The sequence below is a fragment of the Scomber japonicus genome, chromosome 3 (assembly GCF_027409825.1).
Source record: "Scomber japonicus isolate fScoJap1 chromosome 3, fScoJap1.pri, whole genome shotgun sequence".
Taxonomy (NCBI): domain Eukaryota; kingdom Metazoa; phylum Chordata; class Actinopteri; order Scombriformes; family Scombridae; genus Scomber; species Scomber japonicus.
In genome coordinates this window covers 2,874,402-2,946,490 of record NC_070580.1, presented here as the reverse complement: position 1 = coordinate 2,946,490, position 72,089 = coordinate 2,874,402, and the positions used below count along the sequence as shown (strand labels likewise).

The window sequence follows — 72,089 nt, the reverse complement described above, 5'->3', positions numbered from 1 at the left end:
ATACAAATTTATTTTTGTGTGTGTCTGTGTGTGTGTGATGGTCTGCTAGGTGTCTTTCAAAGTAAAGATTTGAGAATTAATAATCATTTAGTCTGATAAAATTAATATAGATAGATAAATAGATAGATAGATAGATAGATAGATAGATAGATAGATAGATAGATAGATAGATAGATAGATAGTTTGTTAGACACACATTTTTGTATGTGTCTGTGTGTGTGTGTGAAGGTCTGCCAGGTGCCTCTCAAAGTAAAGATTTGAGAATTAATAATCATTTAGTCTTATTAAATTAAGATAGATAGATAGATAGATAGATAGATAGATAGATAGATAGATAGGTAGATAGATAGATAGATAGATAGATAGATAGATAGATAGATAGATAGATAGATAGATAGATAGATAGATACACATTTATGTTTGTGTGTGTCTGTGTGTGTGTTAATGGTCTGGCCAGGTCCCCTTCAAAGTAAAGATTTGAGAATTAATAATCATTTAGTCTTATAAAATTAAGATAGATATAGATAGATAGATAGATAGATAGATGGATAGATAGATAGATAGATAGATAGATAGATAGATAGATAGATAGATAGATAGATGGATAGATAGATAGATAGATAGATAGATAGATAGATAGATAGATAGATAGATAGATAGATAGATAGATAGATAGATACACATTTTTGTTTGTGTGTGTCTGTGTGTGTGTTAATGGTCAGGCCAGGTGCCATTTAAAGTAAAGATTTGAGAATTAATAATCATCTAGTCTTATAAAATTATGAAAGTCTTATAAAATTAAGATAGAGAATTAATAATTATTTAGTCTAATGAAATTAAGATAGATATATCGATAGATAGATAGTTTCCTTTATGGGTCATGTTATCTCAGGGAAAGGTACAGGGGTGGTTTCCTTAAAGAGCAGTCAGTTTTGTTGGTTGTTCTACAAACAGATACCCAGTTGCCTGTTTTAGCTGCCTGATATGTGTTTGCTGTATTATTAAATTGCACTTGCCAAATTAACCAGGACTGAAATTTTAAGGATTACAACATAACATGAAAGTTTGTCTGTACTCTAAATCTCAGTTTCAGATTTGCAGATACAGCAACTTCATTGGCTGAGCTCGACATGATCACGGACAGATATTGGTCAAAAGTGTGAAGAATTGGGACAGAATAGACGTACACAACGGAGGTGCAAGGATGACACGCAAATTCGTGAAGCGTTCTTCATTTTCTGACTTTTTTTCACTTATTTACAAAAATTTATGAGGTCACAAATTACAAACTGGGGAAACAATGAATTGGGACAGAGAAGACGTACACGACGGAGGTGCAAGGATGACACGCAAATTCGTGAAGCGTTCTTCATTTTCTGACTTTTTTTTCACTTATTTACAAAAATTTATGAGGTTACAAATTACAAACTGGGGAAACAGTGAAGCTCAGTGGCACTTCAAGTGTCACTTTTCAAATACAAAATTTCACCTAAACTTACCATTTCCTCCACTGTATCTGTTCACTGTTGAGCAGTTCGTGTACAGAGCTGCTTTATTTCAACAGTCTCCACAGACTGTCAAATAAAAACTCAACAATACATCTTTTAATGTGTTACTCTACTTCTCACATGTTAAAAGACAGTCATTAAACTGAAATATACAATATTAATAACACACATTAACAGCTCATCTTGCTGCGGACAGTTTAAAAGTTCATACACACATAAAAATCAGGAGCGAGCTGAAAACAGTGAAGCTCAGAAGTATAGAAACAAGCTGCAGTTGCTCCAATCAGCCACTGAATGTCGCTGTCCGACCACTCTGTTGGAGGCATTCAGGGACGCTGCTGAAGCGCCGGAGACCAGAGCTTCTTATTTCGTTTATTCATTTATTATTATATAAAGTAGAATATATAGACAAGGACACATACCAAAGCCAAAACACATTCAAATAAACAAGTCAAAAAGATACACTGTACCAAATCATTTAAAATAACCCTTGGATATTATTAAACGTTTTGAAGTAAAACCAGATCCTTAAACTCTAAAGCTTTTACTTTAGTGCCATAATTCTTATGGCTTCCACTTTTTGTTTACAGGGTGAAGATGTTGGATCTGTGTTTGTTTTCTATGTGTTCCTCCACACTTCTACATAGTAGGTCACATATGGGACAATGAAGCAACAGTACTGTAGTGATGGTTGATTTGGAAGATCTTTGACTCAATTAATATGAAAAGATTACGAGAAATTAGAAATGAAAAGCATCCATCTACTGAAACAGTACACACAGAACCCTTACATCTATCTATCAATTTATCTATCACCTCCATCATTTTAGAATCAATTAAAATCACAGCATTTTCTTTAAGCAATGCAAAATCACACTGAGCTCCATTACTACAGTAAGAGTATGTCAATGATGTTCTCAGGTCAAAGGTCAATATGTGAGTGATGGCACCCAGGTTAATTTTATGAGGCGAAATGATTATTAATTCTCAAATCTTTACTTTGAAAGGAACTGGGAGAACTTCACACAAACTATTCGAACAATAGATAAGTACGAATAGTAGAGCATATAATTATATAATTACACAACATTTAACAGGCCAATTCTTCAAGAGATAGTATTAGCAATTCTAAAAGGCAGTTCCTCTTCAGAATTAAAGTCCTGAAAACATCTGTGCCAGTGATATTTGTGACTCCACAAAGCACCATAGTTTCTTCTTCACAATTATCTTCACATGAAAAAAATTGACAATTCACCCTTTCACATATAACATGAGAAATTTACATGTGATGATCATTTACTGCATCATTTGCCCAAATGACATCAGAAAAGGTCTTAGGAATAAGTTGTCAAAAGGTAACACACATTACTAGTTTTTTTCCAGGAAAAGCAGACACTGATCATTTATATAAGTTGTGTTTATTGTCAGAGGAGCAGAAGTCTTTCAGCTCATTTACAAGCGCTCACCTTGGTGAATACTCCCTCTTGTGGCAAAGAGAAAGAAATACACTGCATAAAGTTAAATTTGAACCCACAGTGAAAACACATTTAAATCACATTTAAATACCCACTGTGACATGTCTCCATGGCACCCAGAGAGGGTGGTGACTGTCACTTTTACCCAAATCAGTGAGGATGACCATGGAGATTGTCAACACTTTTTGAAGCTGTATGATGGGCTCCTCACTGCCTGTTGGACCTTGCTGTGGAATGGTATGAAACCCATAAAGACTCATTACTTTAATTGTAATGTCACAGACTTAGAAGGATATTCACTGAATCTGATAGTTGTAGGGGTACATCTCCAACACCATGAAGTGTGGTCAGGCTGTTTTGCTAAATGTTGCACGTATCTGAAAGAACTGGAATTCAAAAGACAATGTTTTCTGCTGTTAAACTAGGATTATTTGATAAAGAAAATACATTTTTGGAAGTGCAAGTATGCATTTATCCTCCCCTCCTCCCGAAGACTGAATGTGAGGCGATAGTAGTTAAAGGTCCCTTCCAGACATATTTCAAGACAAACAAAAATAGTCCGTAAGAAAGTCAGAATACCTTATACAAATTCTGAAATACTTATTCTCCCTGATTGAAAAAAAACTAAATCTATAAATATGCAAACTAGTGTTAATTTCACAAGCTTAACAGTTTAACACATGTCTCCATTTCACTGACAACTTTGTGCTCAATGTACTGACGACTAAAGTTCGCAAAGGGGTGGAAAATTTCCAGTAAATTTTTGGAACGTTTCCGGTAAATTTTGTGTTTTGGGGAATTTTGGAAATATTCCAAATTGGAAATTTTCCATTGGAATTATGGAAATTAATGGGAATTTATGGCAATTGAGGGTAATTTAGTGGAAAGGTGTCATATATAAGCAAAAAATGTGTTTAGTTATAAGCAAAATAATACAATTAAAACAGATGTATTTATAAGTTGAACATGATCAGATCAGAAGTTGAACAATTAACAATTAAACAGAACAAAAACATGAACGTGGAGTTAAATATTACTATCAAAAATGAAACCAATGCATCCCCCCAATCCAAAAATGCACAGTGCATGTAGAGGGTATGCACAGTGCATATAGGGGCGTAGTCTCACTATGCACAGTGCATGTAGGGGGCGTGGTCTCCGTATGCACAGTGCATATCGGGGCGTGGTCTCAGTATGCACAGTACATGTAGAGGGCGTGGTCTCCGTATACACAGTGCATGTAGGGGCGTGGTCTCATTTTGCACAGTGCGTGTAGGGGGCGTGGTCTCAGTAGCCCTGCACTAAACAGTGTGCTATGTGAGCATGTGATAGCACAGATATTCAACTGTACTGCATGATATCTGGTTGTTTTAGTCAGGATTATGCCAAAATATTATTTTACAACATACCTTCAGTTTAATAAATTCCCAGTTTATTCCTGTTAATTCCCATGGAAAGTTTCCAAGTTTGAATATTGACGGAATTTTGCAAACCTAGTCACCATAGTTACCACCAAAAGTGATATTTAATTATAAATGTGACTAAAATTATTAGTAGGTTTCCTTAAAATGCAGTCAGTTTTGTTGGTTGTTCTGCAAATAGATACCAAATTGCCTGTTTTAGCTGCCCAATAAGTGTTTGACGGAAGAATGGCTACAATGGAGTCAGCACTTAGCTGCATAGCAAAAGAGAACGAGCAGCTTAAATTAAAGGTTGATGATCTTGAGAACAGATCCAGAAGATGCAACATACGCATAACCGGAATACCAGAGGAAGAAGAAGGCAAACAACCAACCTCATTCATAGAATCCTTCCTGCAAGACGTTTTTGGGGCTGAGGCTTTCCCCCGCCCTGTGACCGTTGATAGAGCGCGTAGGCTAGCCATCCAGAAGAGGCAAACCAGTGGTGCTACACCGCCGCCACGTCCGTTCATAGCGTGTATTCACCACTTCCAGATGAAGCAACGAATAATGCAGATAGCGTGCGAAAGGGGTTCCCTGGACTACAAGGGGTCGGAGATCCACATCTACGCCGACTACAGCGCTGAGGTGGCCAGAAGGAGAGCTATGTTTACCCCCATCAAAGCCCAGCTCAAAAAGGGTGAATTGCGTTTCAGCCTGCTGTTCCCTGCTAAGCTCCGAGTGATCGTCAATGGTAACAAGCACGAGTTCAACACACCGTCTGAAGTTGCAGCCTTTTTGGAAAGCAGACGTCTACAGCAAAATGATTCAAATGAGACTCCTTCCTAGGCTATAGGCCTATAGGTATATAAGCACGCTACCTCTTGGGTGAGTTTGTGTGTGTAACTATCCTGACAAGTTATGACTTTTCCTTTGCGGTGTATCAATATTGACTCCAGTCTTACTTTATTCAGAAATTCATTTTACATGTAATGCTACTCTACTATTTGAGTTTGCTACTGGTGGGAGGGTTCTTCCTGCTTTTGAACTTCCAGTTGTTTATTATTACATTAACAACAGGGCGAGGGCTGCAATAATAACCCCAGTAGCAAGTTATGATAGTAGTGCTACGCTCTGAAGCCATCTTGTTATAGGCTGTGCACTTGCTCACCAAACCATTTTACCAATGGAAATATGTTGTCAACAAACGTGCCACATTTGTAGTGTATCATATATTGCATTTTATGTTGTTGAAATCTGGCAATCCTACATTACATATATCCCTTTATTTTCACATTGCCTCTATCTTAGTTCAGAGTTCAAGTAGACTATAAGCTTAATGCTGCATGCTGCTGATCATTTCATATTATCTTACTTGGTCGACTGTTATGTTTAAAAAAATACCACATTACTGTTCTGAGACTTAAAGGGTTTGGTTTACCATTCACTGTAGACTAAAGATTGAACATATTGTGACGACCCTCAATAACCACCGAGACGTTAGCCGGTTTAGATGGCTCTTTATTGCTTTTAATACACAGGCTACTGTGGGCCGTAGCCAACGCCAAAGAAACAAACTAGCAGGAAACTCTCTAGCCACACACGTGCTGCCGTCCTCTTCCACAGGCTAGCAACAACAACGACAAACGCTGCAGCTAGCTGTACGTCTCACTCCAAGACGCATTCACGGACACTCCGGAAAAGCAGCACTTCACTGAACAGCACAGAACTGGCTTAAACACAAAATAACACAAACAGTAACATACCCAGTTCGTTACACTACCCCCCCCTTTCACAGTCCCTCGTCCCCGAGGGGGCAAACAAAGTCTCTCAAGTGTCTAGGTGGCCTGCGGTTTCTCCGGGGCCGTCTCTGACCTGGGGAAGGGGAAGGGGGGGCCAGGGCAGAGCCTGAGGCAGGCAAGGGGTCAAGGGGCAACAGTCCATTGTGGGGAGGGGTGGACAGGGTACTCGAGTCCATAAGAGGTCCCTGGGGGGGGTTCGGCACAACGTCCAGTACTCCACCTGTCCGAGAGTCCGGCTCTGACGAGGTGGCCGTCCCCCGGTAGGGTGCCAGCCTATCCCTATGCAAGGCAACTTTCCTTCCTTTTGGCGGCAGCTGGACCCGATATACGACTTCCCCCAGTCTCTCCAGGACCCTGCAGGGTCCCACCCAGTCACTGTCCAGCTTTGGGCACCTGCCCTTTTTTCTCTGTGGGTTGTACACCCAGACCAACTCCCCGGCTATGAAGTGCCGTCCCTTGGTCTGCACGTCATAGTTCCTTTTTTGTTTCGCCCCCGCACTCCGTAGCTGGTCTCTAGCGAACTCATGGGCGGACTCCAAGCGGTCCTGGAGTTTTCTGGCATAATCGGGTCCTGGAGGATCCACAGGGAAGTCAGGTGGCTTGCCCACCATCATCTCAGCTGGCGTCCGGATCTCTCTGCCTAACATGAGGAGGGCAGGAGAGCAGGAGGTGGAGTCTTGTACCGCAGACCGGCATGCCATTAGAACGAGGGGAACGTGGTTATCCCAATCCTGTTGATGTTTAGCCGTCACTATTGCCAACTGTTGTGCCAGTGTACGGTTAAATCTCTCCACTAATCCATCACTCTGAGGGTGGAGGGGCGTGGTGCGGGTCTTGTGAGAGCCAAGTTTTTCACACATGGCTGCAAACACCCGGGACTCAAAGTTCCTGCCCTGATCTGTGTGGATTACTTCGGCTGCTCCAAATCTGCTGAACATTCCCCCCACCAGTGCGTCTACTATGGTTTCCGCCTCCTGGTCCGGCAAACAGTAAGCCTCGGGCCACTTGGTGAAATAGTCCATGGCAGTGAGGATGTAGCGGTTCCCTCTCTCCGTACGGGGAAACGGCCCAAGGACATCAATTCCCACTCTCTCCATGGGACCCCCCACCGGAAACTGCTGAAGCTGAGCGTGAGATCTGTCCGTGGGACCCTTCTTCGCTGTGCAGCTATCACAGCGGCGGCAATAGTCTTCCACATCCCGCCTATGTTGGCCCCAGTAAAATCCCTGACGGAGGCGGCGGAGCGTCTTACCGACCCCGAAGTGGCCCGATCCTGGAGCTCCGTGCACCGCCTGGAGCACCACCCCCCGCAGGGTCTTCGGCACCACCACCTGCCACCGTGTCTCACCAGTAGCCGGTTCTTTCCAACCCCTCTGCAGCACCCCTTCCTGCAGCCGCAGGGCTCCAAACATTGACCAGAGTCCTTTGGTGGCACGAGAACACATGCCGACTTCCTGCCACGAGGGTCTGAGTTGTGCCGCCACCCATGTACGCACCACACTGATGTCGCTGTCCTCCTCCTGCTTGTGCCCCCACTCAGCTGTATCCACAGTTGTCATTCCCCGCTCGGCAGATGGTCTCTCGGGTCTCCCCGCTGCACATTTCACCTCAGGTTGTAGCCGCTCACTCTCCTGTGTCTCCCTTTTCTCGCAGTAGTGGCAGCCATCAGCGATGCAGGGCCGGCGGGAAAGCGCATCTGCATTTCCATGTTGAGCGCCTGGTCTGTGGACCACAGTGAAGTCATATGCCTGCAGCTCTTCAATCCAGCGTGCTAGCTGACCCTCTGGCTCTTTGAAGGTCATTAGCCATTGCAAGGCCGAGTGGTCAGTCCTGACTGTGAAGTGGAGGCCCCCGAGGTAATATTTGAAGTGTCGGATGGCGCTAACCACAGCGAGTAACTCCCGCCTGGTGACACAGTAGCGACGTTCAGCACTGTTGAATGTCCTGCTGTAATATGCCAACACTCTCTCCCCTCCAGGCGTCACCTGTGACAGCACAGCCCCAGAGCCAAAACTGCTGGCATCAGTGTCAAGGACAAAAGGCAGGGCAAGGTCAGGTGGGGCGAGAACCGGGGCTTCCACGAGGGCCCTCTGCAGTGAGGTGAATGCTACCTGGCACTTCTCTGTCCACACAAAGTCCTCCCCTTTCTGCAGCAGCCGGAACAGGGGTGCAGCAATGCAGGAGAACCCCTTCACAAACCTCCTGTAATAGGAGGACAGTCCCAGAAAGCTCTTCAGCTCCCGCACAGAGCTGGGGGTGGGCCAGTCCTTCACAGCTTGCACTTTGTCATCCACGGTGCTGACCCCGCCTCCCCCAAGTTTGTGACCCAGGAATGAGACCTCCCGTCTCATAAAGTGGCACTTCTGGGGATGCAGTTTCAATCCCGCTGCCGCCACCCTCTCCAACACCCGCCTGAGAGCCCCTAGGGCTGACTCAAAGGACCCCCCATGCACCAGAATGTCGTCCAGGTACACAACACACTCTTGGCGGGGGATACCAGCAAGTACCTTGTCCATTAGTCTCTCAAATGTGGCGGGGGCATTGCAGAGGCCAAACGGAAGGACTTTGAACTGCCACAAGCCCCCGCTGGTGATGAAGGCTGTCTTAGGTCTGGCGTCTGGGGCAAGGGGAACCTGCCAGTATCCGCTGCGGAGATCCAGTGAAGAGAACCAGGAAGACCCTGCCACCGTGTCCAGGGCCTCGTCAATACGTGGGAGGGGATAGGGGTCCTTTTTGGTCACTTTGTTGAGGGGTCTGAAATCTACACAGAACCGCCAGTCAACCTGTGTCTTCTTGGGGACCATTACGACAGGGGAGGCCCAAGAGCTGGTGGAAGGTTCAATGAGTCCTGCCTGTTGCATCTCCTGTAGGGCCTTGTCTGCCGCTGCTTGCCTGGCCAGAGGGAGGCGCCGGGGTCTCATCCTAATGGGCAGTGCATCTCCAGTTTCGATGTGGTGTTGGATGAGATCTGTTCGGCCCACATCATCCTCTGACAGCGAAAAACATTCCCTGAACTCCAGTAGGAGCTGCCACAACAGATCCTGTTCACTGAGAGTCAGTCCATCACAGTTTTTCTGCCAGACCTCCCTCACCGCCAAAACTCTCCTGTCAGGCAATGCAACGGCTGAAGGGGTAGGTGTAGGTGGTCCATTGGGCGGGGTGGAGGGCAGTGTAAGTGATTCATTCCTGGTACTGCAGCCGGCAGCAGGGAACATAATCTGTGGGTGCGGCTCTTTGCCAGGCAGGTGGAGGGGCGGTGTGGGGGGTACATTAGGGGTGGTGCAACAGGCAGCTGGGGGCACAGGATGAAAGTGTAAGTCCACGGCCGGTGGGGTGGGGAGTGGTGTAGGTGGTCCGTCAGGCGGGGTGGGGCAGGCAGTCATGTTGGTTGTTGTCTCAGCAGGCAGTACTGCAATGGTGTGGGCTGATGAGCAGCCCAGCTGTGTCGGCCGCTTGGACATCTGGACAATGTGACCATTTGGAAAGGTGAGTGTACCCCTCTTGGTGTCAATGACACAGTCTAATGCCTTAAGGACATCCAGCCCCAGTATACAGTCTTCCAAATCTGCAACCCACACTGGGCAGCGAACCCTCTCTTTTCCCAACCCCAGAGTCACTACTGTCTCACCCACCATGGGAGCCCGCTCTCCAGTAACAGTCTGTAGTTTCACCATGGTGGGAAAAACCGTGGTCCCCTTCCCCACCACATCAGGTCTAACCAGGGTTGCTGAAGAGCCTGTGTCCACCAGTGCAGAACAGCATGTCCCGTCCACAGTCATAGGAGCGTACCAGCAGTCCTCTACCCAGGTTTGCCCCACTACCACAAGTCGCTCCAACTGGCCGTCCACATCAGCTGCCTGCCCCGATGCCCCTGTTTGTCCGAGGAGCGCTGCATTCCCGCTTGTGTCGGGTCGGGACGCCGTCCCAGGGATCCGCATCGTCCCGATTATGCGGTCCCCGTCTCTTTTCCCTGGTTTGCAGGTGCATGGGGGCACTCCCGGATCAAGTGGCCTGGCTGTCCACATCCCCAGCAGGTCCTTGGGCGTGGCCTAGACTGCCGACCTCCTTGCAGTGAGACCGTGCGGACTAGCTGTGACAGCTCTTCCGCCCAGGGAGGTGTTGTCATGTCCATTTCAGCCCCACTAGCTGCCCTCACCTTCGGGGAATTGTCCATAGTGGTCCCCAGGGGACTAACACACAGCATCTCCCTCTCTGAGGCTAGCTCCAAGGCCTCCAGAAGAGACCTGGGGTGAGCCAGCAGTGTCTGGACGCGCAGGTCGGCTGGCAGCAGCGCCCGGAGAAAGTGGTCCCGGGCTAATTCACTTTGGATGGCAGGGGGCATGTGGGCATAGGTGCGGTGAACCAGCCCCTCAATGTCGTTGGCAAGATCCCTCAGCGGCTCCCCGGGTCGTCGTTGTCGGCTGCACAGTTCAGAGCGGAGTAGGCTGGCCGCTGTGCAAAGTCCAAAGCGCCTTTTTAGTGCTCCCACTAAAGCGTTGTAATCACTCCTATCCTCAGGACTCAGTAGCAGCAGGCTCGACAGGGCATCACCAGTCAGGCACATCGCTAGCTGGAGAGCTTTCACTTCAGTGGACCACTTGCTGGCCCGAGCTAGCAGTTCAAACTGGGCATGAAAAGCCTCCCAGTCAGCCTTGCCATCATACCTGGGGGTCTTCATGGAGGGCAGCGCCAGCTCGCCACGCGGCTCCACACGTATTATCCCGGCTGCCACCGTACTCCCATATGTGTTGTGTCCCTCCTCAGGAAGGCTAGTCCGGCCAAAGCCCGCCTCAGCAGCCATTTTAACAGTCATTTCTCTCACCCGCTCTCGGTGGTCGGGTGCCCCCCAAGCCCCGGCAGCGGGGTACTGATCCAGCTCATCAGCACTCTCCACTTTCAATTTCGGACGGACCGTCGGCAGCATTTTCACCACGTTATTGTTCGTTGTGGTTGAGATGGCGGGCGAGCCCACACTTTGAAGGCGACGTCTCTTGTCTTTTTTTTCTTCTGACACCAATGTGACGACCCTCAATAACCACCGAGACGTTAGCCGGTTTAGATGGCTCTTTATTGCTTTTAATACACAGGCTACTGTGGGCCGTAGCCAACGCCAAAGAAACAAACTAGCAGGAAACTCTCTAGCCACACACGTGCTGCCGTCCTCTTCCACAGGCTAGCAACAACAACGACAAACGCTGCAGCTAGCTGTACGTCTCACTCCAAGACGCATTCACGGACACTCCGGAAAAGCAGCACTTCACTGAACAGCACAGAACTGGCTTAAACACAAAATAACACAAACAGTAACATACCCAGTTCGTTACAATATATTCTTATTTTATGTTTATTATTTCATGATTTAGTTTTTTTTATATAAAAAGACAGAGTTCAAAGTGCACAGTAAAAGTAAGCACAAACATACAATGGTAAAAGGGATTGCTCTAGTCCCACAGGTATACATGTTTTTTGTTGTTGTTGGGTTTTTTTTCTTTCTTTTTTTTCCTGTTTTGTTTTCCTTTTTTGTGTATTCCCCTTTTGTTTTCCACCCCCACCCCACCCCACCCCTGCTCTCTACCTGTTATATTCCCCTTGTAGATCGCCACGACGAGTAGATTTAGTGCGTTGACAGACAATCCTACCAAATTTATATCATGGAACGTGAAAGGGGTGAACAACATAATCAAAAGAAGACGAGTCATGTCGCATCTTGAACAGTTGAAGGTAGACATTGCATTTCTTGTAACATTGCATTACAAGAAACCCATCTTTGTAATGATAGTGTTACAGGCCTCAAACATCATTGGGTTGGTCAAGTGTTCCATTCCAAATTTAATGCAAAAGCAAGAGGTACAGCCATCCTAATAAACAAGAATATCTCTTTCAAATCCAAGGAGATAATTAGTGATCCTAATGGACGATACATTATTGTAGTTGGACAGCCCTTTGCCAATCCTGTGATTTTAGTCAATATATATGCTCCTAACTCTGATATTCCTGCATATATTCTGGCCCAACACCATCTCAAACAATAAACTTCTCAACATTACCAAACAAGACAACATGTACAATATAATCACAAAGCGAAGATGGTCCTGGATTGGCCATGTCCTCAGGATGGACGCCGACGCTATCCCAAGAGTCGCACTCCATTGGACCCCAGAAGGCAAAAGAAAGAAAGGGAGGCCTAAAACGACGTGGCGTAGGACCATAGAGAAGGAACTCCAAAAGCACCACCAGAGCTGGGGAACCATTGCAAAGACAGCTAAAGACAGACAGAAGTGGAGGGACTTTGTTGCTGCCCTATGCGCCAACCGGCGCGACGGGGATAAGTAAGTAAAATAAGTAACTCTGATGACAGTACCTTCTTTCAGAAATTGTTTTCCACCATTCCTCATTTAGACAATAGTTTTCTCTTGGTAGGAGGAGATTTCAACCTAGTACTAGATGTGACTTTGGATAGGTCCTCTAACAAATCTCAAAACCCTTCTAGATCATCTGGAGTCGTTAGGGACTTCATGACTCAGTGTGGCCTCACAGATGTCTGGAGATTTCAGTTTCCACATCCCAAAGACTACTCCTTTTTCTCTAATGTACACCATACCTATACCTGCATCAACTATTTCCTGGTTGATAATAGACTGTTGCCTAAAGTTAAGACTATTTCATATAGCAGTATTGTAATCTCTGATCACAGTGCCATCTTACTTGATCTTAATATCCCACACCGTCCACCCCCTAATAGAATATGGAGACTAAACCCTCTCCTCTTAGCAGATGAACGATTTGTAGAAATAATTTCCAACCAAATTCAATTCTTCCTAGAGAAAAATACCACCCCTGACATCTCATATGCAACCATTTGGGAAACTTTGAAAGTATATATACATGGGCAAATTATAGCATACTCTTCCCAAATGAAAAAAGAAAAGAAATCCAAATTATCTGATATTTCCCAATAAATACTTGACATTGAGTCGAGATATGCCCAGTCCCCAAACCCAGAACTTTATAAGGAGCGTTTAAGGCTACAATCTGAATTTAACCTTTTATCCACTGATGAGGCAACACATCTTCTTATGAAATCAAGATATAACGTCTATGAATTTGGGGACAAAGCGAGTAGACTGCTAGCACGACAAGCTAGGCAAGTTGCGGCCTCCCGCTCTATTACTAAGATTCAGTCACATAGAGGACAAATCTTGACAGATCATGATGACATAAACAAAGCTTTTTTGGATTTTTATTCTGATCTTTACACATGTGAATGCAGACAGACTGTAACAAAGCTTTCTTTGAAAACCTTAACATTACCGCTGTCTGAGGAGCATAATAACATCCTAAGTGCTGACATTTCAACCTCTGAGATAATTGCAGCCATAAAATCGATGCAAAATGGTAAGTCTCCCGGACCTGACGGTTTCATAACTGAATTTTATAAGAAGTTTTCCTCACAATTGGCTCCAACTCTCCAAGCAATGTTCAATGAGGCACGCACAACTGGTATTTTGCCTATGAGTCTTAGACAGGCCTCTATCTCATTAATAGCAAAAAAGGATAAAGATCCACTACTTTGTTCATCCTACCGTCCTATTTCTTTGTTAAATGTAGACTTCAAAATATTATCAAAGGCTTCGGCAAGACGTCTGGAAAGTGTGGTCCCAGAGATAGTTTCACCTAACCAGACGGGGTCAGTCAAGGGAAGACACTCCTACTCAAATTTGAGAAAACTGTTCAATATTATCCACTCAACCAGGTTGGAGTGCCCAGAAGTAGTGATATCTCTAGACGCCGAGAAGGCCTTTGACCGGGTTGAGTGGAAATATTTATTTTTCACACTCGAGAAGTTTGGTTTTGAAGAAAGTTTCATTTCTTGGATTGAATTACTGTACTCATCCCCTTTGGCGGCTGTAGTCTCAAATAACACTAGGTCTGAATATTTCCCCCTGGGAAGAGGGACGAGACGGGGGTGCCCCCTTTCCCCCCTTTTGTTTGCGTTGGCCATAGAGCCCTTGGCAGTCGCCCTTCGACTCTGTGAAGGCTTTAAGGGAGTATTGAGAGAGGGACAGGAGTTAAAGGTCTCTCTTTATGCAGATGACCTGCTTCTATATATGTCTGACCCAACTCTATCACTCATGTTTTAGATATTCTGAAACGATTTGGGGGAGTCTCTGGTTATAAGCTAAATTTACAAAAAAGTGAGCTTTTACCGATAAATTTAAAAGCAGCGGCCCTCCACTCTGACCTGTTCCCCTTTAAAAGAGTTGATGGCTTCAAATACTTGGGCATTGAAGTCACTCTCAATCTTTCAACTACCTTCAAAAAGAATTTCATTGTTTTGCTAAATAAGTGTAAGCAAGACATGTCCCGTTGGGCCTCTTTACCATTGTCATTATCTGGACGAATCAGCCTGATTAAAATGATAGTACTACCAAAGTTTTTATATCTATTCCAAAATATACCAATTTTAATTAAAAAAACTTTCTTTAAAAAATTAGAACAAAATATTACACCTTTTATATGGGGAAATAAATCATGTCGCATTAGCAAAACCCAACTCCAGAGACCTAAAAGCTCTGGTGGAATGGCTTTGCCTAATCTTCTCCTATTACTGGTCATGCAACATCCAGAAAATAATTCACTGGGTGGAAGACATACCTATTGAGGAAAAGCCTGATTGGGTACAGTTGGAGATCTCATCAAGCCCAAGCAATCTGACCTCAATAGTGTGTGCCAAAGCCTACTCCTTTTTCTCTAATGTACACCATACCTATACCCGCATCGACTATTTCCTGGTTGATAATAGACTGTTGCCTAAAGTTAAGACTATTTCATATAGCAGTATTGTAATCTCTGATCACAGTGCCATCTTACTTGATCTTAATATCCCAAACCGTCCACCCCCTAATAGAATATGGAGACTAAACCCTCTCCTCTTAGCAGATGAACGATTTGTAGAAATAATTTCCAACCAAATTCAATTCTTCCTAGAGACAAATACCACCCCTGACATCTCATATGCAACCATTTGGGAAACTTTGAAAGTATATATACATGGGCAAATTATAGCATACTCTTCCCAAATGAAAAAAGAAAAGAAATACAAATTATCTGATATTTCCCAATAAATACTTGACATTGAGTCGAGATATGCCCAGTCCCCAAACCCAGAACTTTATAAGGAGCGTTTAAGGCTACAATCTGAATTTAACCTTTTATCCACTGATGAGGCAACACATCTTCTTATGAAATCAAGATATAACGTCTATGAATTTGGGGACAAAGCGAGTAGACTGCTAGCACGACAAGCTACGCAAGTTGCGGCCTCCCACTCTATTACTAAGATTCAGTCACATAGAGGACAAATCTTGACAGATCATGATGACATAAACAAAGCTTTTTTGGATTTTTATTCTGACCTTTACACATGTGAATGCAGTACAGACAGTAACAAAGCTTTCTTTGAAAACCTTAACATTACCGCTGTGTCTGAGGAGCATAATGACATCCTAAGTGCTGACATTTCAACCTGTGAGATAATTGCAGCCATAAAATCGATGCAAAATGGTAAGTCTCCCGGACCTGACGGTTTCATAACTGACCCCTGCTTAGCAGTAAACATGGTCCAAATGTTATAGTTAATAACTCCATAAGAATATGGGCTCAATTTAGAAGACATTTTGGGCTTCAAAGTGCATCCACCCTTTCACCAGTCCAGTCAAATCATATGTTCACTCCGTCCTGCATTGATGCAGCATTTGCTGCATGGTCTAGCAAAGAGATTAGAACAATTCAAAACCTGTTTATTGAAGATGTGTTGGCCTCTTTCCTTCAACTTTCACAAACTTATGCCCTACCCAAGACTCATTTCTTTCACTATTTACAGATCAGGAGCTTTGTACAAAAAAGCTTTGGCTCATTTCCAGACAAGCCCACAGACACACACTACGATTGTATCCTTGAGCTCAATTCGGGCCGTAAAGGACTAATATCCCAGGTCTATAATTGTATAGGTAAAATTGATCCATGTACAACTGCACATTTGAAACAAGCTTGGGACACAGATTTAGAGATAGTCTTGACAGAGGACCAATGGGAATCTATCTTAGACTTGACACACACATCATCCACATCTGCTCTGCATGGCCGACCATTTTTTGTGTATTATTTTGTCATTATTAAGGCAAATGAACTCAGTTTATGTCCATCGACATTATAATGAATAGGCTATAGGCTTAATATTAGTTTGCATCCAGTGTGCTGCGTGGACTTCATTACATCTGCTGCACGGCTGCTACCACAATTATCAAATGGTAAATTTATTGTCTGTGACTGTGACCCTCATAAAAGTAATATTTTACTAATCTGCGTTATATAAACTAACGAAATGCGTTAAAGTAAGTCATTTGGCGACTTCTAAGTCATTAAACTAAGTCTTACCTTTACTGGAGTAATCTACCTCGTTCGCACCTGTCATTGTACATGCTTTTCTTCGAGTATTTTCAATGTTGATGAGGGTGAGTACAAATGACTGATTTACAATAATAAAGTGCGCTTGATTTATCACACAATTTCATTGGACCTCTGTGAACTACTCATCAATTTTATTGGTCTACTGTTACTAGGCAAAATGTTTTGGGCGCCACGAAAAAAAATAAACATTCATTAGCCACACCGTAGTAAAAGCCGCAGTGTTCAAAGTGTGGGAAAAAAGTAGCGGCTTATAGTCCGGAATATGACGTATGATATTTTGAGAGAGAAAATAATTTAATGAGATCTCATCTAAGACACAAAGGGAACCAAATTATTATTTTCCTGCACTATCTGTGTACGTTGTTTTTTTGTGACCAGATAGAATCAAAGATGGCGAGCCCAGCCCGTGACCCTGTGGATGGTTGGAGAAACAGTGTTGCCCAACCGTAGGAACTGCCCACAGAGGACATCTGATTTAAAGTGATACCCATTTCCAGTGGGTTACAGATAAGACACAGACACTAATTATCCTACCCGGGTAGTAGTAGCAATAGTAGTGAACACTTGGAACAGATACAACACAAGTAACTTGGAACTGAACTCTTGAGCTCTTTAATCACAAGGAGCTGTGGATTAAAGGAACAATTAGTGAACTAAAGGACATTTCATTGGAGGTTTTTTGGCTTCCATAATGGACTAGTTCTGTTGATTTTTTTTATTTGATTTATTCATTTTATTTGTTATTTTCCATTCTTTTCAAAAGAATTACAGTACTGTGTATTATTGCGTATGCGGTTTGAGGCAATAAATTGTCACTGTTCAACCATACCTTAATTCACTCCCTGAATCATTCAAGACAGCCGCTCATCGGACCTAGATAGATGTTAGTGTCTTATTGCTACCTTTGATTGACACTGAGGACGCTACATAAGCATGTGAGATACCAACACAGACTAAGAATGCTTCTGCCATCCTATTAAACAATATCCAGCCTCTTCATTACACCTCTAATTTTATCCAGAATCATTGTATGCACATTGTCACAATGAGGACAACTTATTGTATGCTTAAGTAGGCAACATTAGCTTCAATTTTAGTCTGTAAAGTAATGGATAAGCACAATTCAAGAACATCATTTTCCATAACGATTGGCCGGGGGGGGGGGGGGGGGGGGGGGTTATGCATCCTCAGTGTGGGTCTTTAAATAGACCGGCCTATGACCTGCAGCTGCCTCTGTGCATCTACCAGGGTCATATCCATATGGGCCTAGTGTTTCATGCCAGTACTGATATTTTTAGACTATAGTTGCTGATAGAGAATATTTTTTTAATGCTGCATATTTACATCATAAAACAATGTTATCCAGTTCTTTCTTTACTCTGGAGCTAAAATGCACCTTTGACAGCCTATTAGAATTTTTTTTTTAAATGTGGCTAACCTCAAAGCTTTGTAGGTTTTATTATTAGGGCCCAAGCACTCAACAGTGCGAAGGCCCTATTGTTTTTGCTGCGATTATTATCGTTCTGCCTAAACGAACGCGTTTTTGACAGCCTAAACGTGCCCCAAAAGTCACCAAAATTTGCACGTACAGCAGACCCGGCGAAAAATTTGATATTTTAAGGTCCGCGAAAATGGCCGTCGCAAAATGGCTCAATAGCGCCCCCTATTGAATATAAAAATGTGAGAGATTGACGTACATGAACGAAATTTGGTATATATATGTATCTTGTAAAGACGCACAAAAAAGTCTATGGGACCCATGACGTCACTCCAACAGGAAGTCGGCCATTTTGAAAAATATGTGTGATTTTGGTGTTTTCCACGCCTCGTACTTTAACGAACTTGTCCTAGGGATTTAATCCGACCGACTTCAAATTCACTCAGAAACATCTTGAGACATTGGAGATGAAAAGTTCCTAAAAACTTTCTAGTTAGGGATCCGGTTTGGCCGTGGCGGCGCCAACAATTTCCTTCGCCATTCAATCCTTCGCCATTAAACAGGAAGTCCTTATAACTCCTACAGACATCGTCCGATCTACACCAAATTAATCACGCATGTAGAGGGTCCCGCCCTGAACACGTATATGCATCAATACTGTGTCAGCTCCATAGCGCCACCTACTGGATACAAAAGTGCCCTGTTGAAAATTGAAAAAAAATTGAGCCCCTCAAGTCAGATTGACATAGACAAACGAAATTTGGTACACATATGTATCTTGTAAAGACGCACCAAAAAGTCTCTTGGACCCATGACGTCACTCCAACAGGAAGTCAGCCATTTTGAAAAATATGTGTGGTATAGCGTCAGCTGTCCATCTTTTATTTCTGCATGATCAGGTTTTTTTCTGTGTATGTGTGGCACGGCCAATTATCAATCTCAATTATTCTGACTTTAAATAGCCAGACTAAAAATGTATATGTTTAAGGTCAATTAAACCACAGACAACGCCACCTAGGGATATTTAGAGCCCTAGGACTCTAAAGAGGTAAGGCAGGTTCTTTGTAATCAAGTTGAGCAGAGATAACCCAAGATAAAAAAGGTTTAATACCATAAAACAATAAAACATGAGAAAAGACACATTTAAGATTAAAAAGCTAAGCTAAAAAGAATTTCTAAAAATGTTGAACGCTGTTCACCCAGGCTGGAGTATTTACACTGAACGGGCAAAGTCTGCTGCACCTTGAGGCTTATTTTCTCACCAGCGGTGATCATCACTCTCTGGTCGCCGTGCCTTTCTACGCCTGTCAGCCTTTTTTCCCACTTCCTGTCTGCGTCCCTCACCTGTTGCCATTTTGCTGATTGCAGCCTGGGGATTCAGTCTCTGGATAGTTCAGGGGTCATTGGAAAAAACATGCAGTACGCATGCAACAGTTTATAATAACATCACACTAAAACAAATTTAAAAATAAAGTTAAATCACACAATTAAATAACACAAAGGTAAAAACTCAAAACATGCAGTAGCAAATGCATGCATAAAATCATAACTTTTGACCCTGTCACATATGGATTTAAAATATCTTGCACTCACTTTAGACAATAAACTCAGCTTTGATCAACACATGACAACTTACCCCACACCTCCTGTTGTATATAAAACCATAATCCAACTATTTCTGCTCTACTGTTCCTTCTGTTTCTGTACCATGTCTTCTATACCCAACTTCTCAGACGTGAATGACAGAACCATCACCCACTCACAATAGTAAATGATAGTCTCCCCTTCAATCCACTTGTCACACTATTGCTATCACGCTGTAGATGCAGAATCTCTCTCTTTCTCTCTCTCTCTCTCTCTCTCTCTCTCTCTCTCTCTCTCTCTCTCTCTCTCTCTCTCTCCTCTCCTCTCCCCCCTTCTGCTCTCTCTCATCAACTCCTCCCTCCTGCCTCTGCCTTCCTTTCTGTTCTGTCATTTATTGTTTCAAGTCGTCTGTCCTTGCCTCCTGCCTTTTTCTACAACTTGTCTTATTTTCTATTTTCTATAACAGTCAATCTTTAACCATGGCTGACAGAAATGGTATGGTAATGAGAAGAAAAGAGAGAAAAGAAAAAGAAGTATCTGAAGTGACCAAGGATGTAAAGGAAGTGAAGAATGAAGGCAATAAGGCAATGGATAATGGAGAGATCAAATCAGCTGAGGCGGCAGCCACCAATGGTGCAGTAGATAACATTCAGAATGGAGATCTCCAGGTTGAGCCAGTGGAACTACCTCCATTTGAAATCATTGCAGGGTAAGTCCACACCAAGTATTTCATGTACAGGCAAGTTGATTGATGTAACTGTTTAAAAGACATTTCCTTGATTGGCACAGTTTGTCTTTGGTGTTGTCTGTGGTTCGGCTGATGATGGCTTTAATTTGTCTGAAATCTGATTCTCTGATCACACCAGTGAGCAGTAGACAGGATCCACCGATCCCACATGCTGAAACCGAGAAGCACATAGAGTTGAGCTGAGTGAACTGCCTGACATTTAGGACAGCTGATGTAAATCTTAAATGTCAGCCAAGTGCTTTACAGAAACTAATATGATACACTTACCTTTTGTTATATCTATAATGACAACCTATTAAATAACCTATACATTAACCATAAGTAATATATTCTTGATGATGCATTGTGTGTTTTCTTAAAGTTACTATAAAGGACACACTTTGAAAACACACAGTTGTGCTTAACTCGTTGTGAATTTATTTGAGTCAGGCCAAACAACTTGTGGTTGTGATACCAAACATGATGTGAAAGCATTGCTTCATTTAAATTTTATAGATGAGTGTTAAGAGTGTTACCTTAACAATCCTAATATATTTGTGGATCTTTAACAGGATCATCTTTCTGTTGCAATATGATGATTTAATTTAAGGCAACAACATGCTTAATACTATATTTTACATTTAACATTTACTATGTGAACAAAAATCTACATTAAATAATGTTAATTTATATTTTTTTATTAACATTTTTTTTAAACTGTAAAATTCTGATCTAAAACTTAATTTAATGTTTATATATTTATTTATTATTTTATTTATTTATGTATTTATTTATTTTTTAAACATACCCAACATTATTGCCAATATGTGGGAAAAAGGCTTCCCAGTTTAGTGGAGATCATGCTCATATGTTAGCTGCTTATATGCTTCTAGCATATAGGTTAGCAGCTTTTCAGTATTTACAAAAAAAGAGGAAGAAAGACAATTAAAACTGCAAGCAGTGATGAACGGGCCCTCGCGCCCCCACGCATGTCGGGCTGCAGCTCGGTCGCAGAATGTAGCATCACCAAGGTCTTATGTCTCAGCCGAGTTAATTTCAGGTGTAAATACTTAAGATTATGGGAGTAAGTAGTCAACGAATGAAGCAAGTGACTTCCTGTTGCCAGTAGGTGGCGCTATGACTGTCACTAAATATGAGACTGTACATGTGTTCAGACCGGGACACTGAACAAGCATCTGAAATTTGGAAAAGCTCAGAGCATGTGGAGTCAAGTTATGAGGGTTTGAAATTTCATGGCGAGGCATCGAAATTCGCTGCGTCACCACAGCAACCAGGAATGACGGACGAAAAAGCTTTTGATAACTTTTCATCTCCAATGTCTCAAGATGACTCTGTGTGAATTTGAAGTGGATGGGATGGAATCCCTAGGACTAGTTCGTTCAAATATGAGGCCTGGAAATGACCAAAAAAATTCACCAAAATTGAGCATTTTTCCCAAGATGGCCGACTTCCTGTTGGACTTAGGGTATGGGTCCAAATGGGATTTTTGTGCGTCTGGAGATGATACATAAACCTACCGAGTTTCATTGTTCTATGTCAATCGGGAAGGCTGAGGTTCAATTTTGAAATATTCAAGGGGGCGCTATTGAGCCGTTTAGTCACGCCCATCCCATTGAAGTATATAGGATGTTAAATGAACCCACTCCAGACGTGTGTGTTGAGTTTCGTTACTGTGCGAAAAAGCTTTTGATAACTTTTCATCTCCAATGTCTCAAGATGACTCTGTGTGAATTTGAAGTGGATGGGATGAAAACTGTAGGACTAGTTTGTTAAAGTACGAGGAGTGGAAAACGCCAAAATCGCACATATTTTTCAAAATGGCCGACTTCCTGTTGGAGTGACGTCATGGGCCCCACTGACTTTTTTGTGCGTCTGGACATGATACATATATATACCAAATTTCGTTCATGTACGTCAATCTCTCACATTTTTATATTCAATAGGGGGCGCTATTGAGCCATTTTGCCACGCCCATTTCTGCAAACCATAAAATATCAAAATTTTCGCCGGGTCTGGCTTGCGTGCAAACTTTGGTGACTTTTGGGGCACGTTCAGGGGGGCAAAAAGCCCGTTGTTGTGGGAGAAGAAAAATAATAATCCGGACAATTACAATAGGGCTTCGCGCTGGTCAGCGCTCGGGCCCTAATAATAATCATGGCAAAAACAATAGGGCTTCGCGCTGGTCAGCGCTCGGGCCCTAATAATACAAGGGTTTTACACAAGTTTTCTCCCAGGCCCTGCAATTTTAAAGCACACAAGCCATCACAAGCAACAGATGAAGAAAACTCATGAACAACATCATCAGCACCAACATCACAGACTAAGGAAGACTTAGTCTTAATTCCATAATTAGAACAAGCCAGAGAACATGAGCCAAACATTTTTTTAACAGAACCTCTGGACCCAGATAGGATGATATCAAGCTAATATTATCCATCGGGCCTTGCAATGTGGAACAAAAGGACCAAGCAAGTGCCCTTTTGAAAGTTTGTTTTTTGTTTTTTTTAAAACTGTGTACTGTATGTAGCCCATGCTGACATGATCATCTATAAATGCTCGACGATTAAAAGCATGTGATAATAATGCCCCAATACGCGCCCCCCACCTCCGCACACACCTCTGTTCCTTCGTCAATGTGAACGCACAGAGTTGACACAAACAGAGGCGTGTTGAAGCAGCAGTGCACAGCTGCAGCCCACACACACCTCCTCCCCTGCCCCACCAGCCAGGTAACACATAAATGAATGGAGTCGAGTGTATTGTTTGCCCCCTAAGCCTCAGTTGCCAAGCTATAGTGATGCTAGCCCAAATCAATAATAGATATGACGTGATGACCACCACACAACTAATTTCCGTAGAGTTTACCATTGGTACAGCATGTGAATCTATCAGTATACTTAAGATGAATATTTAGTATTGTTTAGGTTTACATTAGGCTAAATAATTGACACTTGCAGTAATTTATTTGCTAAATGACAAACAGAAAAAGTAGCCTTCTGCCTTGTTGTAATGTCACCAAGTAGTCTTATTCATACTTTTGGTCTCTTTTTATTTACTAATTGCAGTATAATGCCTAGACATACAGCGAGCGAGCGAACTGGCAACGAAATCTTGCGCCAAACTGGCCTGATATGCAGCGTGACGATTTTCTCACGAGTATATTCCAAACCAATCAAATTATTGAGGGGCAAGCTAGCTTGCCAACAGGAAGCAGCATGTACATTTCAACCAATAAGAAATGCCGCGAAATTTCGTCCAGATAGAGACAGAGCGAGCAATTTTTTGAGGGGTGGGCATCATTGCTGGACAGGGCGATGCTCGCGGCATGTCAGGAAAGGCTGATTGAAAACTTTTTCTCGCTCTTGTCGGTGTATGTCAGGATGCAGGGTAAGAAAGGAAAAGGAAAGGGAGCTACAGCAGGCAGCCCAGGGAAGCTGCTCTCTGCTCTCCTGGATAAAAGCATCCAGCAAGGAGGAAGAGGAAGATGAAGATGAAAAAGGTCAGAGTCAAGACCAGAGTCATGTTAACTGTTTAGGGCCTTTTAAAGCTCATATTTTAAAGTTGAACTGTTCCTCTAATTCTATTGAAATATCTTAAAAGCCACAAAGTGGTTTTGCGGTACTAAATCAGGCATGAAGCTGTATTAGCTTATTATATTATTTTTTACCAACCATAAGATATTTCTATGTTAGAAGACTTGCAGTAATCTTTTATTAACCATAACAGGCTATTATTAAAACTATTATCATTCTATTCTAGGCAGCTACAACAGGGAAGCAGCTCTGTGCTGTGTTGCAATAGGCCATCTACTAGCATGGAAGATTAGCGAGATAATCAATAAATCTCACACTGCTATACTAAGGCAACCGGCAGAGTGCCCTTATTTTTCACTGAGCACCTGCCCCCCAAAATGTCTGTGCACGCCACTGCTGACAACATTATGTGACTACTTTGCATCAAACGAACACTCTCCACAGCAGGACAGTTAAAGTATCTCTCTATCCCTGCTGACGAGAACACGAGAACCTTTTGTTGAACTCTTGCCTTCCTCTCTTTGTTTTTTTAGTAGTGGAAGTTGATATGATATGAAGCTTGAGATAGGACCTGGTATAATAGAGATCATGTTAAGAGATTGTGCTTCTGTCTTTTATTCTAGTTTTTATCTATTGTGTGCAAGACATGTAATCTAAATTGTTGAATGTAACAGGTTATCACACCAGGTAAAAGGGGATGCTTTGCTGTGCATAGGTAACCATTTCACTGGACTTGTGTTGTCTGATCTAACTATTCAACGTGCGTTATGAGTGTATGGGTCTAAGGCTCAGTGAGAATGAGAATGATTGGAATTACTAAAGTAGATATTAATTTTAATAACATTTATTATACACAAAAAAGGAATTTGCTTTTTTTCTTTCAACATATATTATCATACACATTACAATAAATACAATAATAAATAATACAACATGAAAATTACAGACAACAATAACTGACATGGTTTCAGTGTGAATGAAATATTGACTCTAGAATTAAAAAGAGTCAGTTCATTGGCGAGAGATAGACCTTTATTCAATAGGACATCTTGTTTTTGCACCCCTCACTATCCATCATAACATTGAGTTTATTCCAGGCATACTGGAACAGAGCTGATGTGTGTATATATATATATATATATATATATACACACACACTCACACACATATGCATTTATACTGTATATCTATACTCACATCGGGTAATGACAGCCTGACTTGAACAGTCAACTGCAACAGCGACAATATAGCGAGCAAGAATGAGTTGCCAGACACCCAGACTAATCAAATCCACTTATCTGGGTATGTTATCACACCACTCGGCGACCCTCTTCAATCTAAAATATTACAGCTCCAGTGTCTTATATCTGCTCTGTCATTCAAGTCCCATAAATGGAGGGACAGAAGAAAAGGAAAGGTGAAGCAGATAGGGAGAGAGACAGAAAATGCTAAACCCTTGCCACTGATGCAGCTAAATATTAATATTAAGTTACATAAGGGCAGATCAGTAAAGAACGTTATAGTTTTCATTTATATCTTCTTTTATGGGGACTGCCTGTCAGGGCTCAGCTCTGCCCCCACGGAGAGAGAGGAGAGGAGCAGTTAGAGCGTTAGAACATTAGTCTCTGCTGTAGTTTGCTGTAATTAATGCACCTTGAATGAGGGGACAGAGTTCCTCTGCCAGTAAGCGGCTACAGAGGAAGTCTCACAGTCGGATTGGTCGAGTGAGCTAGAAAGTGAATGAAGAGCGCCAGCAGCTGTTACCGTTCAATGACACAAATAGACACCCCACCCACCCACACACAGACACACAGAGAGAGAGAGATACCTCCACTCAATCCTGAATAACACAGCATTTGTGAAAAGCGTCAATTTTGAGATTAATGAAAGAATGATTTCACTGCAGAAAGCTGAGGAGAGAAAATACAGAATACTTGAACAAATAAAGCTAGTCATTTAAACATTTTTCATTCTCTTTTTAAAATTGTATTCTTATTGTTTTGTGAGTCTTGCCTTGTACATTTTTGTGTCCTATGCCTGCTGTAGTCCTACTGCTGAGTTTTTCAGGGTTCACCCATTGCTATAACATTTGAATACAATGTTTTCAATGAAAACCCTCTATTCAAATGGAGAACTTATTGGTCACTCCCAAATTTCTTTTAACTGTTATATAAACAAATAGGGTTATAATACAAAATATGAGGTCTGATGGTCTGTATGAACAGAGTGGCCTGGAATGGAGTCAAATTCCTGGCCTGAATTATTGTCCCAGTCCGCCACTGCGACTGTCCCATTAAATTGCTGCGTTGCATAATTACTAAGGCTCTATAAGGCATGTGTGAGGGAAGTAGTGAAATTGGTCTTCAGTTACGTCTCTGTTAGTAATGCTGCAATTGAAACACAATTGCAAGTCTGTATTTTCAAAGCAATTCTGCAGCATTCCAGAACTGAAAGTCCTTAGTAATGGGTTGCTCTTTTCTCTAGTATCTCTGTATTTTGGGAGCAGGTGGATAACATTGTCATCAGATTTCCCCAGTGCCGCATGACATGGCATTTTATAAGCATCTAATATGTGGCCAGGCACGGACTGGCAATCTGGCATACCGGGCAAATGCCCGGTGGGCCGACGTGCTATTTGGGCCAGTGCAGGGACGGACTGGGCGGTCTGGCAATTAGGCAGATGCCAGAACGGCCGTGCAGAGGTCTAGACCGGCCGAGCACGCCAAATTGATCACAGCGGCCCCTAGTGGCACTGACGCAGCCCACTCTCTCTTGCATGCTGAACAAGTTCCTAACGCGCTTCTAGGTTTCATATCTCTTATGATTTTGCATGCAGTACTTGACACTGTTGACCTGATTGGTATTTATACAGATGAAGCCATTTCAAAGTTCCCGTGTTTCCTTGATGGCTCCTTGACTGGTCCTTGACCGGTTCTTGGCTGGCCGATAATGGAAGCAGGGGGGAAATGCGATCCCCCCGCGATGACGTGGTAAATGAGGCCCCGACTGGGAACGCCCCTAAGCTGCCTGAGTGAAAACCAGCTGCAATGCCTCATTTATCCACGGGGAGGAGCAGTGTGTTTAGATTAAAAAAAATTAACCGGATTCATCACGTTACAACCCTGTGAATAAACCTGATTAAAATACTAGGCTAAATATTATATACACTAATATTACTTGTTTTACTTCTATTCTTGCACACATACCTGTATACATCATAGTCATGGTGTATTTCAAGTTTTACATCAGCCTGCTTTACTTTTGAAGGGAAATTTCTTGTTAGGATTTTAAAAAATGTTCATGGTTTGAAATAAAACAAATCTACTGGTATTTTGTTTTTGATTGTTTGAGAAAATTAAAATGAAGCAATGCCTTCTGGGAATTTCATGGCAGTGTAGTAAATCGCGTAAAAAAGTAAAAAAGTGTAGTAAATCGCGTCTGCGCATTTGTGTGTTGGAAGTTGGACTAATGGTGGTCAAGTCATTCAGTAGATTGGTTGTGGTGGTGATTATACGATTAACTGGTTAGAAAAAATGAATAGAGGCACTAAGCGACAGAAAGGGGGAGCGGAGAAAAAGAGAGACAAGATCAAGAAAGCGCTGCTGTTTGAGGGTGAAAAATGCACCAAATTGGATTCATTTTTTTGTTGCGGAAAAGAGCAGGCTCCTTCGCAATTTGTTAACTGCATGACGGTAAGACAAATGTTTTTATTATGGAGCGGCTGGCTCTAACAATCTATTCATAATGGTTTATTTGTGCATTGATATGACAATTTTCTTATGCAGTTGTTGAAAGTATGGGAGTTTATCTGCACCATCATTGGGGCTATCAAAAATGCTTCTCTTTCCGTGCGTTGGGTCTGCATCTGCGAGTTGGGCCGCTTGTGGGTGCAAATGCCAGGGCCGTTTTTTTATCCCAGTCCGTCACTGTATGTGGCCAAAACACTGATCAAGAATTCAAAAATATGTTTTTGGTTCCAAAGGTGGACTCTCGAACTCGTCATATTTTAAAGCAGTGAAAAGACATTGCCTACCCTACCGTAGAGCTGTGTCACACAAAAATCAATCTAATAATAATGCAGTGGAATTCCAGTCTCAGCCATCCAGCTGGTGTAAAATTAGCTCTGCCTCTCTTGCCAAGTTGTCCCCATGCTGACAGCAAGTTTGAACCTGACACCATGCCATCTTGTTAATGGGGTTCGATAGCATTGTATCTAGAAGCCTGTACCTACAACCAGGCTTGAGTAGTACACACTTTTTCATACCACAATACCTTCCCAAGGTCAATGGGAAATATGATACATACCATATTTGAAAAGGAAAAACAAAAAAAACATTTGCAGTGTCATCTGGGAGACACAGACTCTGTCATGAAAATGCAGAGCAGGTGGACCCAAATGCAAACTGCAAGCTGGACAATGTACTTTATATTTCCAACACAGGAGAAACTCAACAAATAAACACTGGGGTAACTGAACACAGGCAAATAACACAGAGACTCAGACAAGACACAGGTGGAAAGGCGGAAAACACAGGAAGTAAAACTAACTACACACACGGAGAAAATCTTTCAAAATAAGATATGAACTAAAAAACAACAGAAACAACAGACAGGATGTGACAAATTCAGCCCGATTTTAAGCTGGAGTTGGTTGTCCCGACCAATTTTAGAATCATGGCTGTTAGACAATTGGTTGGATTTCTGGCATGTAATACAATTAAAATACAGTTGTAGTTCGGTGAAATACAGTTGTGCCATGATATTATTTTTGGTGTAATATGGTAGTGTTGGTCGTTGCTCAGGAGGTAAAGCGGTTATCCACCAATGGGAAGATCGGCAGTTCAATGTGTATGAATATGGTTAGTCTCTTCATGATGAGCAGGTTGTCACCCTGCGTGGTCATCCCTGTCATCTGTGTTAGATGTGTATGAATGGGTGAAGAAAGCGCTTTGAGTGGTTATAATGACTAGAAAAGCGCTAAAGTACAGACCATTTACCATATAATTGTATTAGAGGAGTAGTTCATTCTTGTATATTGCATCTGTATTTGTGTTAATGTCATAGTGATCAGTGAGGCACAGTCATCAAACTGCCATATTACCATTAAATACAGTGTCACTGGATGCCATGTTAGAAAATGGCAAGCCCCAAAAGAAAAAGATGCTAACAGTCAGAAAAAAATCTTCTTTGGTCCAAATGTGTGAGGAGGGTGTGTCAGTAAGTGACAGAGAAATGTAATGAATGAATGCCTATTTACAGGGCTGTAATCAGAGCCAGGCCTGCCTATACGCAGACTACGCAAGGCCCCACGTGTCCGAAACGGCACCGCCAAGTCCTCACCTGAGTTACAAAGCATGCTCATACTTACTGATAACAGTAGGCAAGATGAAGCACAGCTATCCCTCAGGCCACGAAAAAAGGAAAAGAAAACAACACAAGAGTGAATTGTGGGAACAACAAGCAGGTATTTGTGTGAGTTTCCATTTATTCATCCACAGATACACATATGCCCCCTTTTTATGTCCTATTGATGTTGGAAACTGAACAATTTCACCACATTTGCTGTATTAGTATAAAAAAAAATAAAAAGAGAGCATTGAAAAATGATTGGTAAAGAGAGGGAAAATGCAAATAGTTTGTATTGCATTGTAACAAAGTAGAGATTGTTGTTGTTGTTCTTTTGTTGTTGTTTTAATCATTTATAAAAGAAATTCAACTTCAGTTTTTTTTTTATTATTTATTACATTATAACAGTGTTATACTGCACAATATGTTTGTTCCTGGATTGCAGCTTGGGAAAAAAGGTGCATTTGTGTGCATCCACCAGCAAGCTTGCACCTTGAGTTCTAAGCTCTCTTAGGTTGATGACAGGTGGAGGAAAAAGTCTAGTTCACTGTTTAATAACTTTCTGGAGAGATCTCAGCGTTGGCCACACGTCAAAATCCTCAAAAATGTCAAAAACAGGCTGAATACAAAACTTAATGAAAAGGCCTTTTCTCTGTACGTTTTCTGACAAAAATTATAAGATTACAATAATTTAAGAAAACTAAGATTAAAAATAACTAAAGATTAAAAGAATAAGATAAGGTGACAAAGGAAGAATGTGTGTGGTGAAGGAAAGAAAAGATGGGCAGAGCAAAACCTGAAATAACACAAAAGCAGGTTTCGGAAGGGGTGCAGCTGTTTTTTCTCCTGGGGAGGGCTTGTGTGTCAGCCAATCAGATTCATCACAGCTACTTTGAGGATGTAATTTCCAGCTTATACCGCAAAACTTTTCATCATCATCATTCATTCAGTATTTAATCCTGATTATTAAATGCATACATAACATAGTAACACAGAACACAGGATGTATGATTCTGGCATTAATATGACATCAGCTTGATTCATCAAGCTGCCATTCATTAAAACCCGAAAACACATAATATGATCCTGCATAACACATTGTTATTCTACTTATTCCATTATAGATAATTGATTATCACCATAATGTAAACATAACATCAATGTAACATTTTCAAACATTAAGTAAACATTCTCATTCCAACATTTGTGTTTATGAAAGGAGAAAGTATAATGACAGTTCTTCCCATTCCCAATACCCATTTATCTTTGACGGATGTAATAAATGCAATAATGGAGGTTTCTTTAGGTAATTGATACTGATATAAGTAATTGTTTAAACCATATTATTGGCCAAGACAAACCATACAATATTATTGTTTTTAACACTACATTTCTCACTTTCATGCTCTGTGTGGTTTCAGGACACACAGATGGGGAAAACAGGAATGTGCAGTGTCTTTTAATTTATGATGGTGGTCTGTGTGACTCCAATCTAATGAGAGAAAGGGGGGAGTGAAGTCTCTCCAATAAGTTATGACGTCCGAAGGAGACACCAAAATCTGTCTTTCGTTACTTTTATGTAGTTCTTCTCACTTTGGGTTGCTCCATAGAATGTTAATGGATCTTTGTTTGTCCAAGAGAGAGACCATGTCTGTCTCTATATCAGACCTGAGGCCTGTACTACGAAGCTGGATTTTCTCTGATTGAGGTAACTTCAGGGTTAACCCTGGGTTTTCCGTCCTACGACGCTGGTTCACTTCTTACCGGGGTAAATCACCATGGTAACTTATGCTGAACGGCTAACCTGCGCCGGAGCAGGTTATGTTCTGGATAAGATTTTTAGGGAAATACAATCCTTTAGATGTCCCCGATGACATCCTATACGAAAGGTACAAAATGATTATCAAATGACATTAAGTTAGTTTAATATTCAACATTCATTTGATTTTCAAAATACAAACCTATTATGCGCTTCAACCATTTGAGTGAATGATGTCAAACCAACTGTATAACATTCAGACTAATATCCCTCATGTGCAACCAGGCTTATTTTTCAAATATATATTTTCGTCAATTTTGTACATATAGGCCTACAATAAATAAATAACCAGTTTCAGAACTTGTGTCAGGAAACCTGACAAAAAGTCTCAATAAGAACATCTTGAGAGTAATCGCTGCAAAAGTGCATAAAAAGAATTTTATTCATATTTTTTAATTGTAAAAATTGACCAAAATATATATTTAAAAAAGAATCCTTGTGGCACATGAGGGATATTAGTCTGTATGTTATACAATTGGTTTGACATTATTCACTCAAATGGTTGAAGCGTGTAATAGGTTTGTATTTTGAATGTCAAATGAATGTTGAATATTAAATTAACTTAATGTCGGCATTTTTCTGCCCGCATTCCTTCCTGGCTTTTGCTGCAGCAACAGTGTTGCTTTTGGCCTGGATGATGTGTTTGATTTCTTCATATTTTTGAAGAATGGTAAAGTAGGATGCTCTGCAGGGTTTCTCGTTTGCGATTGGTCAGACGCTGCAAACACCTCCCCTTTATGTGAGCGCGCAGAGATCCAGATTGGAAAACCCTGGGTTCAATTACCAAGTTGATAACCAGCTTCATAGTACAACTTATCAGGATTGTGAATGTCTGGGTAAGTCAACCCAGGTAACGGAGAGATATCCCGGGTATGTTAATCCAACTTCGTAGTACAGGCCTCTGGTCCAATGTACTCATCTCAGGGTCAAAGTTGACTCTGACCAGATGATTTTCTGAGCCGACACTGAACTGATGCTGTGTCGGCTACATCTTCATAGCAGGAACCTCCCCTGAACTATCCCAGAACTTTTATGGGGGCTAAAACAGTCCCTGCCTCGGGGTAGGTACTCCGTTCGGCGGAAAAACTCCTAGGTGGGCTTGAAGTTTACTTGGTGGTGATCAAAGCGGGATGTTGTGTCGACATAAATCGCTAAAATAAATGGCATTTAAAACCCAGCAGAAGATGAACAGCAGTAGAAAGTGTCTACACTGCCGGAAAAAAGTTCAGCTTCCACCATGTTTACCTCCTCGTTGTCGTTTTCTTTGTTATGCTTTCGGCGTGTTGCCTAGGTGATGTCCTGGTCAGAGTCCTGTGGGTCCTATCCAGACATGTATAAAGTACTAGCGATCCAGACTTGAGTAGAAGTACAAGTACTCTATCAAAAAAGTGACTTGAGTAGAAGTAGAAGTGCTCTTTAAGCACCGTACTTAAGTGGAAGTACTAAAGTATTAAACATGTTTTGTACTTAAGTATTGCAAGTAGTTTATTTTTAAAATTACTACTCAAGTACTGAAAGTAAAAGTAAAAGTATTGTGTAATGTAGTTATTAAAGAAATCAGTCGAAAGTGTGAAAATCATATTGTTTACATTATTCCAAATGTTTGGCTGTAACAGCAGTACAACAGAATGTACAAGAGCACCTTAAAACATTGAGCTTAACTCTTTTGAACAAAAAAATATGTATTGGAAATTAAAGGGGCACGTATGTCCCTTCCCCCTTTAAAGCATCTCCCATCACTTCAAACATTACACATTTTCTTTTCATCCTCAACTTGTTAAAAAAATCTCAAAGGCCAGTAGGCCACATACAAATACAAATGTCAACAAAAAGTGATTAGAACACCTGAAAACACTGGGCTTAACTCTTTGTGAACAAACAGATCAAGCATGTCCCCTCTCCATTTAAAGCATCCCTCTCCTCTCTTTTTTTCTCTACAACTTTTCCCCTTCTTAAACTGTGTGCGTGCTTGTGTGTCTCTGTGTGTGTGTTTTTATATGTGTTTGCGTGTTTGTATGCGTGTGGGTGTGTTTGTGTATGAATGAGTGTACGTTTTTATGTGTGTGTGCATGCAGGTGCAATCTCTCGGGAGGCAGAGTAGGCACTTCATTTTATATGAATTATCTTTCACTCCGGCGAATGAAAACATGGACTGTAAGTAGGGCCAGGGGTGGTCTTCTTCCTCACCGCCACCACCACGATCACTCGGAGTTGAAGGTGTTGTTTCTGGTTCTTCCATCTCTGGTTCAAAGCACAGGCAGCAGAGCGAAAGAGGCTGAGCAGGGAGCAGAACGAGCGGTCTTCTCACCCTTTGCACACATTACATGTCATCACGTCATGTAGATCTTGTTCGCGCCACAGTAAAATTGGATGCAACGGTTGTTATAGCAACCATAAACTCTGAACGGGACGGTAGACTAACGAGTAACGATGCAGCACAAAAAATGTATCGGAGTACATATCGAAAATATGTACTGAAGTAAAAGTGGAAGTAGGAGAAAAAAATAATACTCCAGTAGAGTACAGATACAGCATTTTAGTACTTAAGTAGAGTAGTGAAGTAGTTCTACTTCGTTACTATACATCTCTGGTCCTATCAGGGTCCTAGTCTGCTATGGAGACACAGAGAGAGGACGTTCCTGTAAACGACCTGCCTCCTAAATTTTACCAGGAACTACAACTTCCTGAAGTTCATGTAGTGGACAACTTCAAACATAACAGATACTGATTTTCACACTACATAGCTTTACATTTTGTTACTTGATATAATAATTTCAGTTTATTATTTCTAAGTTTGGTGAGCATATCCCTCTTGTTGAGCCAGTCATAACAGGACACTATACAACAGACGTGCCACAGTCGCATCTAAACACTTTCCAATCTGAACATGGGTGCAAATTTAATTTTAGCTCAATCTAAAAGCCTCAAACATGTTTATAAAATAAAATCTGGCAAATGAAACCTAAAGCTGCATGCGGCTCTGGAGCCACGGGTTGCCGACCCCTGCTATAGAACATTCTCTTTGTGATTGCATGTAACAGTCATTTACGTGAAAGTGATGAAATGTGAAAAACAATCCTAAGATCTATCTTGAAGAGTTTTTTTTTTTTTGCTTCACATCTAAAATGTTTTGTATTTATATGTACATTTTTATTCACATTTTATCACCTTGACAACATGAAATGCTCATTCAAGATGGGGGAGCTGTGAGCAGCATAGTTAACTGTTAATAAGTGCATAATAATTGACTTAACCTTAATAAGACATTGCTCTTGCTTTGGATAATAAATAATGTAATAAACTATGTAATAATCTTACTAAGCAACTAAGCAACATAAAAGCTAAGAAAAAGTAACAATGATACATCACGTTATAACTGTGTTTGTAATGCTATTATAAACAATTATAAAGTCATAAGGCTTTTATTGATGTTCTTAAGCAGCCTATACGCTTTACCAGGTTTCTTATGAGCGTTTAACATCTGGTAATCTAATAATAAATACTTTAATGATGCTATTATTAACACATATTGTCCTATTAACATCCATCCATCCATCCATTTTCTGCCACTTATCCGGGGCCGGGTTGTGGTGGCATCAGGCTAAGCAATGTGACCCAGACAGACATCCTTTTAACATAATAATATCATAAGAATATTAATAAGAATCTTTTAATTAAAACAACTTACAAGTCATCCACAGCTTATGTCTACACCAATTGGTTACTATCAGAAAAAAATCAAAATTACACGAGGCACAAGACAAGGATGTCCGTTATCCCCAGCACTCTTCATGCTGGCTATAGAACCATTGGCCCAAAAGATTCATCAGTCAGAAAAGGTAAGTAGTATAACAGTAGGGAGGGAGTGTTATAAACTTAGTTTGTAAGCAGATGACCTTATGATGTATTTAACTAACGGTGAAAAATTCTATTCCTTACTTCATTGAAATTATAGAACAGTTCACAAAAATATCAGGATATAAAATAAACATAGATAAAACAGAACTTTTGTCGGTTACAGAACGCCCACCCAATACAAAGGAGTTAAAGTTGAAAAGGAAAACGCACAGTATTAAGTATTTAGGGTGCTATATAAGTCCTGATAAACAAAAACTCTATAAGGATAATTACATTTCTTTAGTAAGGGATCTTAAAGTGGGTTTAGATAAATGGTCAGACCTGCCTATAAATCTTATTGGTAGGATAAATTTGCTGAAGATGATTTGGCTACCTAAATTTCTATTTATTTTTCAGACAATACCAGTGACACCTCCAAAGGATATTTTTAAAACAGTAAATAGTTTGTTCAGTTCATTTATTTGGGCAAACAAAGCTCATAGATTGAGTAGGAAGCTTCTTCAGACAGACTAGTAGAGGAGAAGTAGGGCTAAATTTCCCTAATCTGGAGTTGTATTATCATTCAGCCCAAGTTTACTATATTAAGCATGTACTTTAATGGAACGGATGAAGAAATGTGGATAAAGTTAATAGACCATCTACTTAGGTCAGACAATTGGCTTTCAGCTATGTGTTCTACCTGAAAGATTAAAAACACAAGCTTTGTGATAAATAGTATTTAGAGCATGGGAAAGACTAAAAAGTATCTTAGGAATATACATTAATGTTCCCAAAACCACAGAATTATGGAACAACCCAGCAGTTACCATCAATAATGAAAAATTAAACTGGACATGATGGATTAATGGAGGAATAAAAACGGTATAATTTCTCAAAATATATTTTTTAGATATTTACAATAAAAAAATTGTGCTAAATTATGCTAATGAACATTCACTTTTGGAGAAACTTGTGTTAGATAAAATGAAAAAACTAAATTGATAGGCAAGATATACAATTATCTGATTGAAGCACAAATTGATAAGTTTTCGTTACATAAAATATATGACTACTGAAATAAAAATCTAAAAACCCCAAATTTAAGCAATAAATGGAAAGAGTGAGTACATTTAACTAATATTCTTACCACTAATGAGAATCTGCGCTTAACACAATATAAATTAATCACAACAATATTACACCAATTCTAAAATTCATACATTTTCTCCTTCAGCATAAAATGCAGCACACAAGAGGATACAATTATAGATGCTTTTTGGGAGTGTGAGAAGGTCCAGGAAGTTTGGGGGGGGAAATCAAAAAATGGATGACAGATACTTGTAAAGTTGAGGTAAAATTCACAGCTATTCAATGTATTTTTCAGATGATAGACCGGGTAAAGTATCCCATGGGATGGAAGATCCTCTTTTCCTCATTGGTTTATAAAAAGTTAATTTTAAAACACTGGAAAGACAAACATGCACCAACCTTATAGGAATGATGAAGCACCTTCTCAACCTAGAGAAAGCGATGTATGAGGATAAGAATAAAAAACAACAATTTGTGAAAGTATGGCAGGATATTTATGAAGCCTTATAAGAACTTGGAAAACTAGTCGAGAAGTAGGTACTGTATAGGATATGTGAAGCAGGATTGGGAACCTAGTATGTATGGAAGTGTGGAAGTAAATGTTAACGTGTTAGTGGGAATGGTGGGTGTAAAAATGAAAGAGTGGATGTGGAGTTATAAAACTGGTTGAAAGAGAATGTTGTGGCGTGTAATGTGTGAATATTTTGATATGTATGTGTTACGCTTATGTGTTTTTATTTGTGTTAGCATTATGTGTGGGGAAAATGAGTGGAGTGTATGTGTGCACTTTGGGGAGGTGGAGAGACAATGAGTTTTGGGGTAGACATGCTATTTACTGTTTTTGTTTTGTTTTGTTTTGTTTTCATTGAATGTGAAAAATGTACTGGTGTGAGCATGTGGTCTCTGGAATCGATATAAAAGCAAATTAAAATAATTATTTAAAAAAAGAAGAATCTTTAAGGCCTTATAAGAGCCTTACCTATTAATGTATGCCTATTACAAGGATCTTGCATTACCATTCTTTTAAACCTTTCACATTTGCCACTTTCTAGTGAAAACTATAAGATGCCAATTTTCTTTCATTTATTCTGTTTTACACAGGGACCGGATTGATCCTTTTGTCTTTAAGTTTCAATTCAAGAATGTGGAATACTCCTCGGGGCGCAACAAGACCTTCCTGTGTTACCTGATGGACAAAGGACACACAGCTGATGGGCTGCTAAGGGGTTGTCTGGAGGATGAGCATACTGGGTCTCATGCTGAGGAAGCCTTCTTCACACAGTGCCTGTCAGACTACGACTTGGCACTTAAATACACAATCACCTGGTACATAATTCTCTTAAACTGTAAGATGGTATGTGGCATATAGAATGTGGGAAGTTAATTTCATTTCAGTTTGGACCACATTTTCCTTGTTCTCAATACTTCTGAATACTACTCCTCCAGTTTGCAGGCTACTATGCTTTTAAATGCACATGAGGCTGATATGCACTTTGGAGCTCTGGTCAAACATTCAAAACTACCCTCTTGTGATTAATTATCATCTAAACTGTAAAATTACCAAAAATAATATAATTTGAACATACAACTAAATATCTATCTAACTTATGTATAGCCTTAGATGTATATCAAACATATTATGGCTCTGATGTACATCCAACTGCAATTCTGAGGTTCAAAAAAAGCCCCAACGCAATCAAACCACATAGAAAAAATATTGGTGTTTTAAAAAGTATGTTATTTTAATTTATGTTGACAGGAATTTAACTTTTTGATTTTATCTGATGAGTAGAAAACAAAATAATTTTTGCTTAAACAGGGGTTGGTTTTTGGTGTAAACTGTTGGATATTGCTGCAGCTCTTTGCTGTTTTTTGGTGGGCTGTGCATTTAGTGACCTGGAGCTCTTTAAATTAGTCATTTCTGTCTGACTGATTGTAACAAACAATTATTCTTCAATTAATTGGCAGTAACACTTTCAGTTACAAAATGCGTAAAGCAATATTATGTGTTGACTCAGCATCTCTTAATACAACATGTAAAATTGGTGTCAAGTCTTATACCATGTACTATATGCATTAAAAGCACTAAAAGTGCATTTAAAGAACAGTGTTAAGGGATTAAAATGCCCTGATGTTTATACATTAGTGTGGCAAGGGGTTGCTGTCAGGGCTGCAGCCCTTGTCAAAGCATCAGCTCCCCCTGTATAGTTTGACACATCCAGTTCTGATGCACGTACATAGCAATATTTTGGTCAGACAAAACTCTTTACCACAATTAAAGTTGAAGTATGTAACTCTGACACCAATCGTTTAGAAATGGTACTGTGGCCCACGTTCAAAAAACTGGAGAGAGCTGTTACTCCTCCTCGCCCCCTCCCTGCCAGAGTCTACATTCATGCGGGTTGCCAGTTGTTGGACGTGATCCTGAGCGCAACATACACAATGCGAAGTGACCCACAGTCAGACATCCCAACCTGCGGTGGGGGGTTACACTAGGTGTCTGTCCGGGGACGGGGGCAGGAGGGGGGGGTCGGTCGAATCTGCGGCAATCTGCGGCGACACAGAGTTATCAGGATGCTTTGCTCTCACACACGCTGTATTTACAGTCACACAAACACACACAGGCGCTGCATTTATAGTCACACAAACACACGCGCTGCCACTCTCTAGTGCGCTTGTTCACTCCAGACTCTGGGAGATTACGTCTCATCTGTCCACTATCTATCAATCTATCAATATGCGGGAGACTCCAGAGGCCTGTACTACGAAGCTGGATTAACCTATCCAGGATCTCTCTCCGTTACCTGGGTTGACTTAACCAGATCTTTGCAGTCCAGGATAAGCGGTACTACGAAGCTGGTTATCAACTCGGTAAATCAACCCAGGGTTTTCCAATCTGGATCAGTGCGCGTTCACATAAAGGGGAGGTGTTTGCAGCGTCTGACCAATCACAAACATGCAGAAACCCTGCAGAGCAGCCTACTTTACCATGGAGGAGCAGACAATTATTCTTCATAAATATGAAGAATTCAAACATCATCCAGGCCAAAAGCAACACTGATGCTGCAGCAAAAGCCAGGAAGGAATGCTGGCAGAAAATTGCCGACTCTGTTAATGTGTAAATTCACGAGATCATACAATATTAATATATCAGACAATATAAACGGACAGCACTCTGATCACACAATGCCACTTTATTACGGCACAGACGTTTGGGGCAGATCGCTTCCTCAGTGCCCTTCCTTTCATAAGAGACATTAAGTTAATTTAATATTCAACATTCAAAATACAAACCTATTATGCGCTACAACCATTTGAGTGAATGATTTCAAACCAACTGTATAACCTACAGAATAATATCCCTCATGTGCCTCAAGGCTTATTTTACAAATATATATTTTCGTCAATTTTTTACAATTACAATAAATAAATACAGTTATTATGCTCCCTGACACTTTGATCTCAGGATGTCAAACCTACAGAATAATATCCCCCACGTGCCTCAATGATTATTTTTTAAATATATATTTTGGCCAATTAAAAAATTGCATCTATCCCTAAAAGCTCTTTCTCTCCTAAGCGCTCCTCTCGCGATCCGCGTGTTGACAGGATCTTTTAAGAATGGGCAGGTCATTTTCTAAGAGAGCTGATTGGTCAGGAGGTGGTGCTTTTGTACTCATTGATCTCTTATCCAGAACATAACCTGCTCCGGAGCAGGTTAGCCGTTCAGCATAAGTTACCATGGTGATTTACCCCGGTAAGAAGTGAACCAGCTTCGTAGTACGGAAAACCCAGAGTTAACCCTGAAGTTACCTCGATAAGAGAAAATCCAGCTTCGTAGTACAGGCCTCAGGAGCTTCTGGGAGAGTTGGGATGTCTGCACAGTGTAAGTTGACCGGCTAATGTGTATGTTATTATTACTCATTGTTGAATGTAACCGCTGTGAAACAATCAGAAAATAACGTGTTATTGATCTGATTCACCGGCTTCTTACTGTCACCGCAACTCTGTCCTCCATTCAGTGTTTTGAACTTTTATAAAAAACAGGGAGGCGGAATAAAGTTTAGTATCCCCGCATTGAACAGACTGTCTGAGAGCAAAGGAGAGAGTCACCGTCACACACATACAGTGAGTTAGCTCCTCCTCTCCTCCATATCAGCGGGTGCGGCTGAGTGCTGTATGACGCTGTAACCATCTCCAGTCGTCTCCATGTTTCAAAGGCATTTTCAAAGGCATCTCCCATGTTTTGTTTCTCAAATTGTCACAAGGTATTTGAGAGTCATAATGAGTTTTTTTTGGTTTTGTAACATCAGACATTATCTGCAGTGTTCCTAGCTGCAGCTCAGTGGCAACTGGCAACCTGGCTGCTGAAACACTACTGACTTGGTGATTGGTAGCTAGGTGGTGGGTGGAGCATCAGGCCAAAACACAAAATGGCAACATAAACATTACTTGAGGGCTGCAACTGAGCTTTTCAAATGTGAATATTCTGGCTGGACTACTACTGTCAGTGATATCAGTGTTTTAAATTAACATGATTCCTTAATGTCTGGTGATATTTAAGGCAATTTTATGTTTACTTGGAATATATTTGTTACATACAGCTACTTTAAGTTAATGCACTATGGGCCTGATTTACTAAGATCCAAAATAGTGTTTAGTCGGTACTAAACTGCGTTTTGTGGGTGATCTACTAAAAATAACTGCGTAAATGAAAACAGGTGCAACAGGGTATTTAAATGAGGGTTTTGCGTGTCTCAATGGAGAGTTTGGACGAGCAAAAAGCCGAAGTGCAAAATGAAATGTGATCAGGTTCTAGTGGAAGAATTTAACAAATATATTGAGTTATAAAAAAAAACAAATATTACCAGAAAAACTGACATATGGGAGAGTATTTGTGAGAAAGTCAATGCTGTTAGTAAAACCAAAAATATTAACATGGGTGGAAAAAATCCATCCTGTGCATAGTCTGTCATTGTGCCTCCGTCTCCTCCTCTCTACAGTAACAGAAGTCATCTGTGTGCAGTGTGCAGCAGGTTAATACATGTCCTTCAAAGGTTTTATTTATAGACGCAGTTACCGTCAGAAAACATACCTTCAGGTTTGGTAAATCACAATGCGTGCACTAAATAACATATTTGCAATTTCTCCTCCCTGTATTTTGCACACTAGGGTTAAAACGCCTCATATTACATATTCATCATGGCAAGCGTACTAAATGGACAGTGCGTATTATCTTGCACAGTTGAAAGACGCAAGCCTCAGTGTGCTGCATTAGTAGATTGGCTTGCACATTTTTTTGTGGGTGATCTCAAGTTTGCACATATTTTTACACACTCAGTCAATCAGGCCCTATGTTGGATCCAGGAGACTAGAATGGTTTGTTTCGGATCGAAGGGTGTGCTTTCGCGGTAGTCGGTTTAAAACAGTATTTATCAACTCTCAAGAATCTGATTAATCTACACTACCGGTCAAAAGTTTTAGAACACTCACATTTTTCCAGTTTTTTATTGAAAATTTTTTTTCAAGCTTACCATCTTGGTCTTTTTTCCTAAGGTAGTTGTGTCATAGCTTGGCCCCTTTTTTGGGTCATTATCTTGCTGTAGGATGAACCCATGACCAACTACATGCATACCAGAGGGTACTAGATGGCATCGCTGCAGAATGCTGTGGTAGCCGACCCTGGATCCAGAAAAACAGCCCCAGACCACCATGCTTCCTCCTCCATATTTGACAGTTAATGTCACACACTGAGGAACCATCCTTTCGCCTACTTGACAGCGTACAACACTCCTGCATGATGAACAGAATATTTTACATTTTGATTCATCAGTCCATGACACCTTCTTCCAGTCTTCAGTAGTCCATTGGTGGTGTTTCATGGCCCAGGCAAGCCTCTTCTTATTCTGACGTCTTAGCAATGGCTTTCTTGCATGTTCGACCTGTTAAACATGAAACTCGAAGTCTTCTCTTCACAGTTGAAACTGAGACTTGCTTACTACGACCGCTATGAAGCTGTGCTTGAAGCTGTTGTCCCGTGAGCTGCCTATCACGCAAGCTGTCGACTCTCAGAACTTGTCTGTTGTGGCTTTGGGTCCGCCAGACCTCTTCCTTTCAGATTTTACCCCAGTTTCTGAGTGCTTTTTGATGGTGAAGGAAACTGTCTCACTGACACCTTGACTTTCTTTGCAATTTCTCTGTAGGAAATACCTACATTTTTGAGGGTGGTCAAAAAGCACGTTGCTACGGCAGTAACAGTTCTAGCACTACTCTGCTCTACTCGATTTGACTCTACTCGGTTTTGTTACCAGTCACGTCATTTTCCATTACTGGGGACATCATAGCACAACTGCGCGAAACTGCCATGACGTTGTTTTATATGAGACACAAACACATAAACAATGAAGGACATCGAGGCGATGGTGTACTTGCTGCTCGGTCTGTGGCTTTTTGTCACACACAAAGCAAGAGAAGAGAGCCGAATCATTGTAACGCTGTTGCCGGTATTTAAAAATGGCGAGTTTGATTCTTGTGTCAAATGTTGTGCACATGACTCTTCCAGTGACGACACTCTCTGACTAATCACTGCCCGGCAGTCTGTTGACATCACATTTTAGTGTAGGCTCAGCTCGCTTGGAAGATCACCAGAGCAGGTACCAAAAAAAGCACCAGGTACCAGGTACTAGGGTTAGGGTCCCTAATGGAAAAGCAAAAAAAATGAAAGCTGCAAGCAGTGTTGGGCAGGACCTCGCACCCTTGCGCATGTTGGGCAGTGGCAAAGCGGAAAGGTTTCTTTTAGGGGCATTTAGATGCATTCAGACCTGGGCTTTTATTGGACACTGCAATAAGTAGATATACATTACACACACACACTCACACACACACAAAAACACACATATATACACACACACACACACTCATACACACTCACACAGACACACACACACACACACACTCTCTCTCTCTCTCTCTCTGTCTGTCCGTGTAGACATTTAGACTGAGCAACTGAAAATCTGAAACTGCCAACACTTTGATGAGTCAAACAGGAGAGGAACTTATGTCCAGTGAAACCTGTAGATATGTTTGTAGGTCATGCTCTTGTAATTCTTGTTTGATCTAGACTTTGACAGCAATGTCAGTGAAATAGCTGACTGTCTGCACAGATATCTAAAAACATAATAATACAGTCAATAAACGTGAAGTAGAAACAGAAAACTGAGGCACCTTTTCCTTATCAGGTATCATGAATCATTACAAGTTTTCTCCACTAGGTGGCACACTAAGACCACAGATTAATCTGGATGATTGCTTGACTTCATTATCTACTGCAATCCTCTGAAACTGTAACTTGTTAGAACAAACTATTCATCAGGATTACACAGAAATTGGTATAGAAGTAAACATGGTCAAACTTAGAAACACAAATATATTTCTATAGGTTACAACTAGTGGCAAAATAATTCAGTGCTTCAACTTGCTGCACACACACACACACACATAGTCGATGCCACGGTAGTTAACGACTGGAGAGCATGACAGAGAGAGCAGGCAGAGTCAGCAGGTAGATTCAGGATTGAATGGTAGAGGAATAGGGTGCACATGTGGGTGTGCAGATCAAAAAATATAAAAAACCTTTATACAGTCTATGAGAGAGACCAAATTACACACATCTATAGATGCATTTTGAAGTTTGAAAGGAGTCTGTAGCTGAAAGTATGCAGGAATAAGGTATATATTTTGAAAAGCCTGAAAAATAGCAGAAAATCACACATTTAAGGGCTAATTATGCACTTCCTGTTTGATTTAGGTCAGTGGTGTCAGTGCGTGATTTGAAGGTGATAAGACAAACAATTGAATTTTGGTTTGATCTTTCTACGACATTCTTATCAGGCGAAGTGGCTGTCAAAGCATTTCAAGGTGGCGCTAGAGAGCACATTTTGGCAGTTTTGGGGTTCATTTTTCCATTTTATCAAATTTATGGCCATACCTGATGTGGGTGGTAAATTTGGTCTGTACTGGAGCATGTTTAGATGGTCAAATTTAGGGTCAAAGTGGCATTAGACTCTCCTCCCATTCATTGTCTGTGGGAGCATTTTGGCGAGGGTTTTTGGGAACTTGACCTTTGAGGGCTTCTAAAATCCAAACCGGACGAGTAATGAAAAAGTTGTTCAGAACTGTTGTTCAGCTGGGTGTGTCAGCTATTTAAGTTTGAAGTCGCCACGATGAACGCCCTCGGACAAGATAACGCTTGTAGCCAAAAATCGTTGAAAAAATCGTAGAAAATCATAAATTTAAAGGCAAAATGTGCACTTCCTGTAGGATTTAGAGTTTTTTGGGTGTCAGTGCGTCCCCAAAAAAAACCCCAAACCATATGTGTAATATATACACATATGGTTTGGGTTTTATATACATATATATATATATATATATATATACACGGTATACACACATATACATATGTTTGTGTGTGTGTATAAGTACAAATATATATATTTGTCGTTGTTGTTGTTATTTTCTGAAATTAAAAAACATTCTTTTCAATCTTCCACCTTCCTCTTAGGTATGTGTCTTCCAGTCCCTGCTCTGCTTGTGCAGCAAAGATAGCTGAAGTGTTAAAGGCCAGGAAAAACCTCAAGCTGAGCATCTTTGCTGCTCGTCTATTTCAGTGGGAGGAAGCAGAGATCCAGATAGGGCTGAAGGCCCTCCATGCTGCTGGTTGTAAGCTGAGGGTGATGAAGCCTCTGGACTTCTCCTACACCTGGGACACATTTGTGGAGAACGAGGAACAACCTCTGAACCTTTGGGAAGACTGCAAAGAAAACTATGAGTATTACCATGAGAAGTTGGCTGACATTCTTGAGTGACCACAGTAAGCATTACAGCCAACGTCTGCTCTTTTTTTGGAGAGTAAGTAGAGATGAGGATAGAAAATGTAGAGAGACAGATGCCCTATATCTGATATATTTTTTTATAATGTAGGTATAATGTTATATTTACATATAAACTATACAATTTCAAACCATTTTGGAAAGTTATTATGACAATACTTATCTAAAAAACAACACAGGTTCACAGTACCCCAGACAAAAAAAAGCAAAAAAAAAAAAAAACCAACTCATTGATGAAGAAAGCACTATGTACTAATAATCTTTAACATTTTCATGAGTGATCGCACATTGTACCATAAAAAATAATAATTACATATGGTGAAAGAAATTAATTTGAACTGCAATTTTCTCATCCTGTCAGACCATTAGCCATTAGCCAGTATTCAGTCAGTATTGTTAGAATTTTATCTTTATCTTATTGATACTTCTCAGTCTGGTTCTTTAAATGTTTTGTCTTTAATTATTATTATTTTAAATAATAAATTCATAACAGGATTTGAATCTATATTTTAAATATGGCTTTTCCTAGAGCAACAAAGTAATGTTTCCAACTGCAAAGTCACTATGTAAACCCAAAATTGTACTAGGAAAATATCTAAAATGTCAATAAAATATTCATGATATCAACATAGAAAATAACAAAGAAATCAGTCACTCATCCTGTTCTCTGTCTTCCTCCCTTTGCAGCTGATGTGGATTCACTTTCTGCAGGTGCCACTGATAGTAATGCTTCTTAATAATAATTGAGATCTGAATTATCTCATTAGACTATAGACTTGAGTCTGGACATGTATGGAGTATTTTGAGTTTGTGTACCTCAGGCCACTATAGTAAAGGACACGCTACACATAAATACATTTATGCTTCATTATCCTCTCTAAATAAACCTGGTAACTTATTAAATAAATTGTTTTTCTTTATTTACTGCAGGGGTATTCAATTAAAATTCACTGAGGTCCTGCTTGTGAAAATGTCCTCAAGTGAAGGTACAGAACATCATAATGTCTTTATTTTTCCGTTCCTTGAAGTAGCATTGTAGTTCCATCAACATCTGTGTCGGGATGATAGACTGTCAAATAAATATAGTAAAATTCTATAATTTTATTCGTATTTACACTCAACTTGTGGGATATAAAATAAATAAAAGAATAATAAAAAAAGAATAAGATAAATACATTTTCCTTTCTTATATCAAATAAAGATGGCATTTTAAGATAAAGTGCATCACAGAAAGCTTTTGATTGTGCTTCTTAAACAAAGTGCTTATTTTTACAAAACTAAAAATGAATCCTTTTTTACTTTTAAACTTAACTTAAACTTAAATCAGCTATTTGCTGTGCCCTCACTGCTGATTTGAGTTGGTATGCTTGTTCAAAAGTGTTGTGCTTTGTCTCATAGTGGCGCTTAACCGTGTTGCCTTATAATAATGGCCGCTGTCTCAGAACATATTAGACATACAGGTCAAAACATAAAAACATGCAATTTGAGAAATAAAAATAAAACACAAACATTAAAACATATAATTAACCCACACCCCACTAATAGTAATAAAAATATAAAAATATTTTTTTTAAAAATATAGAAGACAATAGATTAGAATAAAACTTTATTGTCCACGAAGGTGGAAAATGATCTTTGACTCGCCCATAACAGACATAAAATAGACAAATACATAAAATATGTAAGGTATAGAAATACAAGTGCATGAAAGTTTGTGACTGTGTGCATATTGATCATTTGCAAGTGTTTAAAATATGAATTGCACTTGCCATAAGAAACTCCCAGAGCTCAAAAGATCAAATTGGTCAGAGAGAGGATGAGAGATGTCAGCGACAATGCTCCTCGCTTTCTTCCTTGTCCTCTCAATGAACAGCTGGTTCAAAGAGGTCTGGGGTAAACCAACAATTTTACTGGCTAAGACTACTATCTTAGAGAACTTGTTATTAGATTGACAGCTCAGATGACTGTACCAGGCTGAGAGACTCTCTACAAGACTCTTGAACACTTCTGGATCCTTCTCAGAAGATTGTTTTTTTAAGAATATTTTCTGTATTGACAGAGAAGGTCATCTGAGAGTCCAGAACTGTACCACGAACAGATGCTGAGAATAAGTGCTGAGTCTACTGTCAGCATGCTAGAAAAAGTTATCAAGCACTGTCTAACTCTGGTTCACGAACACATCTGGCGAATCCCAGGGCAGCCTCTTCAATATTCGGGTGTGGGACTCCGGAGGCAGCAGGCAGGTACCGGCAGGCCAAGCGGAGTGCAGCTGCGGCAGTCACTGAGGCAAAAGCCTGGACATGAGAGGAGTTCAGTGAGGCCATGGAGAACGACTTCCAGACGGCTTCGAAGAGGTATTGGACCACCATCCGGCGTCTCAGGAGGGGCAAGCAGTGCATCGTCAACACTGTGTATGGTGGGGATGGTGCGCTGCTGAAGGAATACTTTGAAGACCTCCTCAATCCCACCGACACGCCTTCCGGTAAGGAAGCAGGGCCTGGGGACTCAGGTGTGGGCATATGAAAATATGCAGTCCGGTGTGGTTACTTATTACATATTAAAAGTGGTGCAGGGAAGTAGAAGATTAATTTAAAAGATAAAAACTAAACTGAAAAGAAACACTGTCAATAACCTATTTATTTACAGCAGTAAATACTATATACTATATACTTTATACAATACTCTGGCCCCATCCTTCCTGCCATGTGCAAAAAAGGAGAAATTAATCAACAAAGCAGGCAAACGACAAAGAGATCCTCTGTCAAAGGCTGAAACATTAACTCAAAACATAACTCATATAATTATCTTACAGTAAATAACATCAATTAACTGAAAAATATAAACTCATAAGCAAAATATGTTTTTACAAATGATTTTAAATTAACTTAGTTAAATAGTTAAATTTCTAACAGAAAATCATGAACTCACTTGAAACCCTGTATGCAGCCTGCGCGCCTCGACTCACACATGGACACTACTCGAACACACCTCCCTGTGTCCCTTCTGCAGTTGGCATCAACATACAAAATTACATACAAAACAGTTACAGTAAAATAAACAACTTTGGCCATAATTATAATCAGGATTTTTATCACCCAATATATGGTCACTTACGCTCATGTATCCCTGATTGCAGTCCCGCAGACCTCAATGTGGGCGGAGTCAAACATTTGACCCCGCCCAATCAAACGTTTGACCCCGCCCACTGCCCAACTCATTTAATAGGGACATAAGAGGGACAAGAAACCCTAATGAATGTGAAGAAATGCAGGGATTTAAACACAATGAACTTAAGGACCAGAAAGAAGGGCACAAGTCATGCTTATCAGAGGGGTGCTGGAGGAGGAGGAAGTGGATGAGCAATACCTGCCTCCTACTGGTGCACGGGTGGATCTTGACCTCAGCCACCTTGCCGAAGACAAGCAGCACGAGGTAAGATCAATCTGTACTTCAGAAGTATTTCAGGAGAATCCTGGGAGAACAGATATTGTTGAACATGACATTATGTTGAGAGAAGGTGCTTCTGTGAGAAGACTGACTTACAGGATTCCTGAACGCCTGCTGACCTCACTGAAAAAGGAGATTGAGCTGATGCTGTCCCTGGGGATCATTGAGACCTCAAAAAGCTAGTGGTGTAACCCGATAGTCCTTGTGCCAAAGAAGGATGGCAGCATGAGGTTCTGCATTGACTTCAGGTACCTGAATTCTATTTCTCAGTTTGATTCTTACCCAACACTCAGAATTGATGACCTGCTTGAACAGCTGGGGAAGGCTAAATACTTGACCACAATAGATTTGTGCAAAGGTTATTGGCAGATGCCACTCACTCAGCGGTCCAGAGCAATGACGACCTTTAGGACGCCCTGGGGTCTCTTCCAGTTTACAGTTCTGCCATTTGGGCTGCACGGTGCTCCAGCGACCTTCCAGAGGCTTATGGACCAGGTACTTTGTGATTTCTCTGGTTTTGCTGCAGCATATCTGGATGATATTGTTATTTACAGTACCACCTGGGAGGACCATCTGAAACACCTGCAGGTGGTCTTGGATCATCTCCACTCGGCCGGGCTGACTGTAAACCCATCAAAGTGTGTCTTTGCTGCTGCAGAGACAGAGTACCTGGGCTACATCATTGGTAAAGGGGTGATACAGCCACAGGTCAGTAAGATCCAGGCCATTGAGTCATGTCCTTTGCCACAGACAAAGAAGCAACTTCGGTTCCTTCCTGGGCATGGCAGGTTTCTATCACCGGTTCATCCCACAATTCTCTGCCAGGGCAGTTCAACTCACGGAGCATCACGGTGTCCCAATCAGATCCAGTGGACGGAGGAGGCAATGGCAGCTTTTCACGACATCCAGCAGTCACTGAGTAAGAAACCGGTGTTATACAGTCCAAATTTTGAGGAAGATTTTATCCTCCAAACAGATGCTTCTGACAGGGGTCTAGGGATGGTGCTCATCCAAGGACCACCAGGTGACCGCCATCCAATTGCCTACATCAGCAGGAAACGTTTCTCCAGGGAGGTTCGTTATTCGACAGTGGAGAAGGAGGCACTGGCCATCAAGTGGGCCCTTGACTCCTTCTGATACTATCTATTGGGTAGAGAATTCACCCTGGAGACTGATCACAGAGCATTTCAGTGGATGGAGAGGATGAAGGATACCAATGGGAGGATCACACGGTGGTACCTGGCCCTGCAGCCGTTCCGCTTTAGCATCCAACACATCCCAGGCAGGGACAACCTAACAGCTGACTACCTCTCTCGCTGTTCCAGCGAGAGTCTTGAAGGGGGGGCGTGTGTGATGGCCACAGCCACACAATGTTACCATGGCTGTGAGGCCTCTTCCTGGTGGACCAGAAGGCGGGCCCAAGGGGGAGTGCTCAAGGGTGGCCAAGCTAATCAGGCTGGACTACTTCCTGCTGTGCCATGGGGGGATTTGGGGTTTAGTTAGGTTGCTTTGTATTTAGTTGCAGTTGGCATCCATTTTGGTTTCCCCTTTTGTGTATTATTTGGTTTGGCTGAGCCACTATATATGTGTTCCCTTATGTTGTTTCGAGAGGTCTGTTCTGTTCAGTTAACACATTAGTTCTTTGTTGTTATATTGAGTTAAGTTATCTTTTGTTGACCTCTGTTATAGTTTGCCTTGGTTTTTGTATAAGATTTAATTTTTGGGGTAAATAAAACCCTATTCTTTTGAATTTATATTCCTGTGTCCTCATTTTCTCACTGCTCAATCCCTGACAAGGGCATTTCACTCAAATCAAATTACAGCTGGGTTACATAATCCCTCTAGAAGCAACAAGCTATTGGTTGAAAAACAAACCATTCAAATGTTTCAATATCTGGAACCCCTTTTTGAACTATATTGGTGGAAGATGGGGCTCATGCCCTTTGATAAGGGACTTGACTGGTTTGGCATGGTCTAAAATAACTGGGCACAGTCATTTTATTTGGTCATGATTCAGTCAATATACTTGTTGACTCCTGATGCGATATTTTGTATTTGCCTTCTGTTTGTTTGATGTTGTGTGGGTGTTTTTGTGTTAGTCTGTTTTTGTTGTTTATTCACTTTTTATAAAATTAATTAATTATTTTTTTAAATGTATTCTTATTTTATTTATTTCCACGTGGTTATTGGGATGTTTTTTGGTGTCTTGAATGTTTGTGAAGAAAAAGTTTATGCCTTGTTTCTGTTTATTAATCTTAAAATTAATTTAAAAAATAGGTAAAAAAAAATAAAGTATTGATCTTTACTGCCTTGTCCTAACCAGAGCCATAGAGAGAGAAGAGTTGCAACACTCCCATAGAGTCCGTTGTACCCTCTACTTCCGCTCTACTTCTAGGGTATGCAGCCTGGAATAGTTCCAAAATTCACTTCTACGGCGTTGCACATCATTCATTTGCATTGCTGTAAGTTGATTAAATAGCTACCTCTTTTGAATTGTCAGCTTCCTATATTTTATCAGAGGTCGTTTATGATGCATATACTGATCTTTATTTGTATGTACACAGCGTAATTATCTATATTTGTATCTTGCTAGATGACAGATTGACAGCTGGTTTGTTAGCTCGACTTCGCCAGCTGTGAAAGTATGTCCAGGGGTAAATTGATTAAATAGCTACCTCTTTTGAATTGTCAACTCTCTATATTATATCAGAGACCCTTTATGATCCATATTCTTAGCTTTATTTGTATGTGCACAGTGTAATCATATGTATATTTTTTATCTTGAAAGACGACCGATTTTCAGTCATTGCCTGCTAGTTAGTTAGCTTGACTGTAAACTGTAGGCCTAATGTTTGGTTACTTAAAAATGAGTTATAATGGTTCAGATAAGTCTAATAATAATTTATTTAGCTATATTAAGATTTATTGTGTGTGTGTATATATATATGTGTGTGTGTATATGTATATGTACTGTATATATATATATATATAATTGTATTTTTTACACACAAATATATAGCCACAGTGAACTATTCTCATGGGCCCGCAGGTGGTCGAGTGGTTAGAGCACATGCCATATACGCAGCCGACCCCGGTTCGGAGATCCTTTGCTGCATGTCACACCCCCTTTTTCTCCCATGTTTCCTGTCTGTCTACTGTTGAATAAAGGCGTCTATGCCAAAAAAAATCTTTAAAAAAAAAACTGTTTATTTATTTATTTTCTATCATCGTTTTTTTTTTATTTACTATAAAGTAAGCTTGACCAAAAGAAAGTGTGATTTACCGTCTCCACGGTGTGCATTGTCGAGAAGAACTGCCCTACAGTGATCCTTTTACCTCAGCCTGATATATGTGGAGAGGATTTTTTTTCTAAACAAAAGAAAGTAAACTGAACTACTACTAAAATACTATTTCATTCATCCAAGCGTAATGAGTTGTTATTCTTTAATATACTTAATATATATTATTTATTTGATACATTGTGTATGGCTTAGTCTTAAAATTATAATGGTTGTGTGGTCAACTCCTGCCTCATCAGAAGAAGTGGGCTGGACACTAAATGTTGAATGGATGGTCAAAAGTTAAGGTTGTGAGCCACTAAAGCCAAGTAGCCCATGCTAACACGAACGTGAAGCGTATCTAAATAATACCTATACATAGCTTTCAGTTGTCACTCTATCACTGTATATGTAAAACTAACATTTGCAAATTTGCAATAATGCAAAAACAGTCAAACAAGTACTTGGGTATGTGTTTTCATTTTTATTTATTTTATATTTACCATTCAATGTTGCAATCGTTGCTGTCAGTCAGAACATGACAGCGCAGCTAGTGGGATCAAAGAGTGTCTCAACTCTTCTCTCTCTATGGCTCTGGTCCCAACCGACCACCCACTTTGAGCCCACTTTCCGTTAAAAGAGAGTTTTTCCTTGCCGCTGTCGCCAAGTGCTTGCTCATGTGGGAATGTTGGGTCTCTTAAATTAAATTAAAGAGTACGGTCTAGACCTCCTCTATGTGTAATGACTTTTGCTGTGATTTAGGGCTATATAAATAAAGATTGATTAATTGATCAAGTTACATATCCATTCACTATGGGAATGAACCAGGTATCTGCATAATCATTATTTCATAATTATACTACAAAATACCCAACAACACAAAATGATGGTGTCACAGAATGTGACACACACATTGCTGTTAGGCTACATGGCAGATAACAGTTAACTTTTTGGCAGTGCACTCAGAGCTCTAATAAAAATTCCAAGACTCAAGGCCATCATTTACATCATGTGTGAGGGAACAGTCAGGGTCAGGGCAAATAAGCTCCACCCTAGATGAAACTCAGATGGGTATAAAAGTATAAGATTTAATTTGAGTTAATTTACCAGCAATATATTTACAATGTTTATGCAGTTAAGTAGTTATATATTTGTGATTTAGTATTTACATATTTACAGATTCAGATAGTTACACCAGCATCTTTTGAAACAGTTAAGATAGTCTCTTGAATCTATTTCTGTGGTTTTACCTCATTACAGTTACATTTGTCTAGGTCTAAGTCGTTCCTGGCCTCTGATTGGTGGGGTTAGTTACCTGGGGGTGAGAGATAAGGAAGGGTGGTTGTTGTTGTATTCTGATGCCGGGAGCTACAGTAAAGTTCTGCCTAAAAGTCATCTGTCTCCATCCTGCTGTTTTCTCTCATGAAGAGTGTCCAAATACCACCTATCGAACCCTCACGTTACAAAAGCATGAAAGTCACAGATTGTCATTAGGTGCATGGTGTGTGGATCAGCCCCAGTTTATTTGTGTTATACACAGATAAAATCTATTATTGCATTGGACTCTGCCTGACTCCGTGTCTGTTTTACTCTTGAAGTTATTTTTGTTTTTAATTGAAAATACATGTTGAGAAGAACCCTAAGTCTGCAACACTCCCCACAGCCTGTGAAACAGCTAGTGCTTCAAGTCCTCTACCTACATGGTTTTGCACTTACACATTGTGTCCAACTGGGGATAACACTGTTAGTCTCCCTTCTCGTTTTCATCCTAACAGCCAGATGGAGAGAGCAAACCAAGATCTGGAAGCTACACTTTGGTGCCCAGCTTGCCTGGATTGAATACACTCACAATTATCTAACCAGCACTGCCAGAGGTGTGTCCCCATTTGAAGCATCTCTGGGGTATCAACTTCCTCTGTTTCCCTCTCAGGAGAGTGAACTAGTGGTATCCTCTATTCAGATGCACCTCAGCCAATATCATAAAGTTTGGAGAGATACTGACTGGCGAACCAGAGTGCAACTCAGAATACAGATTGCTATGTCCCCAGTACAGTGTGCCTTTGAGGTGCAGTGCATCATCACTTCTTTTGCTGTCTGGTTTACGTTACCTGGCTCTATGAAAATCCATTATACTTTCTATGTGTCTCCACTAAAGTCAGTGTCTTCCAGCCCTCTGTGCCTGCCTTCAGAGACTCTCTTCTTATTCAGTTTGGCAGCTCCTGGATCTCTACTGTCATGGTAGGGGTTTTCAATACCTGGTCAAGGGGTATGGTATGGAGGTGAGGTCCTGGGTCCAGCGGTCTGGAGCATATATAACCTGACTCTCCTCTTCAGTCTTCGCCGGATTGTTCAGTTTGAAACTGGAATACTTACTGGTTCAATCAAGCTTGCAAAGTTTCTTGAGGAAATTGATGCAAGAAATGCAAAATGGCTGATTTCCTGTTGAGTGAAAAAAATCCCCAAAAAACATTATTTCAAAATGGCTGCAGACTTCCTGTTGTCAGTTGGTGGTGTGATGGGTATTGACATGTTGATGTGTTCAGGCCTGTACTCCATTCAAGAATATAAAATTTGGAGCAGAATGGACAAAGTTCAGTGGACTCACAATTCCTGCTTCATGGTGAAATGTAAATTTACTGTCATGCCACACCAAAGTTTTGTTGCCTGGACATGATACATTTGCCTACCAAATATTGTGCCTACCAAATATATTTGGACATCAAATTTTGCAGCATTACCACATCTTCCTTTATAAATAAGCCATGTCACCACCACCACAGTGCTCAACAAAAACTCACAATTTCACAACTTTTCATCACAAAGGTCTCTAGATGACACTCTTGTGTGGACATATATGTTGCTGCATATTAAATGCAAAACGTTTAAATGTCATGTTAATTAGTAACTTTGTAACACATGGCTTATTTCCTTTCTTTCAACTGTAAGCAGATGTCCTTGTGTAATTGTTTGAATGGGAACATTTGGAACTGTCTTGAAATAGTCTGGTGAAAGGATGGGTCAACTTTCCTTAGCTAGGCTGGACTCCAACTCTATTGACTGTTCCAAAATATCAGTGTGCCCAGGCTGTGGTCCCAAAAGCTGTTCAAGGGTAGGACAGATAATTTGGCATATTGTAGTGTTCAGTATATTATCATATACTAGCACATTTACCTTATTGACCTGGATTTTGACTAAACCCAAGTGTGTGCTGTATTTTCAAATTGTTACAGGTGTAAACAGGGCTGTGTCTCCACAGCAAAAATATATTATTAAAATGCAAAATTACATGCATATTGTACAAAGTTAATAGTTTCTATCTTTGTGGATAAGGTCCATGTTAAGTGTTAGCTCATGAGCAACCTGCTTATGAGTCACAAGCTGTTGATTTGCTTACAGTGGTGTGAAGGGATTTTCCCTAGACATTCCCAAGAAGTAATTTGCAGTTTTTTGTAACACTTCACTGAAGACTGCCAAGATTGTTATCACAGGTCATACACAGCCATAGCATACTGCAAGTGTGAGTGCTCTGGGGCAACTACATTTTTTACCCTCACTAATGAAAATAAAGTGCTTTGAATGTTTGGAAGCCTAAAAAAGCGCTTCACAAATGCAGTCCATTTACACAGTCTTAATTTCATTGTATTATGATATTTAAACCAAACATCCACCAACACAGTTTAGATATCAGATTTTCCCAGAAGCTGAAAGGAAAGGTGATTTGTTCTGCTCAATATTCAGAATTAAACTGATTCCAAAACACACTGGATGTGTATCATTTGCAGAAAACCTCCTGTGTCTCGAGAAAAAAACAGCTGCGAGCACCGTGCCAAAGCTTTGGCTGCATCATGTCTGTCCTGTGGGATGCCACTGCTTCAGCCCTTAATGTTTTGAGCATAGCCCCTAGTATTTCTGTTCCTCAAAACTGTTATTTTAATGTAACAATCAGATCAGATAAGTTATTTTTATAGTAAGTACAGTGGTTTCTGCAGCTGTCTACAGAGTTTATAAGCACGTCTTCAAATTGAGAGTGATGTGTGCATTTACCCATGTGACACAGCAGCAGCAACTTCATTACACATCTACTCAGTTCAGCTGTTACACACATATTTCAAGCTTATACATTGACATTGTTTGTAATAAAGCAGTCCTTGTGGATAGCTTGAAGTCTAAGATAACCCTAATCCACTTGGCCTCCCCCAATGTCTGACTGAAGATTTCTCAGCTTTTGAATAAGTGTCACCACATAAAAAAAAAAAATCAGCAACATTTGCAGCTGTTTAATATAGTTGCGGCTGATATGACAACTCATGGTTACGGGTCGTCATAGTAACATGACACACTTGGGAGGCCCCAACATCACATAGATGTGTTCAGGCCAGACTTTTATGAAGCATGAGAAATTTGGGGTTGGATGTTGTACATTCGAGTTATAACAACTTCCTTTTTCATGCCGAAACACTGAGATGTGTCGCTCTGGCTATGGTGTTCGACAATCCTATGTCCACTTGTGGTGCTAGAAAACATGCACTAAATGCACAGTAAGTTGCTGCATATCAAATGCAGGCCACACAGTTTAAACATGATGTAATTAAAGTAACTTTGTAACAAAAGGCCCTATTTTCCTACACAAGTGGGTCTTTAATATAACAATACATTTATTGGAGGTGTCCTGCTACATATGCTCCACTTGTGTCCACTATGTTTGCTAGTATATACATGATATATATTTATGATAAGAATCGAGGCATTATTAATGGGGTAATTTAGGAGATACACTGGTCATCCCATTAGCGCCTGTACTAAGCCATTCAGCTGATGTCTCTAACTCCACCAATTTGCGACCAAATGAAAAAAACATTGCTTTAAATGCAACAAAGTCCACTAAAATCATGTTAAAACAGACGTGTACAGTATTAGCATCTCTACATCTCTCCCCTGCCATCCAGTGTGACTCGTCAACTCACAGCCTGTCGGCCGGGACGCTCTCTTGCAGCTGACAGGCTGTGAGCAGGAGACGCTCTGCGCTGCAAACAAGGCCGGAGTAACCAGGGGCCTACAACCTCTAAAGGGCCCAGGGCAGTGAGGGCACAAGCAAAACATCTGGTGATATCTCTTTTATATGTTAAACTGTCCGCAGGAGCTGTTGTGCTGCACAGAGACCTGCCCCTGCCTGTGACCTTGAGCTGAAACCCTCTCCTCATTGGTCAGCCCGTATGAGGCGGGTCAAGGGTGATGCCGCTTGCATGACGTCAAGTGAAGCGCCTCTACACAACTCAAAAAATGCAAACATGAAAAAGCTAAGTGGGAGTGCTAAACGGAAATTTGAAAAGGAGGACATCAGTAACGCAGAAAATATTATATACCGAAAATCTTAACCCTCTTATTATCCTCAAATATTACTAACACATTTTACCCTTGGGGTCAATCTGACCCCAGGGATATTTGCCTCCGGAAAAGGATTAAAATAAAGTTGTTGACCACATTTTTGTGTCAGGCACTTATATATACTTATATAATACATAAATAACTAATTGATGATGACACTTAGTAGCAAGTTGATCTTTCCTCTAGTGCCACCATCAGGCCAAACATTTAAATTAGAATTCATGTATCTTGAAGTTTTCATTCAAATCTTTTCAAATTTACTGACGACATTAATGACCACAAGAGGATGAACCCTATTGGTTTTGGTGACGACATGGCCTTTCCTGTAGCGCCACCATCAGGTCAAACTTTCAGTTTTAGTGTTGGTGTATCTTGAAAATCTTTCATCCAAATCTTTTCTTTTTAGATATAAGGCTGCCATGCAAGCTTTGTATGTTTGCTCCTCCCTTATTTAGCATGAATTATCAATGTCCTTGAGGGAATTCCCCACCCTCCGTAGCATGGGAAATATCAGTTGGTACTATCAGTACTTTGGCAGGTGTGAGTACAGTAGGTCACACATACACACACACCTTCATGCCCATGGTGGGGGAAAGTTCTCATGGGAATATGTTTCCCCCTCCCCCATGTCAAGTTAGCACCAAAAATGGAAAAATATGGTTCTTCTCCTCACTTCAACAACAAGTTAGACTTAGCGATGCTAAGGTCATCATAATAGTTCCAGGCCCCACCAGACACGCAGTCAGCCATGTTGAAGACATAACGTCATTATTGGAGCTCTTCATATAACCATCAATAGAAAATATTTTACTTGGGATGATAATTTTATAGTTGGATGAAAAATATCATCATGATAATTTTATACTTAATCAGTTGTCCCCATCAAATTAGAAAAAGTCATGAAATATGACGCAGTATGAAGTATTTTTTGAATGATAAACGAATAAATGAATGGGGTCAAATTGACCCCAAGGATAATATGAGGTTAACGTTACCAACTGTTCTGCTAGCTTCTGTCAACAAGGACAACTCAGCTAGCCAGGACATTTCTTCTCTGCCCGCGCTAGCTAATGTTCACAGCTCAGAGAGCGAAGAGCTCCCGGCAGCATCTTCAACCGAAGGCCCGGATTCTGCTGCGAGTACGACCGTTGAGAGAAGCGGTGATGGGTCTCGAATCTCACCTCCATCTGAACCGCTCGTCGAGTCTGCGAGCAGCCCCTGTACCTCAACACCTATACTCCCTGGGGATCCTGCACTGTGGGGGCCCATTCCGGAGCAGCTCCAGGAAGAGGCGATCTATAGGGGTCTGCAGCTTTCCAGAACCGGGCTGCCAAGTATCCTGCATCGGTTAGGGAGTCCGGACTTGGGAGTAGGACACTCTCCCTTTGGAGTTTTATTTGAGAGGGACTGTGATGACTGTGATGTGCATGAAAGAGCTGCTAAGCAGAGCTCCACTTATCCGACAGATTTGGATGGTTCCTTGTCAGACGAACTTATTCGGTTCAAGCACTTTGTGCAGAATGAGACGTTACCTGTACAGCAGCTGCAAGCTCTTGAGAGACATGGAGATCGTTTTCTGTTTTGAAACAAGTTAGCTAACCCTAACCTTTTCTCTCTTGGCCCTTGAACATGAACTTGTTAGTGGCGTTGATTTTGAAGATATTGTACACCAGTTTGCACATTCAAAGTCCAGAAAAAAAGCCAGTTTAAAATATGTTAGGATTAAAAATTGTGTATATGGCCAGATTATGAAGCATTTCTTTTTGTCTTGTCTAATTAATAGAAATTGACAGATTTCCAAATGTTTATGTTCCACTAAAATGTTTAACCCTTGCCTGTCTTGTTTAATTGTGATGTGACAGGTTGTTCTCTGTTTTAAAACAGGTTAAAATGAGCATAGGAGCAAAATGTTTATTTTTTTTCCTTGTGTTGGCCCCATGAAAATGCTGTAAATTGTTTATTGTTGTTGAGAGAAAACTGGCAGATTTCAAAATATTGCACTATAGCTTAACCTGTTGAATTCTGAGGTGACAGGGTGATTTCTGTTTAAAATGAGCAGAGGACAAAAATGTTACTTTATTCTAGCAGATTATGGATTTTTGTTTGTGTCTTGTCTGTGGACTTCCTCTGTGATGGCTCTATCAATTCAATACATTTGTGTTTGGAATAAGTGTTGTTAAATAAATATTGGATGCTTTGAAAGTAGTTGCTTATTTATTTTTTGGTGAAAATGGAGGACACTTCCCTCCCTCTCTATAAAGTGGGTCAGATTATTGCCAGATTATACTGATGCTGATGTGTTTTGTTTTCATAACATCATATGTTAGTGAGTGGCTTTGACAAGAGGACATAGTGGTGCATTTGTAGTTCTATGAGCATTTGCACATCTGTACACCAAAATGCACTTGACAGTTAAATATTGAAGTATTGAGTATATTTACTGAATATTATTAAAATAGAGTCAGTGTTGTCTGACCAGTCCAGATTTCTGTTTAAGTGAACACCCAGGTACTTGTATGTCCTCACTCTCTCAATGTCAAGTCCCTGGATGTTCACTGGTGCAATTTTTGAGGATTTTCGGTGGAAGTCAACCACCATCTCCCTGGTCTTGCTGGAGTTGACTTGTAGGTGGTTCTGCTCACACCAGTCGACAAAGTCCATGATGACCTTCCTGTACTCAGTCATTCCCCTCTGACACACATCCCACAATGGCAGTGTCATCAGAGAACTTCTGGAGGTGACAACTGTCCGTGGAGTAACAGACGTCTGCTGTGTACAGGGTGAAGAGGAAAGGTGAGAGTACTGTACCCTGAGGGGCCCCTGTGCTGCAGACCACCACATCAGACACGCAGTCATGCAACCTCACATTCTGGGGTCTGTCTGTGAGGTAGTCATGGGTCCATGCAGCTATCTGGTCACTGACCCACACTCTCTCCAGCTTCCTCCTGAGCAGTGTAGGATGAATTGTATTGAAAGCACTGGAGAAATCAAAAAAGTGATCCTCACAATATTTCCAGTGTCCTCCAGGTGAGACAGGGATCTCTGCAGTAGGTAGATGACAGCAGACCCGGCCCTAACCAATGTGGCGCCCTAGGCAAGATTTTAGGTGGCGCCCCCCTTGCATCGAAGTAAATTCCACTGCTGGTACTCACAAGAAACTGAATAGCTTTATCTTGGACATTCTTTTATTTAAAGAAAGCAATTGCCCAATCAAAATACTTAGAACAAATTAGAAAGAAATACAAAAAAATATGAAATTAATATATGAAATATAATATAAATAGCTTACATAAAGTATAAGATTTAAATACCCACAAAATAAAAAGTGTAAACAAGTGACATGCTGCTGCATCACTTCTGGGTTGTGCTGCTGGGAGGAGCGCTTGATGCTGGAGGTGGCCCAAGATTTGCAGGGGTGGGACTGAGAAACCTCAACAGTGCATCTGAAGAGAGAAGGGGAGTATGTGACACCAGTCTAATAATAAATATGATATGATACATAATATGATTTCAAGAATAAAATGAAATGAAATAATATAAATGAAAAATCTAAGAGATACATGATGTTCACTATACTGTACAATATACAATGTACTTTTTCTGATATGCACATTATATAAGATTCAATTTTATTGTCATTACAACAAAATACTGATTAGCAGAATGCAAAGAAGCAGTAAACTGCAGTATAATATAGAATGTGGGAATGATAAGTTATGCTATAACATGAATGATGTGCACTTTAACACTGATGTAAAGTTTAACACTATAAACACACTTTAGACAATATGAACTGTAACACAACATACAGCTAGGCTTACAACTATAATAAAAGGGTGGAAAAGGAATAGCATTTTGATTGACTATTACAAGCTAAGAAAACCTTAGCTAACCAGATGTTAATAAAAATGCTGATTAGATCTAATATTTACACATTACCCTGAGGAAACCCAGCGAGCACAAACCCTAATTTCAACGTTTGATTTCCGGTTAAAAACAGGTTGATATGAGGTCTGAACGTCTTTTCAACCGTCTGAAAATGGTTACAACATCAACGTGTCACAAAACACACATTTGTTTGATGTCGGTTAATAATTAGCTCAGTTGTAGCTTTCTACAGAGATTGTATTGATTGACGTTTTTTATAAAATCTATAAATCTATAAATGAGAGGAGGTGAAATGACGTCTAAACAAAACGTAATTTCAAAGCATTTAATGTTGAATAAAATATCATAAATATGAAACTATATATAGACTATGTCTGCACACTAAATAAGCTGGGACTTTTCTATACAGCAATTCCCGGTGAAATATGTTTTCTATTTTTCTATGTGAACGTTGAATAAATGTCTCCATATAGCCGGTAAAAAAAGCTTTCACTTTTAAACCAATTTTCAACGTCTTTTCACCGGTTACCATAGATACACGTCTTTTAGACCAAAATGTGCTTGCTGGGAAGTAAGGTGGGAGTAGTTACATTACTATTTTCCATAACAACTTAGGCTCTTCCATAAGATTAACTGGCGTTAAAACTAACAGTTTAACAACAAACCATGTTATGCTAATGGTTAACAACGTTATCGTCGTTCTGCAACACACAAATAATGTCATGACATCATCTTGATTGTAACATTACCTCTGTCTTTGTCTCGTTTTTCCTCCTCTTCTTTTCTTTTTTTCCTCCCCTGGGCACCAGACAGTTTGGGACATTTTGACATATTGTTGTCGAGCTTGCCTTGGGGTCACGTTAAAAAACGACCATCCTCCCCCAGGTAGCAGGTACAGTCTAATTAGTGGGGGGGGGGGGCGTCTTAGGAAAGTAACGTGTCATCATTATTATTATTAGTATTCCTATTTAACAGGCTTGGCTATGCAGTTAAATTAATGTGGGCTTATTATCTTCATATTAAGACATGACACCAAGTAGTTTTAAGAATAGTGGAAGTTACATTTTTTTCTTCCCCCATTTGTGGCGCCCCCTGGATGGACAGCGCCCTTAGCATTTGCCTATACTGCCTATGCCACGGGCCGGCCCTGGATGACAGCATCATCCACTCCAAAACCAGGCTGATATGCAAACTGCAGGGGATCCATGTAAGGGCTCACCAGGGGCCGGAGATGTTTCAAAGCGATCCTCTCAAGTGCTTTCATCAGGTGAGAGGTCACTGTTGGTGTGAAGAGAGGAGCGGAAGGGAAGGGGGGCGTGGAGGAGAACCACAGAGATCATGGTGGTGGTGCTGGGGGGAGAGTGAGGGCCTCATAGATGATGGTGGTGGTGGGGAGGGTGGTGGGAAGGGTGAGGGCACCATAGATGACGGTGGTGGTGAGGGGAAGGATGATGGTGGTGGAGGACGTGAGGGTGAGGGCCCCATAGATGAAGGTGGTGTTGGTGGTGGTGAGGGGAAGGGTGATGGTGCTGGAGGACGTGAGGGTGAGGGCCCCATAGATGAAGGTGGTAGTGGTGGTGGTGAGGGGAAGGATGATGGTGGTGGAGGACGTGGGGGTGAGGGCCCCCATAGATGGAGGTGGTGGTGGTGTTGGTGTTGGTGAAGGGGAGAGTAAGAGCCCCAGAGATGATGGGTGAGGTGAGGGGGAGGATGATGGTGGTGGTGGTGAGGGTGAGAGCCCCATAGATGGAGGTGGTGGTGGTGAGGGGGCGAGCAGGCAAAGGGAGCTGGAGGTAGACTGGACTGTGCACAGGCTAGAGGGGATGGAACCAGAATCAAATCTGTTGAAAAGCAGGTTTAACTTGTTTGCCCAGTCTCTGTCTCTTCACCATAGGTGTGTAGGCAGGGAGCAGATGTACTAGGTTGTGATCTGAGCGGCCGAGCGGTGGAAGGGGGGAGGAGCTGTAGGTGTCTGCTGTGTTTGCATACAGCAGGTCCAGAGTTTTACTGTCCCTGGTGTAGCAGTCCACATACTGATGGAAGTTAGGGAGAGTGGCAGACAGGGAAGCATGATTAAAATCTCTGGTGATGAGGAGAAAGGCTTGAGGATGCGCTGTCTGTTGCTGTGACACAACACTATGGTGAAGCTCGCAGGCTGCATTGGCATTAGCCGAGGGAGGGATGTACACCGTTATTTTGATGCAGAGTGCACTGCAAGGTCTACCCCACCCCCTGCTTTCCTCCTAAACTTTTCTGCGCACGGTGACAGTCTGGTCAGTGACCAGAGATGAGAATATACATATAAACATATATATATACATATATACATATATATATACATATATATACATATATATGTATGTATATATGTATGTATATATTGTTCTGCCCTCACTGTGCGTAAAGCCACCCTTGCAAAGCAAGGCAGACAGTTAACATCAGAAGGTGGGAAAAAAAGACCAGGAGGAGACTGATTTCAGTTTGAAGGCAAAGTCTTGTTTAGTTTTCTGATACTCTTTTCTGTCCTTCTTTTAATTTTTGTAGAACTGCAATGAGATGAAATATGCATAGAATGAATGTTACAGTGTGTACTAAATAATGTTTAGTTGTAAATATTTAACTTTTTTAACAATGATTTTTATAAATCACATGAATTGTAATGGACATGAACTGAAAATATTCCCAAAATAATAAACAAATCACTCTCAAAGTGCACAAATAAATCATGTGAGTGAACAGGAGAACTGAATCAGCATTAGCTCACAACAAAGGCCTCCAAGCCAGCATCACACACAATAACTGCAGCCTAATGCTAAAGGCTAACAAAATAGGCCACATGACTAGAGCTGATTAGTAGCAAACGTTACATTTCTGCCACAGAGTGAAACACAGATGAACTCTGAAACAGGTATCAATAAACATGAATGAGACAATGAAGGACAACTTACAGACGTATATTCACCCGGGCTTGTCAACTAGGAATGAGAGCTGCACATGTCTTGTTGTAGCATGACCCAAAACCAGAGATGTATAGTAACGAAGTAGAACTACTTCACTACTCAACTTAAGTACTAAAATGCTGTATCTGTACTCTACTGGAGTATTATTTTTTTCTCCTACTTCCACTTTTACTTCAGTACATATTTTCGATGAGTTTAGTACTTTTACTCCGATACATTTTTTGTGCTGCATCGTTACTCATTAGTCTACCGTCCCGTTCAGAGTTTATGGTTGCTATAACAACCGTTGCATCCAATTTTACTGTGGCGCGAACAAGATCTACATGACGTGATGACATGTAATGTGTGCAAAGGGTGAGAAGACCGCTCGTTCTGCTCCCTGCTCAGCCTCTTTCGCTCTGCTGCCTGCCTGCGTCGAGTAAGTGCTTTGAACCAGAGATGGAAGAACCAGAAACAACACCTTCAACTTCGAGTGATTGTGGTGGTGGCGGTGAGGAAGAAGACCACCCCTGGCCCTACTTACAGTCCATGTTTTCATTCGCCGGAGTGAAAGATAATTCATATAAAATGAAGTGCCTACTCTGCCTCCCGAGAGATTGCACCTGCATGCACACACATAAAAACGTACACTCATTCATACACAAACACACCCACACGCATACAAACATGCAAACACATATAAAAACACACACACAGAGACACACAAGCACGCACACAGTTTAAGAAGGGGAAAAGTTGTAGAGAAAAAAAGAGAGGGGAGGGATGCTTTAAATGGAGAGGGGACATGCTTGATCTGTTTGTTCACAAAGAGTTAAGCCCAGTGTTTTCAGGTGTTCCAATCACTTTTTGTTGACATTTGTATTTGTATGCGGCCTACTGGCCTTTGAGATTTTTTTAACAAGTTGAGGATGAAAAGAAAATGTGTAATGTTTGAAGTGATGGGAGATGCTTTAAAGGGGGAAGGGACATACTTGCCCCTTTAATTTCCAATACATATTTTTTTGTTCAAAAGAGTTAAGCTCAATGTTTTAAGGTGCTCTTGTACATTCTGTTGTACTGCTGTTACAGCCAAACATTTGGAATAATATAAACAATATGATTTTCACACTTTCGACTGATTTCTTTAATAACTACATTACACAATACTTTTACTTTTACTTTCAGTACTTGAGTAGTAATTTTAAAAATAAACTATTTGCAATACTTAAGTACAAAACATGTTTAATACTTTAGTACTTCCACTTAAGTACGGTGCTTAAAGAGCACTTCTACTTCTACTCAAGTCACTTTTTTGATAGAGTACTTGTACTTCTACTCAAGTCTGGATCGCTAGTACTTTATACATGTCTGAGCCAGATGCAGGACCTATTTGGTTAAACCAATATCCAGGTAAACAGGTAGCCGAAGAGGGCATTGCAGACACCATTGAGAGTTTGTTAGCTGCTGGTGTGCTAATTGACAGCAGTAGTAATTGGAACACACCTATTCTACCTGTGGAGAAGCAAAACACTGGCAAATTTTGTATGGCTCACAATTTATGCAGCATTAATAACATCATCACCACAGCTACATTGCCAGTGTCCAATCCATACATTGGCCTGTCCAGAGTTACTCCCTCTCATCAGTTGTTCACGTGCATTGATTTGGCAAACTTGGCATTTTTCTGCCTTCCCCTTGCCCCAGCCTTAAGACACATTTTCTCATTCACATATCAGGGTCGACAGTTCACATACAGCAGACTCCCACAGGGTTTCATTTTGTCACCAGGGATCTTCAACCATGTGTTGAAGGATCTCCTTGCAGGAGTTGAGCTACCACAGTGCTCTGTGTTAGTACAGTATGTTGATGACCTATTGATAGCTTCCCCCTCACCATCAATGTGTCTAGCGGCCACAGACGTGGTGCTGCGCATAGTGTTTGAAGTAGGGTTCAAAGTCTCGAAGAAAAGGCTTCAGTGCTGCAGACAGGTGGTTTTCTTTATGGGTCGTGTTATCTCACGGAAAGGTACAGGGGTGGTTTCCTTAAAATGCAGTCAGTTTTACTGGTTGTTCTGCAAACAGATACCCAGTTGCCTGTTTTAGCCTGTTTAAAGTGTGCTGTATCATTAAATTGCACTTGCCAAATTAACCAGGACTGAAATCTTAAGGATTACAACATAACATAAAAGTTTGTCTGTACTCTAAACCTCAGTTTCAGATTTGCAGATACAGCAACTTGATTGGCTGAGCTCAACATGATCATGGACAGCAGATAGCTTCGTCAAAAGTGTGAGGAATTGGGACAGAGAAGACGTACACAACGGAGGTGCAAGGATGACACGCAAAATCATGAAGCATTCCTCATTTTTTCTCACTTATTTACAAAAAGTTATGAGGTTACAAATTACAAACCGGGGAAACGGTGAAGCTCAGTGGCGGTAGCGTTGCTTTACAGAGCATATAGAGTGTCTCACTTAACACAAGCAAATATCTTTAATAAACTAAAGTAATAAAAACAGCAACAAAAAAAACTACAATAAAACTTCCTAAAAACATGTTTCATGTCTTTATTGTTTCTGTGGATCAAAACACTTTCTGTTTGTGTCTGTATGTGTCAGTAGCAGTATAGCAGCCAGAAACATTTTAAGCATTACACAGTCACTTTTCAAATAAAAAATTCACCTAAACTTACTATTTCCTCCACTTTGTCTGTTCACTGTTGAGCAGACCGTGTACAGAGCTGCTTTATTTCAACAGTCTCCACAGACTGTCAAAGAATGTCATTAAACTGAAATATACAATATTAATAACACACATTAACAGCTCATCTTGCTGCGGACAGTTTAAAAGTTCATACACACATAAAAATCAGGAGTGAGCTGAAAACATTGAAGCTCAGAAGTATAGAAACAAGCTGCAGTTGCTCCAATCAGCCGCTGTCAGACCACTCTGTTGGAGGCATTCAGGGACGCTGCTGAAACGGCGGAGACCAGAGGTTCTTATTTCGTTTATTCATTTATTATTATATAAAGTAGAATATATAGAAAAGGACACATACCAAAGCCAAAACACATTCAAATAAACAAGTCAAAAAGACACACTGTACCAAATCATTTAAAACAACCCTTGGATATTATTAAAAGTTTTGAAGTAAAACCAGATCCTTAAACTCTACAGCTTTTACTTTAGTGCCATAATTCTTATGGCTCCACTTTTTTTTTTTACAGGGTGAAGATGTTGGATCTGTGTTTGTTTTCAATGTGTTCCTCCACACTTCTACATAGTAGGTCACATATGGGACAATCAAGCAACTACTGTAGTGATAGTTGATTTGGAAGATCTTTGACTCAATTAATATGAAAAGATTACGAGAAATTAGAAAAATGAAAAATGAAAAGCATCCATCTACTGAAACAGTACACACAGAACCCTTACATCTATCTATCAATTTATCTATCACCTCCATCATTTTAGAATCAATTAAAATCACAGCATTTTCTTTAAGCAATGCAAAATCACACTGAGCTCCATTACTACAGTAAGAGTAGAGTCAACAATGTTCTCAGGTCAAAGGTCATTATGTGAGTGATGGCACCCAGGTTAATTTTATGAGGCTAAATGATTATTAATTCTCAAATCTTTACTTTGAAAGGAACTGGGAGAACTTCACACACACACACGCAGTAAATTCAGCTTCAAATAGAGGAGCTATTCACAAAAATACCACTTCAGTAATGGATCAAAATAAGAGAGTTAAATGCGGCCTCTTAAACACTAGATCTCTCTCCTCTAAAGGTGTATTAATTAATGACATAATATCAGATCATCATATTGACTTATTCTGTCTCACTGAAACTTGGCTGCGCCAGGAAGAATACACCAGCCTAAATGAATCCACACCCCCTAGTCATATTAATACTCACATTCCTCGAGATACCGGCCAAGGAGGTGGAGTTGCAGCCATTTTTAACTCAGACTTAATAATCAACCCCAGACCTAAACTTAGTTACAAATCATTCGAAAGTCTTGTTCTCAGTCTTTCTCATCCAGCCTGGAAAACTTTACAGCCAGTCCTATTTGTTGTAATGTACCGTCCTCCTGGCCCGTATGCCCAATTTTTATCTGACTTCTCAGAGTTTTTATCAAATTTAGTCCTTAGTACTGATAAAGTACTTATAGTAGGTGACTTTACCATTCATGTGGATGTTGATAATGACAGCCTTAAGACTGCATTTATTGCTTTATTGGATTCAATTGGCTTCTCTCAAAATGTGAATGAACCCACTCACTGTTATAACCACACCCTCGACCTTGTTTTGACATATGGTATTGAAGTTGAACATTTAATAGTTTTCCCTCATAATCCTTCTTTATCAGACCATTATTTAATAACGTTTGAATTCCTATTACTGGACTATAAGCCGTTAGACAAACATGTTCTTACTAGATGTCTGTCTGATGGTGTTGTCACTAAATTTAAAGAAATAATTCCATCAGTACTGAACTCAATACCATGTCTCAATACAACAGAGATGACTTATTCTGACTTAAATCCCCCCCAGATTGACTGTGTTGTTGATAGTGCTGCAGACTCACTGAGAACAACTCTGAACTCCATCGCCCCTCTAAAAAAGAAGGTCATTAAACAACAGAGAACAGCTCCATGGTACAATTCCCAAACCAGACAATTAAAGCAAACTTCACGAAAATTAGAAAGACTATGGCGTTCTACTAAATTAGAAGAATCTTACTTAACCTGGCAAAACAGTCTTAAAGCATATAAAAAGGCCCTCCGTAACGCCAGAGTCGTCTACTACTCATCACTAATAGAGGAGAATAAAAACAGTCCAAGGTTTCTTTTCAGTACTTTGGCTAAACTGACAAAGAGCCACAATACTACTGATCCTTGTATTCGTTTAACTCTCAGTAGTAATGACTTCATGAGTTTCTTTAATGATAAAATTTTAACCATTAGAGACAAAATCAATCACCTCCTGCCATCAATAAACTCTGATTTATCTTCTAACACAGAATACCTAGAAATCGCTGTTAAACCTGTTACTTTAGACTGTTTCTCTCCAGTCGACCTTATAGAATTAACTTCAATGATTACTTCATCCAAACCATCAACTTGTCTCTTAGACCCGATTCCAACTAGGCTGCTCAAGGAAGTATTCCCCTCAGTTAGCACTTCCTTATTAGATATGATTAATCTGTCTTTCGTGACAGGTTATGTACCACAGTCCTTTAAGGTAGCTGTAATTAAACCACTTCTTAAAAAACCTACTCTTGATTCAGAGGTTCTAGCCAACTATAGGCCAATATCAAACCTTCCCTTTCTCTCTAAGATCCTTGAGAAAGCAGTTGCTAATCAGCTGTGTAACTTTCTACATAGTAACAGTTTATTTGAGAATTTTCAGTCTGGATTTAGAGCTCATCATAGCACTGAAACTGCACTGGTAAAAGTTACAAATGACCTTTTAACCTCATCAGACAATGGACTTCTCTCTGTCCTCATCCTGTTAGACCTTAGTGCTGCCTTTGACACTATTGATCATCAAATCCTGTTGCAGAGACTTGAACATTTAATTGGCATTAAAGAAACAGCATTGAAATGGTTTAAATCATATTTATCTGATAGATTTCAGTTTGTAAATGTTAATGATAAATCCTCCATGCAAACAAAAGTTAGACATGGTGTTCCTCAGGGTTCAGTGCTTGGACCAATACTATTCTCCTTATATATGCTTCCTTTAGGAAACATTATCCGGAATCACTCAATAAATTTTCATTGTTATGCAGATAATACTCAATTATATCTATCAATAAAGCCAAATGAAACTAACCAATTATCTAAACTACAAACATGCATTAAGGACATAAAGGCCTGGATGACCTGCAACTTCCTGTTATTAAACTCAGAAAAAAACTGAAGTTATTGTGCTTGGCACTAAACACCTTAGAAATTCATTATCAAATGAAATAACTACTCTGGATGGCATTACTCTGGCCTCCAGCACCACTGTAAGGAACCTAGGAGTTATATTTGATCAGGATCTGTCTTTTAATTCCCACATAAAACAAATTTCAAGGACTGCCTTCTTTCATCTGCGTAATATTGCAAAAAATAGACATATCCTGTCTCAAAATGATGCTGAAAAACTAGTCCATGCATTTGTTACTTACTAGGCTGGACTACTGTAATTCATTATTATCAGGCTGTCCTAATAAGTCTCTAAAGACTCTCCAGCTGGTCCAGAATGCAGCTGCTCGTGTTCTGACAAAAACTAGAAAGAGAGATCATATTACTCCCATCTTGGCTTCACTGCATTGGCTTCCTGTAAAATTCAGAATAGAATTCAAAATCCTCCTCCTCACCTTCAAAGCTCTTAATGGTCAGGCTCCATCATATCTTAAAGAACTGATAGTACCATATGTACCTACTAGAACACTGCGCTCCCAGCATGCAGGTCTACTTGTGGTTCCTAGTATCTCTAAAAGTAGAACAGGAGGCAGAGCCTTCAGCTATCAGGCTCCTCTTCTGTGGAACCATCTTCCAGATTTGGTCCGGGGGGCAGACACCCTCCCTACATTTAAGAGTAGGCTTAAAACTTTCCTTTTTGATAAAGCTTATAGTTAGGACTCTTTGAGCTCTTGACTTATGCTGCCATAGGCTTAGATTGCCGGGGGACCCCCATGATGCACTGAGCTCCTCCTTCTCCCTCTCTCTCTCTCTATCCATCCATCTATATCCATTAACATTCATGTTCTATTAATGCATTCAATAACCTAAACTTCTTCCCCGGAGTTGTCTGTGCTTTCTCGTCTCACAGATAATCTGGGCCTGTAGACGTCCAGATGACGGATTCCAGTCCCGGACCTTCTAGCTTCATTGTTGATTTTCATTGTGCTTCTCTCCTCTATCCTTCCTTTCTCTCCTCTCTACCCCAACCGGTCAAGGCAGATGGCCGCCTACTTCTGAGTCTGGTTCTGCCTGAGGTTCCTTCCTGTTAAAAGGGAGTTTTTTCTCACCACTGTTGCTCATGTGGGAATGTTGGGTCTCTTTAAAGTTAAAACCTGAAGAGTTCGGTTTAGAACCTACTCTATGTGGAAAGTGCCTTGAGATAACTTTGTTGTGATTTGGCGCTATACAAATAAAGATTGATTGATTGATTGACACACACACACACACACACACGCACACACACACACACACAAACATCTAATTGACTTCCACCTGATGAAACAGGATTATGACTATGATTCTGCCTGTATTGTGCACGTGAGTCCTGTTGGCAGTAATATATTCTTTCAGTTAAAAAATCAGACTTAATTTTAGAATCAATTTAAAATCACAGCAGTTTTATTAAAAATCACACACAGCTCCATTAATACAATAAGAGCATGTCATAGATAAGATAAGATATTTCTTTATTAGTCCCACAATGGGGACATTTGCAGTGTTACAGCAGCAAGTGGACAGTAATGGAAGAGCATCAATAAGAAAGAATAAAGAACAATAGATAAGTACGAATAGTAGAGCATATAATTATATAATTACACAACATTTAACAGGCCAACTCTTCAAGAGATAGTATTAGCAATTCTAAAAGGCAGTTCCTCTTCAGAATGAAAGTCCTGAAAACATCTCTGCCAGTGATATTTGTGACTCCACAAAGCACCATAGTTTCTTCTTCACAATTATCTTCACATGAAAAAAATGGACAATTCACCCTTTCACATATGACATGAGAAATGTACATGTGATGATCATTTACTGCATCATTTACCCAAATGACATCAGAAGAGGTCTTAGGAATAAGTTGTCAAAAGGTAACACACATTACTAGTTTTTTTCCAGGAAAAGCAGACACTGATCATTTATATAAGTTGTGTTTATTGTCAGAGGAGCAGAAGTCTTGCAGCTCATCTACAAGCGCTCACCTTGGTGAATACTCCCTCTTGTGGCAAAGAGAAAGAAATACACTGCATAAAGTTAAATTTGAACCCACGGTGAAAACACATTTAAATCACATTTAAACTGTGACATGTCATTTTTGGAAGTGCAAGTATGCATTTATCCTCCCCGAAGAAGACTGAATGTGAGGCGATAGTAGTTAAAGGTCCCTTCCAGACATATTTCAAGACAAACAAAAATAGTCCGTAAGAAAGTCAGAATACCTTATACAAATTCTGAAATACTTATTCTCCCTGAT

At 40.6% G+C, this 72,089-nt stretch overlaps 1 protein-coding gene across 1 annotated transcript; it reads left to right on the top strand.

Annotated features, from left to right (window-relative positions):
* The first annotated feature begins 12,245 nt into the window (after positions 1-12,245).
* LOC128354949 (uncharacterized) lies at positions 12,246-44,913 on the top strand. Its single transcript, XM_053315068.1, has 7 exons — positions 12,246-12,514; positions 12,676-12,775; positions 17,034-17,101; positions 19,462-19,512; positions 20,144-20,386; positions 37,151-37,375; positions 44,610-44,913. Exons 1-7 carry the CDS (start codon positions 12,246-12,248, stop codon positions 44,911-44,913), a joined length of 1,260 nt encoding a protein of 419 aa, XP_053171043.1.
* Positions 44,914-72,089: the final 27,176 nt, after the last annotated feature.

Excerpts from the sequence above, each read along its gene's own strand:
- LOC128354949 (XM_053315068.1), top strand. The coding sequence starts at position 12,246 with ATGTACAATATAATCACAAAGCGAAGATGGTCCTGGATTGGCCATGTC. Across the intron at positions 12,776-17,033 it reads ACTACTCCTTTTTCTCTAAT|ATAGAATCAAAGATGGCGAG; the intron begins GTACACCATACC and ends TTTTGTGACCAG. Across the intron at positions 17,102-19,461 it reads AGAAACAGTGTTGCCCAACC|CCTGGGGATTCAGTCTCTGG; the intron begins GTAGGAACTGCC and ends TGCTGATTGCAG.